Source organism: Eucalyptus grandis, chromosome 2 (genome assembly GCF_016545825.1).
Source record: "Eucalyptus grandis isolate ANBG69807.140 chromosome 2, ASM1654582v1, whole genome shotgun sequence".
Taxonomy (NCBI): domain Eukaryota; kingdom Viridiplantae; phylum Streptophyta; class Magnoliopsida; order Myrtales; family Myrtaceae; genus Eucalyptus; species Eucalyptus grandis.
The window spans coordinates 39796821-39868909 of record NC_052613.1 but is presented as its reverse complement, the minus strand read 5'-3'; the positions used below and the strand labels follow the sequence as shown (position 1 = coordinate 39868909).

Here is a 72089-nt window from a genome sequence, read left to right as displayed (position 1 = left end):
TTAAGTCACCAACAAAATTACAAGATCTAGTTTCATCATCATCATAAGACCCATGGCGAGGACTATGTCACAATATCTTTTTTATCATGGTGAATTGCAGCTTTCACTCAAACTATGTGTTCACAAAGAAAGTCCATCACTTTAACTTGGGTATCTACCCTAACCTAGTATCCCAACAAGTTTTACTGATTCTCCAATAAGCTCTCATCAATCATCAAAGAGACAAAGGTTGCATGAATCAAATGCTGAAGTTTCTCTAGCAATTGAAGGAGTAGAGAAGCTCCTCGAAGCACTTAGGTAGCAGTATCTAGAAAAAGCACTCCTAATTCCCCTGATGTTCAGTGTAACTCATATTAGCCTCTAGATGATTCGGGTGCTAAACATCTTGAAGCCCTAGAAATCGAAAGAATCATCAAGGAATCCCGAAGGCAAAAAGATGGAGAAGACTCGGACTCAAACAACGATACTGAAGAGCCTATCCATAAACATAACAAGTGAAGGAAAAAAAAAAGATTTTGCTAGAGACCTATTCAAGACAAAGCACAAGAGGCAAAAGAATCATGTGAAGGAGATGAAAAATTTGACCCAAAGTACTATATATACTATTCATGTATTGTTTGGCACTATTTATATACTTTTGGCACTATTCATGCACTATTTGGCACTATTCATAGTAATGTAGCAAACGGAGTCTGGCTCGGTGTATCTTTAGTGGAAGAGTGGGTTTACTTTGGAGTTTTTTTTTTCCGAATTGGGCTTAGAAAGGGTAGAAATGGGGTGGGCTTGAGGATAAGATCAATTGTGCCCTCTAGTCTAAACTGTTCTAGTTGTGTAGGAGGTGAGGTACACTCTAATGTCTCACTTGGTTTTTAGACAACCTCAATAGGCTAGTGGGGACTTCTCATTAAAAAAAAAATTTACAACACTCCAAAGTCGTGAGAGGTATGTAGGAGAGCCCGCACTTGATCATGGATCTATTTTGTAGGCAATACCCCTGAACTTATTTTCCTCCATACGAAGGGATAGGCCGTGACAATTAAATATCGATCTTACACTCTTCATCCATTGGATGGGTACATATACATAAATTTATTTAGTGGTCCACTAGACTGAAAATTGGATCATTGGTAATCTACCTTTATACACATAGAAGTGGATATTACTCATGTGAAAGTGACCCACCTAATACGTCCATGTGCTAGCACATGCACTCCTTTATAGATATAGAAGTGGATATTACTCGTGTGAAAGCGTGAAAGTGACCCACTTGACACGCCCATGTGCTAGCACATGCACTCCTTTATAGACATAGAAGTGGATATTACTCGTGTGAAAGCATGAAAGTGACCCACTTGACACGTCCATGTGCTAGCACATGCACTCCTTTATCTACTGATCTAATTTTTAGGGTAATTTTAGCATATTTTATTAGTTTATTTGAATTGACGATTGTGTTATGAGTTTTCAAAAAAGTTTAACAATATAGAGATACACGTTATGCTATGATATTCATATGACCTTAAATTGAAGACTACGAGGCTTTCGTTGAAAGATTTTTCACAATATTAAAAACCAAATTACAACATGATAGCCCATATTTGTGATAGATGATATTAGTGAAATATATATATATATATATATATATATATATATATTCATTTCTACAAGAAAATTTCATCACAAAAAATTAATTTTGTGTATATTGCAAATAAGTGAATATAAGAAAACGATGAAAATAATTATTAGCAAAAGAGTAGATAGAGTTACCCACCATCGAGAAAAATTTAAATTAGGAAAAAAAATAAGCATTAGATGACATGATTGCACATAATGTCGTATACAAATATGATAGCTCTTGGGATTAAATGCATAATCGTTATCACTAAAATCAAGCCATGTCCTAATACTTTCAACTGTTGAAGAATTTAGCTATGACAATTGAATTACTATACCTCCTCTGATCAACAAAGGTATTTTCAAATGTGAGCCGTCCATTGCAATGACGGTGGAAGTTCCTAACCACGAACCATCTATTATCGTAGTTAATAAATAAATTTATTCAGTCGTGCACACAAGTATGAATAAACGGACATGGCAATGAGGAAATTATTACATAGGCCCTTTCGATTATGCTTTGTCTTCCTAGGAACTGTAGTTTAAAAAAAGAAACACTACTCACTTTCCACACATTATGCGAGAGACAAAGGGGAATCCTATGGGGCGCATGTAGAGAGTTGCTTGTCAATCAAAGCCTGTGCTTTTCAGACGGGAGGGGATAGAAAATAACATCTCGGTTTCAGGACCCACACCACCCATAATTGTTGCCATTGTTCTGCCGTCTTCTTCGTCCGATGGTCGCTCGCAATTATTGGTCTGGACAAGTTGGACGGACCCAAGAAAAAAAAAAGGGAAGAAGAAGAAAGAATTGACTCATGTGGGTCATCCTATGGGGGCAAGAGAAAAGGTGAAGTTGTTCCTTTTTGGGTCAAAGAAAATTTTATTGAAATTGTGAACATGGTCTAAAGAGTCCCATGCAAGGGGAATCTAAACAAAGGAGAGACCGAAGGGTTTGTAGAGGAATAGAAAGCAAATTTTGTGGAATGGAGCCAATCCGTCGAGTCTTCACAGCTTAGTTTACAAGTCCACATCAGTAGGAACAAAAAGTGTTAAAATCTATATCTATATGTCTATGCGGAGAGAGATCATATTTTAAAGGAATATATCTATCTAAATTTAGATTATGCATTTTGGCAATGTAAATGGAATAGTACAATAATTTGAATTTGATGATTAAGAGTTGAATTAGATGTAATATTATTGTAGTTGCAAATCTAACAATTGAAAGAATAACTGCACTAGAAGCTCTAAAACTTATTGCGAAAGTGCAAGTGCAATTGAGTCATAAAATAGTAGGCATACTTTGGAATTTTTGATATCACAAAAAGTTCAGAATAAATTATTCATGATGGGCATAATTTTGGATTTTTTGTCACTTTTTTCCTTAAAAAAAAAAAAAAAAAGGCGCGACTTATTGAGATTCCATTTACCTCGCAACCTCACGTGATGGCTGATTATAGAGCAAATGTTGGAAAAGTCCAGTCTTTGTAGTCCACAAACATGTTTTTTCGTTTATTTTACAAAAAGCCTATAGACCAGTTTTTCTTTTTCTAGTTTGGGCCATGAGCCCATGCACTTTGTTTGTCGTCAGCTTGGATTGGAACCCTTTTTCTTTTCGTTCCCCATTGCTTCCGAGATAATCCATGAAAATCAATGTTTATCGCGTAAAGCCAGACCCGATTGCCAGAATTTTGCGTATTTAGGCGGCGGCGGCGGCGCCCCCACCCTTCGGAATTTAAATGAAGGGTTAACATCCATTTAATCACCTTGACTTTTGGATTGATGTCAAGGCTAGTGTGACACCCTAAAACGTCATGTGCAACACTTATGCTTTCCAATATTTATTTCATAATTATTAATAGCATGTAAAAGCATAACAAAATTTTCGCAACATCCAATACAAGAAATCGCACAAGTTTAATATAAAAAACACATCTTCATCTTTATACAAACGTCAATATTTACTATCTTAACACAATAAAACACGAGTCCTAAGAAGAAGGTTGGGTCACCTAAATTATCACTCCATTCCTATCCCAAAAAGTTGCATGTACATGAGTCGAGTTATTCACTATGGATCGATAACCTCACCCATTGACAAACCATCACCATTGAAACCAAGAGGATCATCAAAACCCCCAAGGTGTCCAATAAACCCCCTGTTGGCCCATACATTGAAACTATAGTTAATTATTGCTAATGCCAATTTGAGTATAAGTACACATTGGTATTCATAATCAAAATATACAGGAACTCCAAAAATAAGGAATGTGTTAGAATTTAGTAAATGAAATTTCTAAATTTAAGTTAGGAGATCATCTTACCACTAAACTCAGTACCAACAAATAACCTGAGTTTCAAGACAAGTACAAAATAACCATTTATGAAAAATGCAGGAGTAGATGGTGCATTACATTTCCTATTATGATAACAACACTACATTATATTATTTCATAATGCGCATATACCACATAGTAACTCACTGACATACATAGGTGAATTCATGCTTGTCACCGGACAAGATATATTTCAATTCACAAGGCATCTTGAACACTTCTATGACATCCCAACTTTGTTTGGTGTGCAATTTAGTTCATTCTTACCTCATTCACCATCCTAAAAGCCTACTAGGAGTTACTCATCGTCCAGGCCCTCTAACCCTAGTAACCATTCTCTACGTTCATCAAACTAAGTCATTGTAGCCCATCAGCTTTCACCAGGTTTGTCCACCAACCACACAGCTACTAAAGGAGGTCTCACTTTAGCATCTCTAGATTAGCTCACTTAAGGCATAGTTCATTTTGGCTCGTCTCATGTAGGGCCTCATGGTTTTGTCCTTTCTCATGCAATTATGGATAAACAAATAATTACATGCACTTTAACACATATACCCTTATTCTCTTCTCATTATGCTATCATTTGATATTGCCTAACAATATCACCTAGAGATGGATGAATATGTGATTTCAAGAAACTTGACTTAAAATGTGGAATTAAAAGTGTCAAGGGTCATATTAATATGACCTGGTAAAATAAAGTGTTGAAAATCAGGATCTAGTTATATCAAGGGACAAATGCAGTGCTTCTATCACACAATAAGTAGATATGGTCAAAGAGATAGAGAACAATGCACAATAACTTTTAGTGGTTCAGCTTGGGGCAAGCTTACGTCTATTCTCCCATGCTAACAATTTACTGACTAGATTCCACTAGAGATCTTCTTAGAGTTACTATAGAATGTGCAGCTTATACTCAAGCACTTCTTCTCGAAGTTGGTGTTGCTTATACCCAAACTAATTGATCTCTCTATCTCATACCTAAACACAAACTATAACATTGTTAACACTTGTCGAAAGATTACAAGTATAATGCTCTTAGAAGACCATGTTAAGATGTAAAGCTATCTAAATTTGGATTTTATGAACTCTTGATTTTACTACTTTCTTCAATACTTGGTGCTTTTATATATATACTCCTTAGCATACAAACTTCCCATTGGACAATCTATATAGGATCAATCTCCAAATTAGCTGTTAGATAATAGTTGAGAAGATCAATTAATCGTAGAAGTCAATCAATTATAATTCCCGTAAATTTGGTCGCCCATACAATCAAATCATAATTTTCAAAAATAGAGTGGCTTCACCATGGAAAGTATCTTGCCTACGGGATGCTTGTCAATCAATCAGAGATATCTCATGTGATTGAATAAGTCGAGTGGGTAATCTTTAAGATTGAGATTAATCAAAATCTTCTAATTGAGGAATCCTTACCAATTTGCAAGTTGTCAAAGGTTGAGATAAAATATCTCAAAATAATAAATTTGAAGTTTGTGACAAGATTGTTGTCATACATAATTTGTGTGTTTTGCTTATATCGACATTTACGGTTATATCCGGCTTTCCAGTTATCCAATTATATCGGACCTTTTCCAGGCTTTTGCTTCTATTAAACCTTCATAGTAATCTGCTTGTATCCAGCATCCACAGTATCATGTTGATATCCACTCAGTATGTTGTTAATATTCACTCAATATGCTGCAAACATTTGGCTCTGGTAAACTTTTGCTTATATCAAGGTTCTATCTTCTAGTCCTTCTAAGTATATTGGCAATTGTAGCTCCACTTCATTTTTCACCTATTCACGGTACCTCCAACTTGTAGACACCTCTATGCCCAATGCCTTGTTCACCATTGATGGAACGGTGTATTCGTCGTCTTTAAACAATCCTGTTAGGACACTATCTACATAACAACTTGGGCAATTTTCACTTGGTTTATTTAACCATTAAATACATTAGTAACCTTTGATATTATTGTCATTTTCAAAACATCATAAGGGATTTTCCAACAATCTCTCCATTTTTTATGATGATAAACCAATCGGATGTACAATCATACTTTCAAAGATATTGAAATTTGTGTGCATGAAAAGTAAATGAAATTGCATATCTTGTAAAACATAAATTAATTTGAATTTTAGAATAATATTAATATTAATATTAAATAAATTACTATGCAATAAATGTATTCTTTGTATCATTGTTTATTCAAATTAAGCACACTTATATAGTAAAGTAATTTTTAGGTTTATAAACTTTGCATTAATAACCCCAAATACACTCGTGTCACATATATCCCAAACTATTTTGTCTATTATAAAAACTTTTAAACTAATAAACCCTGCCATATTTAACCCAAACTAACTTTGTATCATAAAAAATAAATAAATAACTCTCAAACTGATATGCTCGTGCCACATGTATCCTTACAAAAACTGTAGATTTATCAAAATGTGAGGTAAGTGAGACATGGTTATATTAATTTTGGGTAACTGTGACACGAATATACCATTTTAAAGTTTTTTATGACTCAAAAGTTAGTTTAGGATATATGCAGTACATGTGTACTGGTTCAGAGTAAATGTGGGTTTGCTTATGATATCTAGGTTGAACTATGTAGAGTAACGTATAAGTGCACATATGTTTTGGAAAGTTTCGTTTCTTTGCCACAATTTTGGAAGTAGCATGATAAGAGAAAGGAAAATGATTATTTGACGGCACTGAAACTATTTCAAGACAAATGGCGCCGTCACCACCACTAATTTTCTCGTGGAACCGGGAAACTTGCATACAATGAAATAATAGACAACTACAAGCAAAAACATATCAGCAATGAGAATATTTTATTAATGTTAATGTGGTGATCTGTTAAATTAAAAAGAAGAAATGCAATTAAAAATAGGTTAGTTTGCGAGAATAATCAAGAGATCATTGAGCATTACAAATTACAATGGCTCCTTATTCTTTGTGACGAAGTTAAGTAGGTCTTCTTTGTGACCAAGTTAAGTAGGTCCGAAGTGCTCCCAAATTTAGGTACCCGCTATATGAATTAAAAAAAATAAATAAGAAAAGACTATAGTGTCGATAGTGGACTACTGGCAGGACAACTAGTGTCAAGAAGATATCCACTACCTCTTCGTTTAGTTATCCATCTTTTCTTATAGTGGTATGAACTCCATTGTCTTAAAGGGATGCATGTCAAATAGTTGATTTTCTTGCGATCTGTTCTGCCGTTATCCATGTTAATGGATTCCAAGACTCTAAAATGATTGGAAGTTTACAATATACCATAAATATTTTTAAGCACTTAAATTTTTTTGTCATTTGATGTTGGAGCAATATATTTATCATTTAGAAGTTGCACTTCTGTTTCCAATAATTTTCATTAATTGAATATTATCGATTGGATTTCATTTCTTTAAATAAACTAGAAGGATCCCATTCCACGGCGCTTTCGCTCTTTCAATTTCCCACCCCTTAGAAATGGAAGCCCGTGGCCCCAACAGTATCGTCACAAATTAATGGGGAGAATTACCAAAAAGTCCTAAACCTATTGCAATTGTGTCAATTTAGTCATAAACTTTTTTTTTTTTAGCCAACTTAGTCCTAAACCTTTTACAATTGTGTCAATTCAGTTCATCCGGCCAAAATTGGCCGGCCGTCTTGACATGAACGCCGACCGGCCGGCGAACGATTTTTTTAATAATTTTTTACTTTTTTTCTTCTTTTTTTCTTCCTATCTTCTTCCTCCTGCGCCGGCGTTGGCCGGCTGGCCAAAGGCGAGGGCTAGCGAGGTCGGCCTCCCGGCGACGGCGAGGCCGCCGTCACCTAGCCCAGGCGAGGCTCAGCCTCACCCAGCCATGGCGAGGTCGAGCCTCGCCAGATCCGCGACGGCGAGGCCGCCGTCGGCTGGGCAAGGCTCGCCCTCGCCGGTGGCCGGCGGGGCGAGCCTCACCCAATGACGGCAAGGCCACCGTCGCCCAGCCGAGGCAAGGCTCGGCCTCGCCCGACCATGGCGAGGTTGAGCCTTGCCGGATTTAGCGACGCAACCTCACCAGCCCTCGCCTCGGCCGGCTGGCCGACGCCGGCCGAGGAAGAAGAAGATAAGGAAAAAAAAAAAAAAAAAAAATTTTAAGAAAAAAATTTGAAAAAATTTAAAAATTATTAAAAAATCGTTTGCCGGCCGGGCCAGGCGTCCACGTCGGCGCCGGCCAGCCAATTTTAGCCGGATGGAATGAATTGGCATAATTGTAAAAGGTTTAGAACTAAATTGGCCAAAAAAAAAAGTTTAGGACTGAATTGGCACAATTGCAATAGGTTTAGGACTTTTTGGTAATTCTCCCAGTTAATGAACCGTCAAGCTAACCAGATCTTACGAGAAACAATTGATGTTAATTTCCAACGCAAGTTATTCTTATTTTTTTGCTATTCTGTTACACGGGGTGCTTCTAAGAATCTTTGAGAACTAATCCCCAATCTCACGACGACAGTCAAAGAAGGCAAAAATAAATCTCGTCAATTGATCATTAAACTATAAAGATTTTGTGTATCGCAACATGATGCATAGGAGTCACGAAGAAATGCAAATAGTTATAATTCATATTAATCCGAAGATCCATGATCATAGAACTGCCGAAATTTAATAAACCCTTCATCACTATTTTTTTTTTATCCAACACAATTATTTACCGCATCAAATATCCAATATTAGACACTAGAGTAGACGATCTGTCATTATACATCATTCAAGTTTCACACAGAAACATGCACAAAAGCTTCCACATTATTGTCCGTCGGAGAAGATCCCTTACGACAACGACTAGCTTCAGACGTCCATATCTAGGGAGACTTTCGATTTCATCGAAAGGGTGCCATTGTAGAAGAGGAAACCACAGATTATGACGACGACGACTACTATGCCAACGATGACCCATCTCGGAGTATCCCACCATGAAATGTTGTCGTCGTTGGACAATGCCAGATTTGGAACAAATGAAGGGGGGGAGTACTGGTAGCCCGGACAGTTCTGTGGACAGTTACTGTTCTCCATCGAGAAAACTCTCTGTAGTTCCACGCAAGTGATGAGTTTACAAACATACTTTGAAGCATCAATTCATACTAGAAAAAGAAGTAGTTCTTCAAAAAGAGGATGGTACTTTGTCAGACAAGAAACACTTTTTGATCACATAGATCGAGAAGATTGTATAACCAGAGCACGAGAGCGAGATGATTGAATAATATAAATCGAAGACTTGAAGGAGGAGCTGGCGCATACCTTATCAAGAAGAACTGAGCAAACCAGTGCGTGATGTTCTTGGTATGATTCTCACAACCTCCAAAGAAGTGCGAATTTTCATTAGGTGGCCTCTCATTATAAGGGGGGCCTGTTTTGGTCAACTCGTCAACAGTTTTTTTTTTTCTTTTAAGTGAGGATGTACGTAAGAAGGAAGGATTGAAAAACAGGAGAAAGAGTTGGGAACATGATTATAACATAACATCACAATTTATCGTGGAACGACTCTTTTGTCCCATACCCCCATTCCCAAGTAAAGGAAACCCTAATGCACTTTCAAACTGGCAACGTGAATAAAATAACAATATAGAAAAAGAACACCCTTGGCAGGCTCTTCTCCGTGGCAAATGGAGGGGCAATACTAAGACCAGTATGCAAATACTTAACTGGAAGCATGGGCATTTTGTTTTTAGGAAAAATACTACGGAAAAATCAAAATTATACTCACTAGGACACTAATTATTCCAAGCTTCTTCATTTTCTATCACCAAAATTTCAAATTTGTACCCATATAATGCATATATCCTCTGTCATAATTCTGTCATAAGATTGCCCTTTAAGGGCGCGCATGATAAAATTTATACTTCTCTATTTCTTTGTTTCTCTGTTCTCCGAAACAGATTTGGAATAGAAATCCGTTTAGTAACGCAATTTGATTTTTTTTATTTCTGAAACAGATTTCTATTCTAGAAATAGATTTGAAAAAAAAAATGAAAAGTTAAAATTTTTAACTTCTCAATTTCTGTTCCAAAAATTTTGTCATGCGCACCCTAAAAATCTGAGGTCCTTATTAATTTTTTTTTCGAGGACAAGTGAAAAAACAGAAGAAGAAAATTCAAACCAGGGGACAGAGAGAAATGCAGATGGTCAGGGGTGGTTGAAGGACGTCGCCGCCGCTGTTTCGGCTTTGTTGGCAACGGCTGTCGACCCCCATGGGCCCTCAACGAGGGTTGGTTGACGCTCACATGATTATTATGACCCAGATGTAGACATCTTGCTCATATTTGGACGTGCCCAAATCAGATAAAGGCCTCCACAGTAAGCCCCGGCAACCTGTTACCGCCTCTTCATCTTTCCTTCTTCCGGGCCTCTCTGCACTCTTTGAGCTCTACACCATAAAGGAGATCCATCGCAATATGAGGTCAAGCTCACTGTAGGGTAAATTACCCCCAGATATAAGTTTGATCTCCTTGCCACGAGCATAACTTGACCCAGATCCAAGGTTGACCTTGAAGCCGCAAGCGACACTCAACCTACATGGCGTTGAAGCTAGATGTCAGCTTGAGCTTGACACCGCAGTAGAAATTGTGGTCCTTAAGCTCGATGGCCATGGATGTGAGATTATGTAGAACCATAGACAATTGTTCTAAAAGTTTTAGTTATCAGATAAAGACGTTATTTAATATTCAATGATTTCAACACTCACCATCACGCTTAATTTGGTCTTTTTGCTTAGAACTAATCGTGGATATATTTAATTGGAGGCAAATGGAGCCTAATAAGATTTGAACTTAGGATTTCCAATTTTAATATCATATAATATTTTATGGAACCACAACTAACTGTTCTAAAAGTTTTAATTATTAGATGAAGAAGTGATTTAATATTTAATTATTTCAACAACGGTCAATAAAGAATAGAGAAACAAGCTGTAGAGATACAAAAAAAAAAGAACAAAGAGGGAGAGACGAGTATCATCGGCTTGCCTTTGACCAAAGAGGGGTGGGCAAGCGACCCTCTTTTTTTTTTTTTTTTTTGGGGGTGTGGGTGGTGGAGGGGAAGGAGGGGGGCGCGGGGGCCTAACGGGCAACGGCAGGGGAGGCAGGAGTTGTGGGCTGTGGCGTCTGAGGGCGTTATAGCGAATGTGATGCTACATGCACTTGCAATGGAGTTGTGTCTACTCTTTCTAAAGAGAAATACTACGTTTGTCACAAATTGTGAGCATGTTCGAGTTGTTGGAAACCGGTTTTTCTGTTCAACGTCAGCACATATTGCTCTTCCCTGTCCTGTGGCAACTTTTTCATCTGCTTTGCTCTAACCATAGACAACAAGTGTCAAGGGCATCCATGCAAGCGTTGGCCAATCCTCACCAATGGCCTGAAGGAGCCGATGACTCTCACCGGCAAAGTCGGAATGGTGGCGGAGCCCCTTAAACACCCCTAACTGTCATCTCTCTCTCTCTCTCTCTCTCTCTCTCTCTCCCCCTCGGATTCGAATTTTCTTTTTTTTTTTTTTTGGTTTTTTTTTTTAGTTCTCCATTTTCTTTTTAATCTTTTTTGGAAGCAGTGTTTGCATGGCACCACATCAGCACCACTTTCTTTTGAAAAAACATTGAAAATATTACATCTATTCCATGCAATTTTTTAACGATCATCTTGGGTGAAAGCATAATGATATACAAATAAAATTTTAAGAATTTTTATCATACTAAAAAAGGATTTTGCTAGCATAACAATCTTTGAACTACTGTGAAAATAATAATTTGTTATGAGTTACAAATTCTTGAAAAGTAAGCTCCACAATAATTTATAATTTTTCATTATTTGATTTTTATAATTCAAAATAAACTATTATTTTAACAGCAGATTAAAAATTGTCACACAATTATTTATAAAAAGAATTGAGGTATTAGCATCATGAGGAGCATAATTTGAGATTTCTATCGGTATTTTCCTTTTCTTAATTTGCAAGATTCGCGTCGTTGACGCACGGCCCAATGCGTGCAAAAAGACTTCTCGGATTCCTTCGGACCTCATGCGAAAATGCTCCCTCACTATGAGTATATTCGCCAAGATTTTGGCGCGAGGTAGATAGACATCAATGACCTCGGCGCATGACCTCGTGGTGCTGAGGCTAAGCGACGTCACCGGGGTCATTTTGGAGAGCATAGCCGATAGCCGAAGGGTGATGCCACTTTTACTTATTGCTCGGAAAAAGAAATTTAAAGCGCCGTCCTGTAAACGGGAGAAAAGGCATAAGTGATTCGGATAATTTAAGATCCCTATTGATTCGGGTAACTTAGATCTAGGGTGAGCAGTGGTTTAGGGTCGACCTGGATCGACCCCTGACGCGCCCAATCCTGCCGGTCCTGGTCCGGTTCCCAAGGGACCGAGTCGGTCCTGGTCCTCGAAATTCCATGACCAACACTCGTGCGGGTTGGTCATCGGTCCTAGAAGTTTTGGGTCGGTCCAACCCCTGACCAACCCTATATATTATATTATATTATATTATTTATAATTCCTTTATATATCCAAACCTAAGTAAAATATCTGTTATATTATATTATATTGAGATGTTCTATTAATAGCACTAATAGTAATTTCAATTTAAAACTTTTGTTAAGTATTAATTATGTATCGTTTGTTTTGTTTTCAGGTGTTTAGAAGTTCAAGTGAATTAACAAGATGTGAAGTTATATATTCATGGTTTATATTAAGTATTTTGAACTTTTTATGGTTTAATTATATTTTGCTAATGAATTTCAGCTGTACTTTGCTTTTCAATTTGTGTCAAATGGTAGAAGTTTTTGAAGAGTCGAGTAGTACTGCAGTTGCTACGGTGATTTGCTAGTCAAGTGGTGTGAAGCTTATTTTTAGTTGAGTGGACTCTACGTGGTCAAATGTAGGAAAACGTTTTTGCATATGGTGTTATGAATATTAAAAATAGATTATTACAAGAACTTTCCATCTTGTCCCATATCTCGATGAACGGTTAGTAGGTACTAAGTTTTTATTATTGTGTCATCTTAAATTTGCTAAATATGTATTGGTATTTATAATTTAGTTGCACAATGCCGCATTGTCGATGGATGTATAATTTGAATTTATAGGTTTACTTTTTTTAAGGAAGTATAAAAAATGATACGAAAAAATTATCGATCGGTTGCAGGTTGACCTAGAACCGGACCGAACCCATTGGGATGGGTTCGGTCCGGTCCTTGGTCCCAGGCTCAATAGGGTCGGTCCCCAGTCCTAAAAATTGAGGACCGACACTGTACGGGTTGGTCCTAGGGTTAGGGGGTGGCCCGGACCAACCCGGACCATGCTCACCCCTACTTAGATCCCTATCCCACTAAGGAGATCAGATTAGAGGCCATAGATCCCCTGTTCAACACAGAAATAATTTTCACCTAGAAAAATTAGAATGTCCTGCAGAAAAGTTATGTGCCACAAAAAGTTCTCATCAATCGAACTAATTACTTAATGAATTTTAGAGAAAAGTGGACGTGCCTTTGGGTCAATGAAGTTGAGGCGGCGGTGATGGATTTTTAAGGCACAAATTTCCCGATTGCATCAGAATATTCCCTGTGTCATGTCTAATGAGATCCAAATTCCTTCATAATTCCAAATTAAAGGTTAATATAACGAAAAAGTCCAAATTAATGTATATAATAAATTTACTTTAAAATAATTTTTTAATCATAAAAAAATCAAATTAAAACGAAAGGTAATCAAACCAGGCACCGTGACAACAAAAGTCACGGCGGTCACTACAGCTAGACGGCACCTTTTATGGAGGGGAGACCGGAGCAGCCAACTTGCGGTTTTAACCCCCCAGTCCCCGTAATCATTGTCCCATAATAAATGTCGAGCCACTCACTGTCCTTAAGTAAAGATTCCTCTCGCACGGTAGCCATTGAGAACAGTGCTAATCATTATTTGTGTCCGCAAGGAGGTTTAAATTAGCAAATACTTTATGTGTCGTTGCCCTTGCCTTTCTTTGAGTGTTTAGCCTCCTATTGGCCTTTTTGCTTTGTTTTCTATTTCCATCGTACTTATTGGTAATCGATGTCGTTGCATGTTTGAATAAACTCATGTCGACTCTTCATCATATTGGCTTGGACCGCGTGCCTAAATTTGCGACTATGTGCTGAACGCTTCCGTTCGATCTATGTATGGATTGTAGGAACTCGGCCATGTTTTGCCACATTATGCAACCCGGGTCTATTCCCACTCTTGCTCGCAGCATGTAGTCATGTTGTCTTGCATGTTTAATTCATAATCATCTCATCTTCGCTTCAATTTCCTCCATTTTTCTATAATTGTTTTCGTCGCTTTTTGATGTGTCAAGACGTACGCGATTTTGAGTTCTCTCCAAGTTCTACTTGAAATCTACCCATCATAACCGGTTTTGTCATTTTTTTTCGAACTCGGAATTAACCTTACATATCCTGAAACCCAACCTATCATAAATTTCAAAATTTACACGGAAACCATGCCAACTCGGAATTAACCTTACATATTCAGAAACCCAACCTATCATAAATTCCAGGATTTACACGGAAACCATGCCGACCTCTCATTAAATCTCTTGTAATAAGAAAAAGTCGAGATCAACCATTTGTTGGCTAGCGCAGAGAGAGAGAGAGAGAGAGAATTTGAAGAAAGAATCTACCATCCCTATGATTACTCAAAGTTGGTTCAAAACCTTAGACCTTCAACATTATATAAAGGGTTTTGTCAGCATAATAGTTTGTGGGCTATAATAAGAATAGTAACTTATTATGAGTCATAAATTTTTGAAATAGTGGACCACATATAATAAATTATTATTATTCATTATTCATTAGTTAGTTTATATAATTTAGAATAGACTGTTATTATCATAGTAATTTAGAGACCGCCATCAAATCATTCATTTTGTCCAATATTACTCATGTATGCAAATACTCTAATTGACATTGCTTTTTTTTTTTCTTGCAAACGATGCCCTATTCTGATTCCACCATCGTTTTCCCCACATACCTTCTACAAAAGATTTTTATCTACTACAGTAACGGATGTTCTGGGCTCTTTCATGTAAGCCACACTATTAGTGCTACATATATTTCTTAATGTTGTGAGTAACAACTTCTCTTCAAACCATGTATTCAACTATCCCTCAAATTGACGCATTGTCGTAAAGCACTGAACCACAAGGATATCTGCAGACGTTACTGTAGATAAAAGGTCTTGGTTTTTAGCTCCTAGTTCTCAAATATCAACTCCCAGTTCGATTCTGCATAATACAAGTTCCTAGAAATGGGGAACTAGGAATTAGAACAAGTTTCTCCAAAACCTGAAACTAAACCGATTCCCACCGATCCGCATAATATTGATGGGAATCGGTCTAGTTATCCGGTTTTATATTCTATTCTGGAACAATGCTCACTCTTAATATACACTAGCCTCATCTTCATAGGAAGTCAAAATTCGAAAAGTCCTAAATTTATATCGATGGTTTATTGGTGTGAAATTTCCATAAATGCATGAGTCACATCGCAAAGTGTGATTTGAGGTCCAAATTACTGTGCATATGGAATATAGGTTGATTTACATATGTTAGATTTAGTTCATATTATTTCCACACTTAGTTAACTTTCTTAATTTTGTATCTTTAAAAAAATTAAAATAAAATAAATTTTAAGGACTGCGTTTTAGGAACAATGCCCTTTCACAAATTGATTTTCTTTTGTAATATTCATTGCACTTTAGATTGCATTAATTAGGTTTCATTTTCACCTGCAATTATTCATTTAAGGAAGGTAATTTATTAAGTAGAGAGTTATGGCATATCATACATTTACTTTCCTTATTGAGCGTGAAGCATATCTTGGAGAGTTTATATTGAATTTACATTTATCGTTCACAGGGTCTTGTGTTCAGCCTTAATAACAAGTTTTGTTTAATCTTGCCCGATACGATACGCGTCCTTTATTTTTCTTGTCATTTATATATTTACTTAGCTTTTTATTTGTATTGCCTTGTCGTTTATTTTTATTGCTTGAGTAACTATGCATAGTTATTTTTTGTTTTATATGTCCAGAGGATTTGAGGAATAAAAATTTAAGAAAATCACATATGAATCGTTTTCTTATAGAGTAAAGGCAACGGGACTTTAGATTAATTTAGTGTAACTAAATTGACTTGTGAATTCTGGTTTACAAAAGTGAAATGCATTATCGCATCCTATTCGAGTTCCTAACTTCAAGATAATTTGAATTGCATAATTAAATTGAAATACCAAATTGCGATTGATAGAATTCAAGAGGGCCCATGCTAAGTATAGACGCTAACTTCCAAGAGAAACGGCTCATGTCTGCTTAGTAATCGATCCGTTTACGTCAGGAATTTATTTCGCCCTTGGAAGGGTTGTGACAACAATTGATGTCGTTTTTCAACGCTAGGTGGAAATGTGAAGTTGTTACGGGCCTTTTTCTTTAATTATCTTTTGTCACTTTTTAATAAGGGGTGTTATGAATAATTTTTTAGAACGGATGATCCATAATCCCTCCTTGATGACCACTGGATAAAGAAAAAATAAATCTCATCCGTTGATTGTAAAATCTTCAAGATATTGTGTATTACAACATTTTGTATAGCAGTTACGAAAAAGAATACAGAGAGACATAATTTGTTATGAGACGAAAATTCATTCCTCCATAAACCATAAAACTACCGAAATAATTTAAGTTCCAACACAAGCACTATTTCCACCTACAAAAAAAAACGATTTATTGTACTCAATTTCGAATTCGATGCAAGAGAGTAGACGATCTATCGTTATGCATCATTCAATGACCACCCACGGATATTCTATCATCTGATGACAACACGGACACAATGGACAACAAGGACAACACGACGGCAGTGACGGCAACAGCATCGGACAACATGGACAACATGGACAACATGGCGGCAGCGACTCCACCTTCAGAGGCTTCCGTGGCGACTCCCGCTTTGGCGACTTCGGTGGCAACTCTCGCTTTCGAAACGACTCCTGCTTCAGCGACTTCGTCGGCGACTCCCGCTTCGGTGACTGCGATGTGATCATTATCTCAGAAATATTAACCTTCCGTTTCGATTCGCGACGATTTTTTATAATAACACCACCAGCTACGACAATGGCAATGACAATGACTATGCTGATGCTTATCCACCTTGGATTGGCCCAGCATGGAGTGTTGCTTTTGAAAGATACCGAAACTGGAACTTTCTATGCCGAGGGAGGAGGGAAGTACTGAAAGCTCGGACAATTTTGTAGACAGTTATCGTTCTCCATCAGGAAAAGTCTCTGTAGCTCAATGCAAGCGGGGTTGCAAACATTTTTGAAGCATCATTCATACAAAAAAGAAAAAAGAAAAAAGAGTGGTATCTTATTAGAAAAGAAACACTTCTTTTTATCACAATAGATTGGGAAGATTATATGAACCGAGTGCGAGATCAAGATAACTGAAAATGAAATTAAGCAAGATATAATATAAGTCGAAGAGTCAAAGGAGGTGCTTGCACGTACCTCAGCGAGAAGAACTGAGCAAACCAGGGACTGATGTTATCGCTACATTCTTACGTAACTTGCAGAGAAATGTGAATTCCACTAGGGGGCCTCTCGTTATGATGGCTTTCTACAGTGTGCTTTGGTCAACTCGTCAACAATTTTTTACTTTTTAAAGTGAGGATGTATGTAAGAAGGGACGATTGAATAACATGACAAAGAGTTGGGAACTTTCATTTCACATACCAAATAAGCATTTTCCGATGTTAATGACATTATTTTCAGGCACAAACAAGAGTAAATACCACAAAAAATCACAAACTATACTCACTACGATACAAATACCCTAAACTTTTTTACGTGTCACTTAAAACCCTAAACTTATCAATTATGACAAAAATATCTAAATAATTTTTTTGGTGCTATAAAAATCCTTTAACTTATACTAAAGTGACAAATATACCAAGATAAAACTGAAATAGAGAGTATACAACGGTTTAGGACGTGAAATTAAGTTGCGTTGTTTCATCTGGATAATGTATCTGCAATTGCGTGTTAAGGGTATCCGTGCGAGCATTGACCAACCCATACCGATGGTCCACCATGGTCGACAGCTCGCGCCAGCAAAGTCGGAGTGGCCAGGGCACCCCTTGAACACCCCGGACCATATGCAATCTCTATTTCTTCCGTCAGGTCTGATTTTTCTTTTATAGGCTTTTTTTAGTTCTCCATTTTCCTTTTAATCATATTCACATGTGGTGTTTGCGTTACACTACTTTTCCTCCAAAAATATTAATAATTCCACTTTGGATCCACGTTGGATTTTTAACAAGGTCTTAAATAGAACCATGACAGAAGGTATATATATCACACATATACAAATTTGGGGATTTTTTATAACATAAAGAAAGTTTAGGGTATAAGTGTTGCAGTGAGTATAAATTAAGGTTTATAGTGGTATATTTCTTTTCTTTTTTTAGTGGGTAAGATTTTTTTATAATCAAGCTCCTACCAGTGACCTACGGCCCATTGTAGGCAAAAGATTCCTATTCCTTTGGAGTGCATGCGAACGTGCTTTCTTACTGTGAGGTAAATCTCGGTCCCCACTACTTTGGCTGCGTTTGGCAGTCGGGATAAAATTCGGGATATGATATGATTTATCATATCCTACGTTTGGTGCTCGCTCAGGACATGATAAAGTCTGATATAATGGGGATATAAGCAGGATAAAATTATCCCATGGGGAAGGTGGGATAAAGATGAATATGATTTTTAGACTGCGTGATAAAATTTCTGTTTCTTGATTTCTTCGTTTCTCTGTTCCCCGAATGCAGTTTAGAACAGAAATCTGTTTGGTAACGCAATTTGATTTTTCTATTTCTGAAACAGATTTCTATTTCAAAATAGATTTGAAGAAGAAATAAGAAGCTAAAATTTTTAGCTTCTCGCTTTCTAAAATAGAAATTGAGAAATCAATTTCTGGTCGAAATCAATTTCTGTTTCAAGAAAGTTATTTTTCTAGAATAACAAACTTATTAAATTAACAAAATTGAAATTATATTTCAATATAAATAATATTTGAATTCTAATTTAAGAAATTAAAAATAATAATAATAGAAATTTATTTTGAATTAATATTATTTTAATTTATATATTCAACTTTAATTTTATCTTATAATAAACTATCAATCTATAAATTATATATTTATATTTATTATATATTTTAGGTATTTTTATATTTTAGGTATGTTAGTACAAGTTTACTATTTGATAAAATTTTATTAAAGAATGATGAAAGGGAAAAAAAGAAAATAAAAATAAATTAAGGAATAGTGTTACGAAAGATTTTTACCATTTTCGTTTATGAATATTTAGATTCATTTATAATGACATGCCATTTATATCAAAAAAATATACATGAAATGATGTGAATATATCTGTCTTTAATACTTTGCGATTCACCAAATAATGGATAGGATATAAAAAAAAATCACAAGATTTCATATCCTGTCCTATCCAATCCTATCTCGATTAAAAATCCATACGACCAAACGTAGTTTATGTTTCATGCTTCGTTAGCTGGTCACAAAGCTACACTTGAACAAGAAGCAAAATTGAGTTTTTTTTTTCCCCTTTTTTATAAGCTTTAAGGAAATTTTTCAAAAAGTAATGGTCATAAACAAAGCAAAAGGAGGGACAACTTTTCTAAAGTTTCAGGTTTAACCGAGGTCGGCCGATGGTCGACATAAGGATAAGCCAAAAAACAAAGGAGTACCTTTTCTCATTAGTGTACTTTTCTTGTAGAGAAAGCTACACATAAAAATGAGGGAATTTAGCATTTGCTTCTTTGGACCCAATTTCGAATTAATTTAGGTTTAATCGAGGTCGCTCGATGTTCAATATAAGTATAGCCAAAAACAAAGGAGTGCCTTTTCTTATTAGTTTACTTTTCTTGTAAGGAAAGTTACACATAAGAATAGAGAGCCGGACACTTGAAATGTCAAAACTTTGCGTTGGGGGACACTTGAGTACCCAAAATTTGGAAAGATATATTTAAATACCAAAATTAGGGCAATAGATCGATTAGGTATCAACAACAAGAAAATCCGATCAAAAAATTGACGTGGCATTTTTCCAGAGAGATAAGTAGTAAAAAAACATTGTTTTGCACGCTGATGTGGCTATATAAGACAAAAACGACATTGTTTCACCTTGGATTTGAATTTTAAAATCAATATTAATTAAAATAAATTTAAAACTAAATTTATAATAATAATAATTAAAAAAAGGATAGGAGTTGCAAAATGATGAGGGCTATGCAAGCCATCATCACGCCACCCCATCGTCGCCGAGAAGGGTCAGCAATGATGGGGGGGTTTAGCTTGTATTGTTGGGCCCCGCCGTAATGGCAACCTTGGCCAACCAGCGAGTGAGGGTCGCAACCCTCCCTAAATTCGGCGACTCTCGCTCCAGATCTAAGCGAGGGCTTGTAGGCCCTCGCCACCAATCGCAAGGGGTCCTAGCCCCGGCTAAGGCTCTCGCGACCCCAATTGACTCTCCCCCCACCGTCGCTAGCTCTTCTTGGCAACCGGTGTTGTAGCAATGGCAAGGACTTGCACAACACTTGCCATTCTACAACTCCTTCTTTAAATATATATATATATATATATATATATATATATATAGTTTTAAATTTAATTTAAGTAACATTTATATAAAAATTCAAATAAGAGGCAAAACGATGTCGTTTTGGCTCTTCTTTGTTGACTCAACTCTCCGACAAGCCACTTAACTGAGCTATATTAATAAAAGATTGCCATGAAAAATTTCTAGTCAAAATCATCGGACTTGATATTTAAGTTTCATATTTTTCAAAGAAAGTGTCACTTATGTATACATTTCGTAACTTTTGACACTAAGAGTGCGCATGACAAAATTTCTAGAACAGAAATTGACTTCTCGGTTAGAAATTGATTTCTCAAGTTCTATTTCAGAAACTAAGAAGTTAAAAATTTTAGCTTCGATTTCTTCTTCAAATCTATTTTTAGAATATAAATATGTTCCAGAAGTAGAAAAATCAAATAGCGTTATTAAACAGATTTCTTTTCAAACTTGTTCCAGGGAACAAAAACAGATAAATAAATAAATATAAATTTTATCATACGCGCTCTAAAATATCCCTCGAGTCAAGTTTTGGCACTCTTAATGTACTTCTACTAATAGGAATGAGAAAATTGTAGCACATCCTTCTTTGGATTCAATTTCAAATTAGGCCATAGATCCCCCGTCTTTGTAAATTAAATTCTACACAAAATTAATTTACACCTAGAAAATAAGAATGTCCCACAAAAAGTTCTCATAATATAAGTATAGCCAAAAAACAAAGGAGTACCTTTTCTTAGAAGTGCATTTTTCTTGTAGTGAAAGCTACACATAAGAATGAAAGAAGTGTAGCATGTGCTTCTTTGACCATAAGTTCTTAGAAGATAAAATAAAAAGAGAAAATTTATCTAAAAAAATCATAAGTCTTTTGCACTTTTGCCAATCTAATTCTAAAAATTTTCATATTTTGACAATTGAGTCCATTTAATCAACATTGGTTGGGAATCATTGATATAAATGTCAGCCATCCTACATGATAGAGTTGGCGTTGACGTAGACAATTATTAACAATATTTTGATACTTTTTTCAATTTTTTTAATTATTCAATTTTTTTTTTCTTTCATTTTTTTTCCTCCTCTATCTATCTGGTCGCCAATCCTTTGTAATAGATGATAATTGGCTAGAGATGAGGGTTGACGAGGTTGACCTCCCCAGCATCGAGCAAGCCTTGCTCGCCCTTGGCAAGGCTATAGGGTCTAAGCCTTGCCTAGGCACAACGAGGCCCTACCTCTCCTAGCGATGGCAAGGCTCACCAATGGTCAATGAGGTCGACCTCGCCAAGCCTCGACTCGACCGATCATTGACCATCAATGAGGCCTCGTGACTGATTGGAGGAAGAAGAAGAAGGTAAGGGGGAAAAAGACAAAATAAATAAATAATTCAAATAATATTAAATTATTATTAAAAATTATTCACATCGACGTTGGACACATCATGTAAGATGACTGACGTCCACCTTAGCAAATTTCAGCTCAAATTAGCCAAATTAAGTCAATTGGCACAATATTAAAATATTTAGGACTTAACTAGTAAAGTTGAAAAGTTTATGACTAAATTGATAAAGTGCAAAAGGTTTATGATTCTTTAGACAATTTTATCCAGAAAAAACATATTCCAGGACGATATAAATGGCCCATGTTATTTTCTTTCTTTTTATTTCCTGGTCATATGGGCCCAAGTTATTGAAATGAGTGTCTTTCAGGCCCACCGATAAATTTTGCAATTGAATGTTAAGCAAAGAAATTATCTCAACCATTAGACCCAACACGTTAGACCCCATGTCTTTGCTGCCTTTTGGGCTTGCTTTGAAATGGGTTTAGTCCACACACATGCTTTTTTTTGTTCTTTACCAAAAGCCCATAGACCTGTTTCTTGTCCTTGTTTAGGCCATGAGCCCATTGCACTTTCTTTGTTGTCAGCTTGGATTGGAACGCTCGTTCTTTGTAGTGCCAAGATGAATCTTTTTAAAAATCAATCTTAAATGCGTAAAATGCACATAGTTAGTGGAATTTGGTAGGATGGCAAGGGCAGCGGAGGCGGCAGTTGTGGGGTGTGGCGTCTGAGGGCACTATATCGAAAGTGATGCCACATGCACTTGCAGTGGAGTTTTCGTCTACTCTTTCTAAAGAGACTCCACTCTTTCTAAAGCGAAATACTACGTTCTTTCCAAATTGAAAGCATGTTCGAGTTGTAAGAAAGGGTTTTTTCTGTTCGACATCAGCACATATTGTTCTCCCCTGTCCTGTGCCGACTTTTTCATCTGCTTTGCTTCAACCATAGACAACGAGTGTCAAGGTATCCATGCAAGTGCTGGCTGACCCTCACTGATGGCCCGATGGGGCCGGTGGCTCTCAACGGAGATGTTGGAATGGTGGTGGACCCCTTAAACACCCCTTATCGTCAACAATCTCTCTCTCTCCTCCGGTTCGAATTTTCTATTTTTGTTTTGGTTGGTCTTTTTAGTTCTTGATTTTCTTTTTAATCTTTTTTCTGATGCGGTTTTCACATGGCGCCACATTCGTGCCACTTTTTCTCAAAAAACATCCATAATATTACGTTGGAACCATGCGGATTTTTAATAGCGATCTTAAGTGAAATTGTGATAAAGGATACATGTGCTACACAAATGAAATTTAGGATTTTTTACCGCAAAAGGAAAAAAAAATTGAGGTATTAGCATCATCCGGAGCATAATTTGAGAATTCTATTTTTGCGAGATTCTTGATAATCGAGCTCGCGTCGCTGACGTATGACCCATTGCATGCAAAAGATTCCTCCTATTCCTTTGGACTGCATGCGAAACTTCTATCTCCTTGCGAAGCAATCGTCGTCTCTGCTGCTTTCTGTTTCATGCGCTGTCTAGTGGGCCTGGAGCTGCTCTCTCGGTCGAGGACAAGGAGCAAAATTGAGAATATTCGCTAACACCTTTGCGCGAGGTAGATGGACATCAATGACCTTGGCGATTGACGAAGCGGTGCTGAGGCTAAGTGACGTCACCAGGGTTAGTTTGGAGAACACGGGAAGAGGGCGGTGCCACTTTTGCTTATTGCTCGGAAAAAGAAATTTAAAGCGCCGTTCCGCGAAGTGAGACGAGGCAAAAGCGGTTCGAATAATTTAAGATCCCTATCGATTCGAAAATTTTAGATCCCTATTCCACTACAGAGAGATTAGAGACCATAGATTCCCCGCCTTTATAAATTAAAGCCTAAACAAAATTAATTTACACCTAGAAAAATAAGAATGTCCCACAAAGAAAGATTCTCATATTACATAGCGATTTTTATAGACAAGTGGACTTACCTTTGGGTCAATGGAGTCGAGGCAGCGGTGATGGATGTTAAAGGCAGAAATTTCCCGGTTCTTTCGAAAGATTCATGGGTCATCGTAATCCCAAATTAAGGATTGATATCACGAAAATATCAAATTAACACACATGTGACAATTACTTTTTCTTTGCATATCTTTCTTAGTTTTCAACTTGGTATCGGAGTCTTCAATTGTGTAAAAAACTAAATGCACCGGGTGCAACAAGTTACATGTAAGAATGCGGAAAAAAGGAATAGTACATATTTCGATATACCATAATGAAAATTACATCAGCCTATTTACAAGCTTTATGAAAGACTACCGAAGATAACATATATCAATTAAGATATGTACAATCAAAAGAGATATTCATGTAATCTTAATTGATATAGATAATCGACAATAATATCATAGTTGTCTCTAACATATGATAATATTCTATAGAAAATAAGAATCTCTTATATAATATCATCGACAATTAGAATGTAATAATTAAAAAAGATTGCTCTTATTCAAAATGCCTCGTGATCTTCAATCATTCTTGCGCTTTAGTATAATTATTAGGAGTAAACGCTATACCTTGTTTCCAGTACTTTTTATTATTGTCACACTGTGATGGAGCTTGAGATGAGAGTAATTTTACTTTGCCCAGCATGAAAAGTTTGGCTTGAAGGGGAAGGAGGTCAAAATGGACTTTGGCCTCACTCTTAACTTGTTTAAACAACCGATGATACGGAGCTGTTCCAGCTTCTCTATGTAATAAATTATAAATTTTTACTACCAAGTTAGCTAGGAACACTTGTTTATATATACTCTAGGAGATTGGTCATGCCGTATCCACAAGCAGTTCAGACTACATCCACAAGTTTTCTCAACTTTTACGCCCATCTGTTTCCTCTGTTCTGCTAAAAGAGAAGTGAGGTTGAGCAGAGAGAAAATGGGTGCTTCTTTCCTCCAGTCATGTCCCCTCGCCGGTTTCTTTCTCGTCCCATTATTTGCCTCATGCTTCTTTCCTGATCCTGCTCTCGTCGCCAGTGAAGGCGTGACCAGACATTACAAGTTCAAGGTATGCACAAATCGTCAATGAAACTATTTTTGAAATGAGATTGTATTCTACACTCGAACTATGTATAAGATATGTACATGGACCTGTGTGATGACAATTCCTATTGTGATCTTTTCTTTCTAAACAAATGAAAGCAGGTCGTGTTGCAAAATGTAACGCGTTTATGCTATACCAAAAGTATGGTCACTATAAATGGGAAATTTCCGGGCCCACGAGTCATTGCCAGAGAAGGCGACCGACTTCTAATTGAAGTGGTTAACCATGTCCCAAACAACATCTCAATTCATTGGTATGACAAATTGTACTGAGTTGATAGCCTACAAACCATCATTGATTAATGTAGTCAATAGAAAGACACTTTCATAGTCTAGTCCTAAGCTGGTGTTCAACTGAGAGAAATTTATTTCCTTTTGTGTTTTCTACACCAAACAGGCATGGAGTTCGACAACATCAGTCGGGATGGGTAGATGGTCCTGCATACGTGACTCAATGCCCGATACAAACTGATCAGAGTTATGTGTACAACTACACCATTGTAGGCCAAAGAGGCACTCTTTGGTGGCATGCGCATATATCATGGTTACGGTCAACTCTCTATGGTTCTCTGATCATCCTTCCGAAACATAATGATTCTTACCCATTCGCCAAGCCTCACAAAGAAATCCCCATCATCTTTGGTAACGCATTAGAGATGAGACTGATCCTAGCTCAACATTGCTTTAATAGTAATTTTTTGTGTACCGAGAATCTAACTAAGGCTACAAAATTTCAGGTGAATGGTTTAATTCAGATACCGAGGCAATGATTAGTCAAGCCCTGCAAACTGGTGGTGGACCTAATGTTTCCGATGCCTATACCATCAATGGACTTCCAGGACCATTATATAATTGTTCTGCCAAAGGTATCATGTTGGAGAAATCTTCTTGAAGTGTTTTGAAGTTGACAAAACGTTTCTATCGCTAGTCTCGAAGGCTTGCGGACTCTGTATTTAAAGTCTCGAAGACCTCCCTGACAGCCGGACTCAAGACTCAAAGTCTATCCTCATTGACAGTCTCTAATTCGTTGAAGAAAGGTTATCCAGAACTAGATGTTTCGTTAAGGATTTAACCTTATCAACTGGAGAAGATCTCGTGGCTGGAAAAGACATAACGGAGTCCTTTGATTGATCGAAGATTGACTCGATAATTGAAGATCCGGTGATTGTCTAAATATTATTGGAAGGTTCTACTTATGGAAACCGAGATCCTGATTGTATGGGCAAACAAGATTGATGGGCTATCAACACGTTCCTTTAATAGCTTGAACAATCTTCCTAATTGATTCCGTCCAACGGGTAGATTTGAGGAATTCATTTGGTAAGTGCCAACGGGTATGATGGCATAAAGGAGTATATAAGGAAGACGGTCTTAGTTGTTCAAGGTGTGCGCGATAGAAGAATTCCAAAGTCTGAAGCTCCTTTTTTGTTTAGACAATTCCTTTGAGCGAATACTTGTATACAAAAGAGAGTCTATATTTGTGAGAAATCTTGAGGAGGTGTGGTAGAACATCTACACTATGGAATCAAGACAAAGCTGTGCTGTAACTTCTCTTTTGTTCATAGTGGAATCCAGCCAATAGGCTGTTAGTGAAGAAGAGTGGACGTAGGCTTGATATAAGCCGAACCACTATAAACCGCGTGTTCAATTTTCTCTTCTCTCGCCCTTACTTTGATTATCGTTTGTTTAAAATCCATCAACTGTCTAGTATTGTGTGATTGTTGAAGAAAAATCTTTTGTATACCTATTCACCCCCCTCTAGGTACTCATACTAGCAATATCAATTGGTATCAGAGCCTGTGTACTCACTTTGTTTGAAGTATTTTACTTCAGAATTAAAGATCCATGGCTAGTATGCTAGCACCAGGGCTGATGGAAGGGCAAAGCAATACCAGACCACCCTACTTTGATGGAAAGGATTACAACATCTAGAAGAACAAGATGAAAGCTTTCCTACGATCAAAGGATCCTCTCGGAATGGGACGTTGTAGAAAAAGGAATTACTCCTACCACCGCATCGCTCTACGAAAGAGGGAAAGAAACCGATAAGACCAAATGGAATGACTCGAAGAGATAATCAAGAGACAAGCACTCGATGCAAAAGCAATTTACTCCTTATATTGTGCTTTGTCACCAACTGAATATAATAGAATATCTTCTTGTGTTACAGCAAAAGAAGTTTGGGACAGATTGCATATCACCTATCAAGGAACAGATCGAGTGAAGGAAACAAGAATCAACATTCTTCTCGGTCAATACGAAGCCTTCAGAATGAAACCAGGAGAATCTATAAATGACATGTTTAGTCGTTTTACAGATATTGTGAATGGTCTTGAAAATCAAGGTCAACCAATTTCTGATCCCATGAAGGTAAACAAGCTCTGCGTGGACTCTTCAAGGATTGGAATCACATAAAGACTTCGATAAGAGAGACGCAAAGAATTATGCCACTATCTGTCGACGAGCTGATTGGAACTCTTCAGTCTTATGAAGTGGAACGGATCAATGAAGATGAAGATCCAAAAGGTAAGAAATACATTGCATTAAAATCAAATGATGATTCTGATGATACAGATTCTGAAGATGATATGGACGATGAGGAGCTTGCTCTCATGATAAGAAGATTCGAAAACTGAATAGAAAAGAAAGAAGGTTCAACTCAAAGAAACAAAGCTTTCAAAGATAGCGCACCAAGTCTCAAGTGATGATGAGGAACCAAACAAAGATGTAGTCTGCTTTGAATGTAAGAAAAAGGGACACATCAGACCCAATTGTCCTCTTCTGAAGAAGAAGAAAGGAAAAGTTGAAAAATTTCGAAAAGCTCTCAAAGCCGAAAGCTGGAGTGATACAGAGTGTGAAGAAAGTGATAATGAATATGACAATCTATGTCCGATGGCACAATCGGACTCGACTGGATCGACTTTGATGGTGAATTTGAGGCAAGTAATTTTAAAATTCCTGTCAAAGTTTCTAAATACATTGATGAACTGTGTTTTAGTTTTAAGACTTCTCTCAAAAGAATTTCCGAACTGAAAAAGGAAAACTCAGCTCTAAAACAAAAGGAAAATGTTTTAGTAGAAAGAGTTAAAAGTCTAGACTTGACTGTTTTCACTCTTAAAGAAAATGAAGATAATCTTTTAAAAGAAAATGCTCTTTTAAAAACAGACTTATCAAATATTTCAAAGAAATTTTCAATAGGGTTTGAAAACTTGAAAACTTCTTTCAGCTCAAAGACCTTACTTCAATAAGTCCGGTCTAGGTATGACAAAAGCGTAGAAACAATTCCCTTGATTGATTTTCCTAAAGTAAAAGAAAGAATTAAGAAAAGACTCTCAAGAGAGACTTACAAAAATCATTTCAAGAAAGTTTTTGTAAAATCTGTAGGTAGAAATGCTCTCGGATGTTCAAATGCAACAGTCCGGATCACTTTGAAAAAGAGTGTCCTAAGGTTTGGAAACCTGTTAAGAAAATATGGGCTAATACCGCTATGTTACTAACACCAAAGGACCCAAGAAAGTTTGGGTACCAAAGAAAGCTTGAGACTTTATTTTAAATGCAGGTCACCGTCAAGAAAAAGGTAAAGTAGATACGACTTTATTTATCAGAAAGGAAAACAAAAGTTTCGTACTTGTTCAAATATATGTGGATGACATTATTTTTTGATCCTCTAATGAAAATCTGTGCAAGAAATTTTCTAAGTCTATGCAGGATGAGTTTGAAATGAGTATGATGGGAGAGTTAACATTCTTTCTTGGTCTTCAAGTAAAACAATTGAAGGGAGGAACTTTTATTTATCAAGAAAATATGTTAATGATCTTGTCAAAAGGTTTGGACTGGAAAAGTGCAAAAAGACCGACATACCAATGTCAAGTTCTTTAAAGATAGACAAAGATGAAGAAGGGAAGAAAGTTGATCAAAAGCTGTACAGGAGCATCATTGGTTCACTTCTTTATCTTACTGCTTCTAGACCTGACATTTAGTTAAGTGTTTGCATTTGTGCTAGGTTTCAATCAGATCCTAGAGAATCCCATCTCATTGCTGCAAACGCATCATTAAATACGTTGCTTCATCATCAAGCATCGGTCTTTGGTATCCTAAGAAGGGAGACTTTAATCTTCCGGATATTCGACGCGCAGATCTAGCCGGTTGCGAGTTGATAGAAAGAGCACTTCGGGAACTTGCCGTTGCTTGGAAGCAGGACAAAGTGTCTTGGTTTTCAAGGAAACAAAGCACCGTGTCTCTTTCAACAACAAGGCAGTATGTAGCCCTTGGAAGCTGCTGTTCGCAAATCCTATGGATAAAACAACAACTAAGAGACTTTGAAATTGAAGACTCATGCACGGAGATTAATTGCGACAACACCAGCGCTATCAACCTCACCAAAAATCCAATTCTCCATTCAAGAGCAAAGCATATAGAGATTCGACATCACTTTATTAGAGACCATGTTCAAAATGGAGATGTTTCAATTCAATTTGTTGACTCAAAGAATCAACTCGGCGGATATATTCACAAAGCCTTTGGAGAAAAATCAATTTGAATCTATACGTTCCCGGACTCAACATTTTGAGGTATGAGGATATCAAAGTCTAAAGACTTTCGGACTCGAGACTTACAAGACTTTATCTTAAAGATAGTCTTGGTATGACCGTCAGACTGTAAGTCTTTCTCTCCTTTATCTCATCTTGAAAAGGTACGATCGTCAGACTGTGTTTAAATTGTTGCTATATTTAATTGACGTAAATATTGCATCGTTTCATTTTCAAAAAGGAAGTTATTTTTTAAATGGCTATTTTTACGGAAAAAGACAGTTATTTTGAAAAGGCATTTTTTTTATTTCCTTTGTGACGGTTTGTTTATCCCTCTTTTTAACCGATCGTGCACTGTCAATTCCTCTTCACTTTACTCTCGAAAACCCTAGAAAGCATCGATCCTCCATTCCCTGTGTGTCTTCTTTGTTTAATCTTCAAAAAGTTGTCATCTTTCTTGGGAAAGTCAAGCAAGGAATCTTCCAAAAATTGAGAAAGATGTCATCTTCAAGAAAGTCTTCGAGAATCGCAAGCAGGGGACCACGGAGAATGAGTGAGGGGCCTACACACTTCGATCTTACTGAAGAAGAAGTGACTCCATAACAGCAAGCGAGCCCACAACATTCTCAGCAGCGTCATTCTCCTCCATCTAGTCCTCAAGGCGTTGATCATCAACAATAGGAAGAAATCATCGAAGATGCAGACCCTGTAAGAGTTCAAAAGCCCGCTTATATTTACCGGTTATATCGCTTTAAAAGGAATTCGTACTCCTTTGAACTATATTGATGATTTTCTTAAAGACAAAGGACATGGGAACGAATATATCTTTCGCGAAAATGGAAAGTTTGGGAATTGCTCGTAAAGGGGTGGCTGAGGAAACCCTTGCAAATATCCCAAGTGATCCTCGGGACTCGGGGCCGAATCTGTAGATGGGAATGATGATGACAAATTGTACAGTCAATTTCAACCGAAAATGGGTGTTGCGGTTGAAAATCAAAGAAAAAGGGGAGATTTTTTCAGATCGAAGGAGCAAAAGGATCTGTACTCGAAATTGCTGAAGAGTGGGGTAATAAACCCTAAGAGTGTGGATTTTGACTTTTTGGATGCTGTGAACGTGAACTTGAGGGAAAAGTTCAGTTATCTTCAACTTGAAAAGTTCTGCTCTGACACTACAGATGCATATGCTGAATTAACTGCATATTTCTATTCAAATCTTAGCTTTTTGGATGCGAATAGTTTCTCTTTTAGCATTAAAGACCAAGACTATGTTGTGGATATGAATATGCTTTGGCAGATGTGTTAGAAGTTGAAAGAGGAAGTTATCAACCAATCAAAGTTTCCATTGCTCGGGCCACACTTGAACCGGTGAAGGACGGAGAACAGATGAAAAGATCACCTACTTAAGGATGGGTGCATTCAACATCTTGCTTCACAAGATTGTGATTAATTGCCTCCGACCGAAATCAACTTCCAAGACCGATGTTTCAAGTTCGAGGCCAAGCTGATGTATGCCATTCTCTTTGGAAAAAGGTTTTCTCTCCTCACACTTTGTTATGTTTCACATGTATAGAGCAATGATGAAGGACAGAGGTCAACTCCCTTACCCAAGCCTTGTTACAAAGTTATTCAGACATCTGAATATTCAGCCTCCACAAATCTTTTATGTTCAACCATGCGATCATATGGTGGTAGGACTGAAAATGGTGACCAAAATGCGTCTGAAGGAACTGAGCAAGGAGTTGGAGAAATTCAAGGAGAAGACTCGTGCCAAATCTCATCAAATCTCTTCTGCAGCTAAAAGAAAAGGGAAGGAGCCCATGGCTGCTCCATCCAAGAGAAGAAGAGCTCTCCTCGTTGAGGATGAAGATGATGAGGAAGACATCACCATCTCTGTAATGGCTTTGAAGAATTTAAGTCGTCCTGCTCCACAGAAAGAATCGGAACGAATGAAAAAAAAAGCAGAGGAGAAGGAAGAAGAAGAAAGAGAAGCCGAAAAAGAAGCAGAGGAGGAAAGACTGAAGAAGAAAGAAGAGAAGAAGGAGAACTTGAGGAACACTCTTCTCCACCCGTAGGCATGGAAACGGGGGAGATCGGGAAAGGAGTGAAGTCTTCATATCCCGATGCAAGTGAAGGAGTCGATCGCTCACTGCCGGACCCGAGAGGATGTTTATGCCTCTCAATTTCCAGAGGAAGGTCATGAAGTTTCATCGCCAAACCTGCGAGATTATGCTGATCTACCATCGTCTGCATTTACTCCATCAGATCGAGCCGAAGCAAGTACTCAAACTGATAATGGAACAGATTTTCGCAGAATCGTGGATATTCTCTTGGAGATGCGAGGTCAAATTTATGCCTTGGGATGCGAAGTTCAAAGCTTGAAGAATGAAGGTCAAGCTTCTTCCCGTTCATTGAATGATAAGATGCAAGCCCTCTGCTCTCGAATCAGGCCAATGCCAAGAGTGAGGAGATTGCACAACGAAGGAAGACTTCAAAAGGCTGGAAGGCATCGTTCAGTCTATGGAAGATTTCCAGCTTGTCCGCGTCCCCAAGCAATCTTGACTACATCTCATCCTTTTTAATGCTGACAAAAAGGGGGAGAGATGCAAGATTTGATCAAATTTTCAATCATTAAAATTTTAACTGTTTGTTGGATTGTTTTGTTGTTTAAACTCTGTTTGACTTTGTTTTGTGTCTGGATGAGAACCGAACTAGACTTGGACTTGACTCAAGCTTCTATTAACCAAAGATTGATATCTTATGGATGGCTTTATCATATACAAGACTAACCTATTTTCTGTGGTTGCAGATTCTAGTGTTATTCATTTAGCCATTTATCTCTATAAGATATGCATATGTGTTTGAGAAATGTTTTACAGGTCAAAGTTATCCAAATCTGCAGGAAAGTTTTGTCACCATCAAAAAGGGGGAGATTGTTGGAGAAATCTTCTTAAAGTGTTTTGAAGTTGACAAAACGTTTCTATCAGTCTAGTCGAAGGCTTGCAGACTCGTTATTTAAAGTCGAAGACCTCCGGACAGCCAAACTCAAGACTCAAAGTCTATCCTCATTGACAGTCTCTAATCCGTTGAAGAAAGGTTATCCGTAACTAGATGTTTCGTTAAGGATTTAACCTTATCAACCGGAGAAGATCTCGTGGCTGGAAAAGACATAACGGAGTCCTTTGATTGATCGAAGATTGACTCGATAATTGAAGATCCGGTGATTGTCTAAATATTATTGGAATGTTCTACTTATGGAAACCGAGATCCTGATTGTATGGGCGAACAGGATTGATGGGCTATCAACACGTTCCTTTAATCGCTTGAACAATCTTCCTAATTGATTCCGTCCAACGGGTAGATTTGAGGAATTCCTTTGGTAAGTGTCAATGGGTATGATGGCATAAAGGAGTATATAAGGAAGACGGTCTTAGTTGTTCAAGGTGTGCGCGATAGAAGAATTCCAAAGTCTGAAGCTCTTTTTTGTTTAGACAATTCCTTTGAGCGAATACTTGTATACAAAAGAGAGTCTATATTTGTGAGAAATTTTGAGGAGGTGTGGTAAAACATCTACACTGTGGAATCAAGACAAAGCTGTGCTGTAACTTCTCTTTTGTTCATAGTGGAATCCAGCCAATAGGCTGTCAGTGAAGAAGAGTGGACGTAGGCTTGATATAAGCCGAACCACTATAAACTGCGTGTTCAATTTTCTCTTCTCTCGTCTTACTTTGATTATCGTTTGTCTAAAATCCATCAACTGTCTAGTATTGTGCGATTGTTGAAGAAAAATCTTTTATATACCTATTCACCCCCCTCAGGTACTCATACTAGCAATATCATATCACATCTTGCATCGTGGATTATGTGAAACTCTCATTTCCATAGAAATTCTAGAAACATCCAAATGAAAACTGGAGCAAAAATTTCACCAAATGAATTCTTGCAGATACATACCGTCTCAAAGTGAAGCCAGGAAAGACTTACCTTCTTCGCTTAATCAATGCTGTACTCAATGATGAGCTCTTCTTTAGCATTGCAAACCACACGCTTACTGTGGTCGAAGCAGATGCTACTTATTTGAAACCCTTTGAGACTGAGACACTCCTAATAGCCCCTGGACAGACCACAAATGTCCTTATTAAGACAAAACCCTACTACCCAAAAGCCACTTTCCTCATGACTGCAAGGCCTTATGTGACTGGTCTAGGTACATTCGACAACTCTACCGTTGCCGGCATTTTAGAATATGAACCACCACTGAACGAACCTCATCAATCTCCTTCAATTAAGCAACTTCCGCTTTTTAAACCGACTCTCCCACCTTTGAACGACACAGCCTTTGCAACAAATTTTACAACTAAGCTCCGGAGTCTAGCAACCCCACAAGTTCCCGCCAATGTTCCTCTAAAGGTTGACCGGAGGTTCTTCTTCACAGTCAGTCTCGGAACTATTCCATGTCAGGGCAACCAAACTTGCCAAGGACCATATGGGACAATGCTTACTGCTGCTGTTAACAATGTATCTTTTACAATGCCGACCACTGCCCTCCTTCAAGCACACTACACTGGTCAATCGAACGGAGTCTACAGCCCGGACTTCCCGAGCCACCCGAAATCCATATTCAACTTTACTGGGACCCCACCCAACAACACAAATGTGGGCAATTGAACAAAACTGGTGGTCTTGCCTTTTAACACCAGTGTTGAGCTTATTATGCAGGACACGAGCATCCTTGGTGCTGAACGCCATCCCCTTCACTTGCATGGGTTCAACTTCTTTGTTGTGGGACAAGGATTTGGCAATTTTGACCCAAATAAGGACCCTGCAAACTTCAATCTTGTTGACCCAGTTGAGAGGAACACTGTGGGTGTGCCTTCTGGGGGTTGGGTTGCCACAAGGTTTTTAGCTGATAACCCAGGCGAGAAAAAAATCTGAAGAAAAACATACATAAAGCAATAGCAAGTACTCGGTCATTTTTATGTTTCTAAAGAACATGGTAAAATCTTATGGGGTCCGTTATTGTGTCTAACTTTGCAATTTCTTTTTTAATGATGGATGCTAATGAAAGTGATCATCATATAGGGGTGTGGTTCATGCACTGCCACTTGGAAGTTCACAGCAGTTGGGGCATGAAGATGGCATGGCTTGTCTTAGATGGGAAGCTTCCCAATCAGAAGTTGCTTCCTCCACCTGCGGATCTTCCCAAGTGTTGATTGACGTCTCATTCTCTCTTTGGGATTGACTTTACTGAATGCTTTTCCTTCTTCTCTTTTTTCGGTTTGGGTGATTGTATTTCGTGATATTTCTATGGCCCTCTTAACTGGCTACGTAATCGGGATAGGCCAATCCTTCAGTAACTTTGGGTTTTCCTGGGATGGTATGGGCAAAGCAAAGAGATGAAATGTTGAGCCACTTACTGTCGTAAAGTAAAAATTCTTCCCAGACAAATTGATTAAGCGTGCTTTCGGTAGCCATTGAGTACAGTGCTAATCGTTATTTGAATCCGCAAGGAGGTTTAAACTATCAGTCCTCCATGCGTTGTTGCCCTGCCTTTCTTCGAGTGTTTAGCCTCCTGTTGGTCTTTTTGCTTGTTTTCTATTTTCATTGTACTTATTAGTAATCGATTTAGTTGCATGTTTGAATAAACCTATGTTGATTCTTCATCGTATTGGCTTGGATTGCGTGCCTGAATTTGTGATTATGTGCTGAATGCGTCTGTTCGATCTATGCATGGATCGTAGGAACTCGGCCATGTTTTGCCCACATAATGCATCCCGGATCTCTTCCAACACCCGTTCGCATGCAGTCATGTTGCCTTACCATGGTTATCTTATCTCCGCTTCAATTTCCTCCATTGTTCTGTATTTGTTTTCCTCACATCTATGCACATCAAGAAGCGAGCAATTTTTGTTCTATTCAAGTTCTGCCTGAAACCTACTTATTGGAACCTATTTAAAACCTACATTGCATACCTTGGAAGCCATCCTGGCATAAGTTCTAAGGTCACTTTCAGGGTCTATCGGAAAATCATATGGACCTCTCATTAAATCTCTTGTAACAAGAAAAAGATGGGGCCATCATTTTCCCTTACCATTTGTTGGCTAAAAAGAAGAGAATTAGAAGAAAGAATCTAACATCCCTGTGAATACCCAAAGCTGGTTCAAAACCTTAAACTTTCAGTATGTACAAAATTACTCATTAATGCAAATACTCTGATTGACATTGATTCTTTTCTTGCAAACGGCCCCCTATTTTATTTCCACCATGGTTTTCCCCACATAACTTCTAGAAAAAAGTTTACCAACTACTATAATAACGGATGTTTTGGGTTCTTTCATGTAAGCCACACTATTAGTGCTACATATATTTCTTAATGCTGGGAGTATTCACTTCTCTTCAAATCATGTATTCAACTACCCCTCAAAGAGACGCATTGTTATAAAACACTAAACCACAAGGATACTTGCAGGGGTCAATGTGGATAAATAGTCTCAATTTTAGGCTCTCGGTCCAATTTCTGGTTCTTAATTCGGTTCTCTAGGAAATCAAGAACCGAACTGCATCATATAGGTTCTTAAGAATAGGAACCAGGAACCAAACCAACTCTCCTAAAACTTGGAACCAGTTTGATTATCCAATTTCCAGTTCTACCCTGAAATCATGTTTACCCCTAGTGTACACTAACCTCAACAGGAAGTCTAAATTTGAAAAGTCCTAAATTTAAATTGATGATTTATTAGTGCAAATTTTCGTTAATGCACAAGTCTCATTGCAAAGTGTGAGTGTGATTTAGGATCCAAATTATTGTGCATATGGAATATAGGTTGATTCAAGCAAATGAGATTTAGTTCATATTTATTTCCTCGTTTAGTTAATCTAGGAGAGAGTCATGACATATCATAGATTCACTTTCCGCATTGAGCATTAAGCATATCTTGGAGAGTTTATATCGAACTTACATTTATAGCTCACAGGGTCTTGTCCTGAGCATTAATAAAAAGTTTTTTTATTTTTTTTATTTTGCTCGATACAAATCTTGTCCTTTATTTTTCTTGTCATTTATTTATTTCATTAGCTTTTTATTATTATTGCCTGGTCGTTTATTTATTTATTTATTTGTTTGAATAAGTATGCATAGTCACTTTTTATATGTTTATAGGATTTAAGGAATAAAAATTGAAGAAAATCGCATATAAATCGTTTTCTTATAGAGAAGAGGTTTCGGGCTTTAGATTAATCCAACGTAATTAAATCAACTTACGAATCTCTAATTCACAATAGTGAAATGCATTCCCATATCCTATTTGAGTTCTTAATCGACTCATAACAGGTTAGTGGCAATTCCAAGATAATTTGAATTGCATATTTGGATTGAAATATCAAGTTGCGATTGATAGAATTTAGGAGGGTTCGTGCTCAGTATAGACCCTACCTCATAAGAGAAACGGCTCTTGTTGACTTAGTAATCCCTCATCAACTTACCTTGGGAATTTATTTGGCCCTTGGAAGGGTTGTGACAACAATCAATGTATTTTTTCAACACTAGGTGGGGATGTGAAGTTGTTTTGAGCCTTTTTCTTTAATTATCTTTTGTCCTTTTTTTTTTATAAGGGGTGTTATGAAAAAAAAATTATAGAACGGATGATCCATCATCCCTCCTTGATGACTATTGGATAAAGAAAAATGAATTTCGTTTGTTGATTGTAAAATCTTCAAGATTTTGTTTATTACAACATTTTGTTAAAAGTTACAAAAAAGAGACATAATTTATTATGATACGAGGATTTGTTTTTCCATGGATCATAAACTACTGAATTCAATAAACCCTCCAACACAGAGATTATTTCCACCAATAAAAAAATTATTTATTGTACCCAATCTCGAATATGATACAATAGAGTAGACGATATGTCATTATGCATCATTTAATGACCACCGACGGTAATTCTATCATTTAATAACAAAACGGACAACACGGCAGCAGCAACGGCAACGTCTTCGGTATCAGACAACATGGACAACACGAACAACACGGCAGCAGCAATGGCAACGTCATTGGCAGCAGTGGCAACTCCCACTTTGGCGGCGGCGGCCGCAACTGCCGTGTGATCGTTATCTTTGAAATATTAACCTTCTGTTTCAATTCACGACGATTTTCGAAAATAACACCGCCGGTTGTAGCGATGACAATGACTATGCTGACACATATCCACCTCAGAGTGGCCCGGCATGAAGTGTTGTTGCTTTTAAAAGATACCAAAACTGGAACATCCCATGCCATTGGAGGAGAGAAGTACTGAAAACCCGGACAACTTTGTGGACAATTATTGCTCTCCATCAGGAGAACTCTCTGAGAATGTACGTTAGAAGGGATGATTGAAAAACATGACGAAGAGTAGGGAAATTTCCTATCACGTACCACATAGTCATGATTTGATGTTAATGACATTCTTTTCAGATACAAATAACGATTCATATTACAAAAAATCACAAATTATGCCTACCTTTTTTTTTGTCACTAAAGACACTTCCCTTACTTTTTGTGACATAAATACCTTATTTTTTTTTGTGTTATAATAATCCATAAACTTATATCAATGTGACAAATATATCCTAAACAAAACTGAAATAAAATGTATACAAAGGGTTTAGGACATAGACTTAATTGGCATTGTTTGATTTGGACTATGTATTTGCAATTGCGTGTTTAGCGTATCCGCATGAGCGTCGGCCTTACTAATGGCCTCGCCAGACTCGACAACTCAAGCCAGTAAAGTCAGAATGTTTGGAGCACGCCTTAAACACGCTGGACCATATGCAATCTCTCTCTTTCTTCCCTTTGGTCCTTTTTTTTTGTGTGGCTTTTTTAGTTCTCCATTTTCCTATTTATCTTTTTCTCAAGTGGTGTTCGCATGGTGCCAATGTGGCGCTACATTTTCTCAAAAAATATTAAAAGTGCCACTTTGGATCCATGTTGGATTTTTAACGAAGGTCTGGGATAGAATCATGACAAAAGGTATATGTATCACACATACAAATTTGAAATTTTGTGTGATATAAAAAAAAAAAAAATTAGGATATTATTGTTGTAGTGAGTATAATCCAAGGTTTACAGTGGCATATTTCTTCTTCTTCTTCTTCTTTTAGTTTGTGACCTTTTTTATGATCAAGTTCCCGTCTATGACCTACGATCCATTGTATGCACAAGATTAGTATTCCTTTAGAATGCGTGCAGACATGTTCTCTTAGGCGGACATGATAACTATCATATTTCTTTGTTTGTTGTATTTTTCTACTTTTGGGAATAGGTTTGGAATAGATTCCGTTTGGTAACACAATTCATTTTTTTTTTTTGGAATAAATTTTTAGTTTAGAAAATAATTTGGAACATAAATGAGAAGTAAAAAATTTCACTTTTTTATTTCTAGAAAAAATGAATTTTTTTTTTTTCTCATCGTTCACTCTCGCTGCTACATAACTACTCACCCGTTGCCACCGCCAGCCACCTGCCAACCACCAAATTGAGAGAAATTTTATATCATTATCAAACATATATTTACGCTCAAAAATTCGTCCACGGAATAAAAATAGAAAAAAATTATTTCTAGGACAAATTGATTATTATTTGCGTCATTATTGCAAGGCAAATCTTAGTCACCATACTTTCTATCCCATGCACTGTTATGTGGGCCCGAAGCTACAACGCTCTAGGTCGAAGATAGGAAGCAAAATTGAATTTGTTCCCCTTCCTGATAAGCTTTAAGGAAATTTTTGAAAAAGTAATGGTCATACACAAAGCAAAAGGAGAGACAACTTTTTGTAAATTTTAGGGTTGATCAAGGTCGGCCGATGTTCAATACAAGTATAGCTAAAACAACAAAGGAGTACCTTTTTTATTCATGTACTTTTCTTATAGTGAAAGCTGCACATAAGAATGAGAGAATTGTAGCAAGTGTGTCCTAAGGACATAAGTTCTAAGAAGAGATGAAAAAAAGGAGAAAAATTATTTAGAAAGTCTTAAATCTTTTGCACTTTTGCCAATTCAATTATAAACTCATCAATTTTATCAACTGAATCATAAATATTTTCACACTTTACCAATTAGGTCTATCTGGCCAATTTTAGCTGAAAATCTATAATATGGACACTAGCTGACGTTAACGTTGACAATTTTTAATAATATTTTAATTTTTTTTCAATTTTTTTTTTTTAATTTTTCCCCTTCCCATCTTCTTCCTCCCCTAGCTTGTCTCTAGGCCTTGGCAATTGCCTAGAGATGCAAGGTCAACCTCACCAACATCAAGTGAGCCATGCATGCCCCTAGCGAGGCTATGAGGTTTGAGTCTCGCCCTAGCACAACAAGGCTCGACCTCTCCCAGCAATAGTAAGATCAAGCCTCCCAGTAATAGTAAGGTCAAGCCTTACTAGTGGCTAGCGGGAACAAGCTCGCTGGAGACTAATGAGGTTGACCTTGCTAGCCCTAACTTCGGCTAGTTGTCACTATCGCCGAAGCCTGACGACTAGCTAGAGGAAGAAGAAGAAGAAGAATAATGGAAAAAGAAAAGAAAAATAAATAAATAAATTTCTAAAATATCAAACATTGTTCACGTTAGCATTAGCCACACCATGTAGGACAACTAGCATTCATGTCGGCGATATGGACTCGATTGACGAAATGTGAAAATATTTAAGACCTAAATGGCAAAATTTAAAGGTTTTCAACTAAATTAGTAAAAGTGCAGTAGGTTTAGAACTTTTTGAACAATTTTCCTAAAAAAACTTATTCAAGAATGGCGTAAGTTGGCCCAATTATTGAGATCCTCAAGCCCACCAATAAACTATGCAATGGAATTTTTGCAAATAAATTATCTCACCCATTCAAGATCTCTAATTGGATGTCAACGTAATCTCCTAAACTCTGTATAAGCATTTTTGTCATAAGTACACTAAGAGTGCCACAAATTTTGTGTGAAGCCCACTTGAGGGCCACAAAGTTGAAAATTCAAAAACTTAAGTACCATTGGCAATTTGTCTCATAAAAAAATCCGACATGGACACCGATCATCCTATATGGTATTGCTAGTGTTGATAGTGCTGATATGGACATTTAATAAAAAAAAAAATTTAAGAAAAAAATTCAACATTAGATTGGGAAGCTAATAAAAAAATCCACGTAGGATGATTAGCTAGAAGCGACATTCAATGATTGATTTAACTCCAATGTGGCACTTAAGTGAGCAAAAAAAAAAAGTTATGGCGCTCCCTTAAGCATCATAAAGAAAGTTATGGCACTCTTACTATTCTTGCATAGAAAATTGGGGGATTAATCTTTAGACTCTATATTACTACAAGCGTCATTTGAATCAAGCAATGAAATATCAACAATTATTGAGAGAAGGACACCCCAACTGTTAAAACTTGGCACATGTGAACACATAAATACCAAAACTTCCAAAAAATACTTAAGTACCACTTTTTAAAAAAATAAAAAATTGGATACTTAAGTGCCAACACCGGCAATGCTTGTCGGAAACCCGATGTGGCATTATATTAATAAAACCAATTTACGTGGATGGTCGGAGTGTTTACTTGACAATCCTTGTCCCAAAACGACGCGTTGCCTCAAAATTTGATTTTTAACATAAATATTAATTTAATTTAATTTAATAACTAAAAAAACGCAACAAATAAGCAAGGGCCTCCACGACCCTCATCACCGACACCCCCACCATTGTCGAAAGGGCCAGCAATGATGGGGCGAGGGGCGAGGACCCTCACCCAAATGGGGGAGGGGTCATGGCCCTCCCTAGATTGGGAGAGGGTCCCTACCCTTCCCTAGAATGGGTCAAGGGCCACTATTTTTTGGGCAAGGTCGCCACCTAGCCCCACCACAACCAACGGCAGCCCCCGGCTTGATCTAAGCAAGGGCTTACTCAATCGGGGAGGGTCACGATCCTCGCCCCAAATCTGGATGAGGACCTATAGGTCCTTGCCTACAATCAACCAAGGTTGCCGGCCACTGACTGAAGCACGATGACTTTGGTTGGCCCTCACTCCATTGTCATCGGCTCTTTTTGGCAATGGTGGGGCCGTGGTGGTAGCTGGGCCATGGAGGCCCTCGATGATTTGCTATCTTTTTCTTTAAAAATTTAGTTTAATTATTATTTATATTAAAAATCAAATCTGGACCAAAACGACGTTGTCTTGACTTATCTAGCCATGTCAGTGCCACATTAATAATTTCTTTTAAAGAATTGTCATATCATTTAAGAATATTATCGGAAAAAGCCACGTTAGCTATTTAGCTAGAAATTTTCGCCATTGGCACTTAAGTGTTCATTTCTTCTTCGATTTTGGCACATGAGTATACTTTTTGAAAGTTTTAACATTTATCTGTCCACCCATACCAAGTTTGGCACTTGTGGTGTCCTTCTTGCAACAATTATTTTACGAAATACATCTATGGTCATGTAAAAGCAGGGGATAAGGAGGCTGCTTGTTAAGCCAGACTAACCATGATATTTCTGAATATGGCCTAAAGGCTTTTAAATCCAGCAGTTTTGAGTTTTGACTTCACTTTTTCTCTGCGGTAGCATCAAAGTTTCTCTGCCATCATTTAACCCTAGTTTACAAGGTGTTGCTATTGTTTTTAATGCTATTTTAGGAGATTAAGTTGATGTTCGGTTAGAGATCTCGAATTAGTCACGATCTAAAAGTCGAAAAAATTGTCCAAAAGGTATTAAATCTATTGTCCTGCTGTTAATCTAGTTATAGACTTTTTAATTTTACCAATTTATTCCTAAACTTTTTAACGATTTTGCAATGTAGTTCTTCTAATCAATTTTGGATAGAGATCGCTGATATCGACATCGGCAGTCGTATATGGCACGGCCGACAATAGCCATAATGTTTGTAATTTCTGACCAAATATATCCGAGAGTATATATTGGCAATTAGTCCAAAGGTTTAGGAATAAAATGGTAAATTGTTACAATGTTTACGACTAAAGTGACAAAATTAAGAGCTTTATAATTGAATTGGTTGCCATACAATAAATTTATTAGTTTTTAGATAATTATTTCCATAAAAGTCCTGTTACTTCTATTAGCTATTTACAAATTGTAAATTGTGCAAGTGAAAAAAGAGAAAGAAAAGAAAACTAAACCACTTATTCAAAATTCGGAGTGCAAAAGAAGTGCGGAAAAAATATCATACTTCTGCTAAAGTCGAATATGCCCAACATTGAAATCCCATCTCGTCTTGTTACAACAGTATCCCATTCCTTTTCCAATTCAAAATCCCATTTAACAGAGTGAATAATTGTCGATACAAGAAAAACAAGAGTAAAGAGCATGTATTTTTTGGTCGATAAAAGAGCATGTTACTGAGCACTTCCTTTGCCCGATCACAATGATGGATAGGCTAGTGAAAGAGTGCAATTGCTATATCCTTATAAGTAATACCACATGCGCGCATTATCTTGCTCTAACTTCGAAGGCATACAAAGTTAAGTTCAGCACACACATTCCCCTTTCACCTCCAAACGCATTAAAGTCACACTAAAAAAAAGCAAAAAAAAACAAAACAAAAGTAAATACAAGAACGAGCCCCTCAACGCAGTTGCCCACGACACCTTTGGATGTTTATTAATTTCTGGGAAAGGGATCCCAACTCAAGAGTTCTCTCCACTGGCTCAGAGAGTCCATGTTGAGAGAATCACATTGGTCAGCTTACGTTTCAGTTTCAGAAAGCACATGCTCGCATGATGATCATAGCAAATCATTCTAAAGAAACCGGGCAATTCATTTTATTGTTGTTTGTTAATTTTTAATCTCACCCATTACCAGATCACATGACAAGAAATTCCACATAAACTTTCCATAACTTGTTCCATGTATTGAGTGGGTTCCTCTATGCAGGTTCTCCTTCGTGGCAAATGCAGGGAAAATAATACTAAAACCAATAGGTAAATCCTAAAATGGAAGCATGTGCCGTTTTATTTTTTATTACTATTTGCGAGATTCATGATAATCAGGCCCGCGTTGTTGACCTACTACTGCATGCGAAGATGCCCTCTAACTATGAAGCAATTGTCGTCTTCAATGCTTTTTGAGTCGTGCGCTTTTAGGTGGGCCCGAAGCTGCACTCTAGGTTTGGTACAGGAAGCCAGATTGAGTTTTTCTTATTCCTTCCTCATAAGCTTAAGGCAAATTTAAAAGTTGTAGTGTACACTAGGGGTGAGCGTGGTTCCCGGGTAGAACTGGGAACCGGGGAACCGAACCGCAGGTTCCAGTTCGGTTCCCGGTTCTTAATTGACCGGTTCCGGTTCCCGGTTCCCCTTTTCTGGGAACCGGAACCGGAACCGGCACTGGGAACCGGAACCGGTTCGATTAGGGCTAAAAAAAACCCCCCAAATCAAAAATTCTCACTTCTTCCACAGAATCCACACACACGACACACTGAGTTCTCTCGTCTTCGCCCGTTGGTTCTCCATCTTTGCTCGACGCCACCGCCGGTTGCCCTCGAGTCTCGACGCCACCGCCGGTCTCCTCGACGCCACCGCCGCTGATCTCTGCTCGAGGGTCGAGGCCACCTTCGCTCGCCCTCGGTAGCACCGCGGCTGACCTCTTCGCCCGTCCGTTCTCCATATCTGCTCGACGCCACCGCCGGTCACCCTCGAGTCTCGACGCCACCGCCGGTCTCCTCGACGCCACTTTGCCGCGATCTCGCTCGAGGGTCAAGGCCACCTTCGCTCGCCCTCGACAGAACCGCGGCTGACCTCTTCGCCCGTCCGTTCTCCATCTCTGCTCGACGCCACCGCCGGTCTCCCTTGACGCCACTGCTCGAGGGTCGAGGCCACCTTCGCTCGCCCTCGACGGCACCGCCGCTAACCTCTGGCTCACCGCTTGCCCTCGACGCCACCGTCGCTCGCCCTCGACGCCACCGCCGCTCACCCTCGACGCCACCACTCGCTGGCCCCTGCTCGAGGCCACCTCCGCTCTCCTTCGACGGCACCGCGCTCTGCTGGGTCGAATTGTGCAGAGGCCGGCGTTGTTCCGAACGGCCATCCCCCGCCAGTACCAACTTCTGATCAAGTAAGTGTTTTCCTCCATGGTCAATGTTCGCGAATCGCGACTTTCTGTTCAACTGGTCTTTCCTCTTTTGCTCTTGCCTTGAATCGAACTTGGGAAAAGTGTGGGTTTGCAAGAATGCTCACTTAATTTGAAATGTTTGTGCTGTGCGTGCGAGTTCTCGCCTTTCCGTGCGCGTCCAATTCTTGAAAATCTGGTACCGATCGTTTGCAGTTGCTCTACGCTGAAAAACCGAAATTTGATGGTTTTGTTTTGTTACTTTGCAGTCACCGTGAACGAAGTGGAAGCGTTGCACGAGCTGTACAAGAAACTGAGCAGTTCGATCATTGATGATGGTCTAATCCACAAGGTAAATCACGGCGCGTCATTCGATACTTACCATACATGTTTTGTCGAGTCGTTAATTTCATCGGCTTTTTTCTCCCGTTCTATTTACTGAGCCCTTTGGAGGGAAGTTTTGGATTTCCTTTAGCTAGATTGACCAATCCATACATATGGCATGAATTGCCTGGGGACTAAAGATTATGATCATTTACTCGTATTTTGAAGTTAAAGGCTTATAATTCTTGTTCTGTTCGTGTAGTTTGCTCACAATCAGATCTCTTTGTTGTAAGTTTGTAACATTCAGCGTAGTTACTGTGGTCTACCTAAAATGAGCGTCAAAGAATATGACACCATATGCTTGCTTTATACTAATTAGATGCAAGGGGCTCAGTATTCGTGCTCATATCTCTGCATGGCTGTGACCTTTGTCCAAATCCGCATGCAATGATATGTACCAACCAATTGCATGCATTTTTATCCAATTACCAACCGTTAATTGTAAAACATCTGTTGGGCACAGGAGGAGCTTCAGTTGGCACTGTTCCAGACTCCATCAGGATTCAGGGGAGAACCTTTTCCTCGACCGGGTGAATAATCTCAACGACTCTTGTCCATCTTTCCATTGTTCTCTCAGCTTCTCCCTTTAAGTCCTGACTACTTTCTTTCTATTAGTCTCTTAGTTGGCATTTGATTGATATCTGACATTCTTTTTGCAGCAAGTCCAAGGATTAAATTTGTTCTGCTCAAGGCTAGCTTTTGGGAAACCATAAGATCAGGGTAAATGACAAATCATTAATGCCTTGATTATGCTGTCAAGCATATGATGCACATGCACCCGAATTGCAAATATTAAATTCTTTTCGTTTTCTGGTCATTCATCTTTATTTGAAGAGTTAAATACTATCCTTACTTGTGGTAGTTACATCAGCACGGTTGCTTTACTGGAAGAAACTTTTTATTTGAGTTACTTTGTTTTCTCAAAGCTTTTAGTAGCACAAAACATTTCAAACAAAAGCTCTTTTTATTTATATTTTATAAATCTATTTTCTTTACTGAATTGCTTGTCAGTTCTCTTGTGCTTATCTTTCCATTGTTCTCTTAGCTTCTCCCTTTAAATCATGACTACTTTCTTTCTATTAGTCTCTTAGTTGGCATTTGATTGATATCCGACATTCTTTTTGCAGCAAGTCGAAGGATTAAATTTGTTCCGCTCAAGGCTAGCTTTTGGGAAACCATAAGATCAAGGTAAATGACAAATCATTAATGCCTTGATTATGCTGTCAAGCATATGATGCACATGCACCTGAATTGCAAATATCAAATTCTTTTCGTTTTCTGGTCATTCATCTTTATTTGAAGAGTTAAATACTTCTACTTTCCCATGATTTGTGTTGTATTATGTTTCTATATGCCATCGGTATGCTGTATTTCAACATAATAGACTTAGCTTATGTATAAAAGTACTGTATTATGTTGAAATACAGCATACCAATGTTGTATTTCAATATATTAGACTTAGTTCATGTATAAAAGTGTTGTATTATGTTTCTATACAGCATTGGCATGCCGTATTATACTGTATTAACGTTGTTATCAACTAAATTAATTATATTCTGTAATTATTGTGTAGTGCAAAGTTAATGTATCAAGATAACACATCAATGGAGGTGGAGGGACATGAGGATATGACTCCGGAATTGGAGCTTTCTGGCCATGAAAATGAAGAAGAGGCGCCCCCTACTACGAGTGCCACGAGTAAGGTACCTGGTTCTCATCTTCCTCAGGATAAGAAATATACATCAGAATGTTGGAGTCATTATACAAGAATCAATGATAAGGATGGAAAACCAAATCAAGTGAAGTGCATACATTGTGGGAGAATGCTTAAGTATCATGTTGCTAACGGTACTTCTGCGATGAGGAAGCACTTGACCACATGCAGGAGATTTCCCCGTAATGTAAATAAGAGACAGAAATTCTTTGCACCACGGAATGTAGACATGGCTGGCAAGTTAGGAGGTAATTCTAATACTGGTAGTATCTTATCAACATGGTCGTTTAATCAAGAACGTTGTAGGCAAATACTTGCTCGGTTCATCATCAGTGATGAGCAACCTTTTTCCTTGGTTGAACGTGTTGGATTTCGTGAGTTTGTTAGTGAGTTATAGCCTCTCTTCAAACATATATCACGTTTTACAGTGGCAAAAGATTGCATGAAGTTGTATATAGATGAAAGAACTTCTTTGAAGAATTATTTTGGACAGATTAATTCTAGGATCGCACTCACGACCGATACATGGAGCTCCATTCAAAATCTGAATTATTTGTGTCTCACTGCACATTTTATTGATGAAAATTGGAAGTTGCATAAAAGAATCATCAACTTTGTGGTGATGCATAGTCACAGGGGTAGGGAGATTGGGAAAATGGTGGAGAAATGCATTCAAGAGTGGGGAATTGAGAAAAAGGTGTCCACAATCACTGTGGATAATGCTAGCTCGAATGATGTTGCAATTAATTATTTGAGGGATAAATTTTCCAAAGAAAAGTCGTTGATATTGGATGGTAGTGTTTTGCACATGAGGTGCACAGCTCATATATTGAATTTGATTGTGAGAGATGGCTTGACTACGGTACGTGACTCGATTGCACGTGTTCGGAATGTGGTTAGGTATGTAAAGAGTTCTCCCGCAAGAGCCAATGCATTTCAGTCTTGCATTAAGAGTGAAAATATCACTTATAAAGGTTCGGTAGTTCTTGACGTTGCTACTAGATGGAATTCCACTTATCTCATGTTAGACACCGCCATCAAGTTCAGAAAATCTTTTCAAAGAATGGAAGACGACAATTTATCATTTGCAAGTGAGCTGAATCATGAAACTCCTAGTGATGATGATTGGGAAAATGCTATTATTATTTCAGATTTTCTAAAAGTATTCTATGATGCCACCAATCGGATGTCGGGAGTTCATATGTTACTTCAAATGATTATTTTGAAGGAATAGCTCTTTTGTATAGATATTTGAAAGATGCGGTCAATGCTTCGGATCCTAGGCTTCATGATATGGGTGTGAAAATGAAAGAAAAATTTGATAAATATTATGGAAGCTTGGATAAAGTGAATATGATGGTCTTGATTGCGGTTGTGTTAGATCCTAGAGCTAAGTTGAATTATGTGACTTTCTTGTATGCACAAATTTATGATGATGAATTGAAAGTTAAAGAGATGCATTACAAGGTGAAGGATGCATTGGAGCGTTTATATGAATTTTATGAGCAATCTTCTCTTATTTCAAGTGATCGAAATTTTGGTGGCCATAGTTCGGGTGCAAGTAGTAGTGCTTCTAATGTCGATTCGGGTGGTAGTGAAGGAATAAAGAAGTATGATGGACAAGCTTGGAAGAAAATGTTTTTATACTCGAATGAACAAGGGTGTGATGACAACAAGTCCGAGCTTGATCAATATCTTCAAGAGAAAAATGAAAAGAATCTTGATATTGACCTTTTGATGTGGTGGAAGACTAATGACTCAAAATATAAGATCCTTTCTTTGATGGCTCGAGATATTTTGTCCATTCCTATAACTACCGTTGCTTCCGAGTCAACTTTTAGTGCATCGGGTCGTGTTCTTGATGGTTTTCGAAGTTCTTTTACTCCCAAAGTAGTGGAAGCTTTGATTTGCACTCAAGATTGGTTGAGAGTCGTTCGTGTACCGATTAATGTTGAGGAGTGCATCGAGAATGCAGAAAAATTTGAGTTGGGTAAGTGACATTGTTTATATCTTTATATATTGTAATTCTTTTTTTTTTTTTGGTTAAGGTAATTCTTTTTATATATCTATAAATGAATATTTTATTTAATATCTTTTTCTTCTTCTTTTTATAGATATGGATGGTCTTAATGGGGAGATTAGCGCTGGTAAATAGAGTTTATCACTGGGAGGATGCCTTGCATTGAAAAGTAAAGTATAGCTTTTATTTCAGCTTTCAAGAGATAGTATGAAGTTATGAACCAAATATAACTGTATTGTATATCTTTTTAATGTTTCAGGAGCAATAGGTCTTATGCGGGCCAAGTGAAGGTGCTGATGGAGAAGTTAGAAATCATGATAAAGCTTGGTGAGTTCCTGAAATATTGACCAAGCATGGAAACTGAAGAGCATTGTTACGTAGGTTGGCTTTCTAGAGGAGCACTCTTCTGCTTACACTTCAATTAAGTGGATAAAAATTTCCCCTATTTTGCAATTTGTTGAGGAAAACTAACCATGCGTGTTCTGTTTCAGGATGAGAAGTTTATGATTTGGTACTCAGGCCAAGAGGAAAATCAATTGAGACTAAGCTCAGTTACTGAAGTTATTCGTCGACAGAGGACTGTATGTGCTATTAACATGCATCCGAATGCAAATTGGTTTTTTGATTCAAGTAAATATCTTTCAGTGCTCCTTCTGTTCTACTAACAGGAATTTTCACTTTGCAAGGTAAATTTTCAGAAGCAACTTCAACCAGACAGGGAGGCACAGTCATTTTCTCTCATCTATGCTGATGGTAAACGCTCAATTGATCTGGTAAAGTTTAATGTGTACTCAATATGTCCTTGAATGTGGAATCATATCAACTTTCTGGAGTGTACTTATCTTTCCACATTTTTACTAGAAGTGGTTGCGTTAATATTTTCTTTTTATAGTGTCGTATATCTTTATTATGAAGGCAAGTATGGACCATACTGTATGGTTACTTAAGATTGTTTGATCACGTCCCCTTTTAAGTGACAAAAGTGTATAAATGTTGAAGTGCTGCAGTATACTTACATGAGTGTTAAAGTGTAGCCTATCATCTCATATAGCATTGCAATTTTGTAATATTCTTTTACTGAGCTCTGCTTATTGATTGGGTTGTTAACCAAGATACTCTTTTGGCAGATTGAGAAAGGTGACACTGGAGCAGATATCATGGCACTTTTTTCTTATTGTGCTGATAGATGTCGAGATGTGACTGCCGGTTTCTGTTGTAAATTTTCTGTATATATAAATGACATAGCTACTGAAAAGGTATCTACTCGACATAGCTTTTCTCGTCCAGCAGTTGCCCTTGCTTCATTGTATTCACCGTTGCTTTCGGAAGTTTCCTGCCTTGCTAATGGATATTCATTTTAAATGGCAGGTTTAAATGCCTATTAGTTTGATTTTGAAGCTTTATGCCTCTTGACTCTGGCACTTCTATATCCTCTGAGGAGAGAGGCGATGAGACTTATTTTGTGTCTTACTTAAGTGCATTGAAATTTTTGTGTCAGCTGCTTGCTGAATTGATAAACTCAGAAAGGAAACACATAATTGCTGGAAGTGATGTCGATTCTGCTTCTCCCCAGTTCTGTGCCATGTAGGATGCTTGCTATCATTTCTTGGATGTTTTTGTTCTCTTTAAAAGGTATGTAAAACTAGCAGATTCTACAAGCCTGCAAAAAAACAATAAATTTCTCTTTTTGATTCTGCTTTAGTCAGGATGAGCAAAGGCATATTGATCCTTGCTAATATTGTTCTGAATGGCATCTGTCTAACGGATGCAACCTAATAAAGCTTCTCTTGGTTGATTAGGCTTCCATTAATGTGCATTGATTTTCGACAGGGATTTCTTCAAGTAATGTCACAACTGTTGGACTCGGTGCTGTCCAGGTAAATTGGCGATTCTCTCGGTGGCAGCAGTTAAACAATGCAATAAACTTTTGACCTAATCTGAGGTGTAAGGACCCTTCATGTTGTAGGTTCTTCGCACTGGGGTAGTGACTTGTCTCCCAGATAAAGCAGGCCGAAGGCTGCTTCTCATAGTGTGTATGACAAAATTCTTGCTAAGTTAAGATTCTCTAGAACACACTCAAATCAGGAACCGAAATCTGTCTTTGCAGGTATCCTCATCCGCAATGACTTTGACCCTTCTTTTTGTGGCCGTGGCGTTCTATATAGAGGTCAGTATCCTGTTAGTACAACCCCTTTTTTTTCCGATTATCTGCTTTTCTGAGGCATTGTTCTTCCATATTCTAGAGTTCTGCTTCAGAAGACTCAATTATACAGCATAATGGGAATATTGTTGGCTGTCAGGCTTGTGGTATGATCATTTATACTCACTGTCTGTACTTATTCATTTGAAACATGGGTGTTGAATTCCTTGGTGATTATTCTAGCCTTAGCTTCTTGGTTTCTTCTAAACTAATGGTGTCACAAAATGGTAGATTGTTAAGCTTCTAAAGAATCAGTAGTACCATATACGAGTTCTGGCTATGAAGATGATTTATGATCTTCATCTTTGTTCTGTTAGTATTGTCTTTCAAGTCTAGTACATCATACTTTCATAAAAGGGGGCCTTTGACAGTTGAGGCTTTTTTGTGCAGTAGCAAATATGGGAAGGACATGGATAGATATGAAGAATACAGTAAAGCAGTACCAGCAATATTGGTGGCTGCTTTCACTCTCTTTTTGTGACGAAGCTCAACTTGCAGGTTATGCCTTTCCCATGTAATGCTGCCATTCCATTTTCTTTTTGACTCATGATGCTTCTTGGTCCAACATATTGGCATTATACATGTGGCAATGGGATTGACACGTTTTCTTTTTCTTATCAGGAGAATATGCACTTGATAGATTATGTCATTGCAAGTGAATGGGTTCAACCTCAGTGGCTGAAATTTTTGTTTCCCTCGCTTTATAACCTCAGCATCCTCTTTTACAGGAATAAGCAAGTAGAAGAGGTCAGTGGAAAGATGTCTTTGAAAATTGATAGCTGAAAATGACAATTTACTTGCTTTGCCCATAACATGTTGAAATGTGATTGAGTGACAAACATGTAATTTCTCTATGACACTGAGATTGGCTTTGCTTATCATGATGATTTTACCCCATGACTTCATAATTACTCATTCTCTTTTCATAAGAGTCTGTATGCGATTCTGACTTGTCTGGAAGTTTTTGTTTTCTTTTTAATCTCGAGTTGAGGAACGTTTACATTAGGAACCATCTTAAAGGCAATAAGTGCCCTTAAAGTTGCTTATAAGTAGAAATATATTATGTGAGAGGAGCCAAGATGTCTGTGTTTAACAACAAGGACATCAATTTTGAGGCAGACATATTAACAAAGCATCCTATCGTTTAATCAACGCTTGAACTTTGTTGAGCATAATGCACTGATTAGCTGCAAAGAAGCTAATTGTTTGTGAATGAAACTAAGGGCAATGTTGTTATGATGAGTAACAAGCTAACAAGTTGATCAGTTATGCCTATGTTCTTTTGTTTAATGATCACTTCTGTAAACTTTGTATGGTTACTTTCTTGCAACTTACAGTGTTGTGTCTCTGAATGATTTGTCAATAATCTATCCACATCCATTATATTACAAGGTATCTAAAAGACGTGATTTTTCTGAATGCAGGAGCAACGATTTGTAAGGAATGGACATGCTGATAAATGGGAAAAGGTTCATCAAATTCGAGATAAGTTTGAATATGATAGAGAGAGAATCTGTGCAAAAAGATGGCTCCTCTTGTTACGTTACTCTCTGCAGAACCAGAGATACAATATGTTGCCTTAAGAAATATCAACCTTATTGTCCAAAGGCGGCCTACTATTCTAGCCCATGAAATTAAGGTTGGTCCATTTAGTCTTGCCAACTCTAAGTGATCCATATTGGGTGCATTATGAGTAAGAAAGGCATGCTTATTGATCCTCTCGTCATTGCCAGGTGTTTTTCTGCAAGTACAATGACCCAATTTATGTGAAGATGGAGAAGTTAGAAATCATGATAAAGCTTGCTTCGGACAGAAATATTACGTCTGTGGGACATCCTCTTTCTATTCCTACTCACAAATATAATGTGCTTATCAGGACTTGTGGTATGTACTACTAACAATAATATCTCACATGATGTTGACAACTCCAGGGACATCTCATAAAAAATCCGAGTACACAGAGAGCAAAAAGTTTACTTGAGATACCAGCTGCTCATCGCATTGTCATTAGTGGCACTCCAATTCAGAACAATCTAAGGGTAATCCTTAGGGCTGCTATTTTATGCAGTGCTTTCATATCTGTTATGTCTTAATAATACAGTATACTTTTCTAATATTGTGTGCCATTTTTTTATGCTTAAATAGGAACTATGGGCGCTATTTAACTTCTGCTGTCCTGAACTACTGGGTGATAACAAAGTCTACTTCTCCTGGTTTCTAAACATCCTCATTATCATGTCTTAATTTTTTTTTTCCTTGGTTGAGTTTGAAATATTCTTACAGCTTTAAAGAGAAATATGAGAATCCCATACTTCGTGGAAATGAAAAAAAAAAGCTTCAGATAGAGAGAAGCGCATTGGTTCTGCAGTTGCAAAGGTATTGAATTCTTTTTTAGCAGTATGTCTTTTGTACTTTAATGTAGTGGTTTCTCCATTAAATGATTTGCCATCTACTTGCCAAAGAGTTAGAAATTGGGCATCATTAAGTCAGATGAGTCAGAGCAAGAGTTGGGAATACGGACTTGACTAAGTCAAATGAATTAGAAATGCTGTATAAACGGCATCACGGAGTCAGAGTCAGAACAAGAGTTGGGAATATGGGATGAATTACAAGAACATCGTATAGAGTGGACTCCATTATATCTTTGTTTTGACTGAGGCTGCTCTCTGTCCACATGAATCATTGCAGATTGCTGATATATGCTTTCCAAGGAACAAGTTTAATGGCAGGAAAATTAGGACAATGGCTCTGAAACAGGAGCGCCTTACTGAATACTGAGCATATTTCACACTTCACGGTCTTGCAACTTATAGATTTTCTTTTGGCCAGTGCTAAAAGATTAGTAAAGCACGCAATTTCTCAAAAGAGGCCCTATAACCTTGGAAAAGGCAATGTTGAACCATATTGCATAGTTTTCTGGTAAATCCTACCAAATTAAATTCTCCATTGGAAATATGAATTGCAATCTTGAAAGTGAGATTTTGTCTGTTCATTGTCTCGTGCTACCGTAGTTTCCGTTGACTATAAAGCTTAGTAATTTTTCGTGGTCTATCTTATTATGCGGGGACTTTACAATTCGTTAGGTTGTCTAATTCTATAAAAGGCATAAGTATCCCTGCATGAGAAAAAAATGAAGCCACTTAAGAAAGTATTGGTACTGTTGAAGTTTGAGCTGAATAGATTTCTCTAAGTTGACCATGTCTGTTGATTATTGTGCTTCACTCAATAGTTTCTTGTAAGTGTTAACTTTCATTTCTCTGCTAAACATGTGGGGTTTTTTCTTTTTTCCTTCTCTGGTTTCATATTGTATATCAGGTACTTGCTTGCTTTACTTCTGTAGAATTTGTGCCAAAAAAAAAAAAAAAGATAAAAAAGAAATGGTGGAGTAATTCCTTTTGCAACAGGAGCTGAGGGAACGCATTCAACCGTACTTTTTGCGACGCCTTAAGAGTGAAGTATTTCGTGAAGACGATGGAGAAGTTGCCAAATTGTCGAAGAAGAGTGAACTGATCGTGTGGTTAAGATTGACAAATTGTCAGGTACAAGTTGCATTCTTCAGCCTAGGCTCTTATTGCACGGTTTTGGTCCCAGGGTTCAACATGCTGATCCTAAAATTTTGACATTTGCAGCGACGACTTTATGAAGCCACGTAATCAGAAACTGCGGAAGATTACTTGTTTTATTGTCATCCTGAAAATCAGAAAACACCACATAATCAGAAACTGCGGAAATGGTTTGTCCCATTTACCTTTCTTCTTCTACAGTTGTCTGTTCATCAATTTGTTCATGTACATGCCTTCTCAAAACACTATGCCCATCTTTTTCCCACGGATTATTCTGTTATTCTTTTTTTTTTTGGATGCTTTTGCTCCCAAGGAACTATTTTTGACAATTTATGTACATAGAAGCTCTGGTTCGTCTCTTTCCTTCTCCGTTATAGTTCAAATCTAAAAATGAACAAAAAAAAAAGAAAAAGAACCTGTTGGAACCGGAACCGACCCTGGAACCTGTGACAGGGTAGGTTCCAGGTTCTTGGTTCTGACGGGTAGGTTCCAGGTTCCAAAAAATGAGGAACCTGTACCCGAGGGTAGGTTCCAGGTTCCAGCCGGAACCTGTAAGGAACCGGGAACCGCTCACCCCTAGTGTACACGTTTCTTATTTGTTTTCTTTATTGGTTTGGCGAATATAAAGTGGTTGATTACATAAAATGTCGCCTAACAACTAGACAAAGCGTGGAATCAAGAAAGTAATGCACATAAACAATAAAAAGGAACTTACTACTCTTTCTAAAAATTCCTTGTTTACTCGTTGTCAGCTAATGTTTGATATAGGTATAGCCAAAATAGAAGCTATTCGATTTGTTTTAATCTCGATGTATTGTAACAAATCAATCTTTTCAGCTCCACCAAAAAATAAAACAAGAGTACAGTGCCCATCATTGTTGTGTCCAAAGTGCCCATCATTCTCGTGTCCAAAGTGACAAATTGATGTACCTTTTCTTCTTCGTGTGTTCTTTCTGTAGTGAAAGCTTTCTATAGGTAAAAGATGTGCATAATTATATTTAAAGGAAATGAGAGGATTATAGCAAGCGATTCTTGTCCCTTGCAGACTTTGGAGTAAATTCTAAGAAGAGAAGAAAACACAGATTCTAGGACGATATAAGTGGGCCCAAGTTATTCAGACTAGTGTTCTTTCAGGCCCATGCACCTACTTTGTTGTCAGCTTGGATTGAACCTACTTGTCTTTTTATTCCCCGTTGCTTCTAAGATGATCTTTTTAAATCAATATTTATTGTGGAAGCAGCACATAGTTGCAGACAATTGGTGGCCGATTTAGATGGTGCCCCTGCCCTCCAGATTTTTTTACGAAGATTGAAGAGTAACATCTATTTAGGCTTCACTGGTCTTGCAAAAAACATTTTCTGGAAAAACTTAATTCTCGTTTTCAGCATTTGAATCACTTAGGAAAGTGAATTAACGAAAAATATTTTCTTAATCAATGAAAATTCATACTTAAATTCAGGAAAATAATTTCCTCTTTAACAAACCAGAAATTATTTATAAAATATGACTATAATTTTTTTTTTTGGTCAGTCCTACTCTATTCCTACTCTACACTCACTCGCAGACTTGTGCCCTGCCTCTTGCAGGGCGTGGGAGTCACAACCCACTCTCGAAACTTACTCGTCCCTACCCCCATCCCCCCTGAGAATGTGGGGATTTGAACCCCTCGCCTCCCCCTTCCATGTTGGAAGGGTGGCCACTAGGACGAACCCCCAGTGGTTTTAAAAAGAAAAAGTTGAACTAGAAACTGTATGCTATGGCATGGAAACCCAAACTCTAGTTCTCGGGTCATTGGCATTTAGGAGCGGGTCTCCCGCTTGGGCCTAGGCTCAAGTCCATAGAGGCTGGGCTCATGACTTTAATGCACAAATCCATCAAGGCTAGGCCTGAGGTCCTAGTGCCCATGCCCAAGCCTCGGCACAGGGGCTTGGGGCCCTGGTCATCAAAGGACGAGTGTGAGATCTTGGCACCTATGCCCAAATCTGTAGCACCTAGGTGTAGGTCCACAAAGGCTATGCCTAGGTCCTTGTAGCTTGAGCTAGGGTCCCTAGTGCCCAAGCCAATGTCTATTGAGGCCAAGGCTCGTGTGACACCTTAAAACATCATGCGCAACACTTATGCTTTCCAAAATTTATTTCATAATTATTGATAGCATGCAAAAGCATCACAAAATTTTCACAACATCCAATACAAGAAATCACATGAGTTTAATAAATACACATCTTCATCTTTATACAAACGTCAATATTTACTATCTTAACACAATAAAACACATGAGTCCTAAGAAGAAGGTCGGGTCACCTAAATTATCACTCCATTCCTACCCCAAAAAGTTGCTTGTACATGAGTCGAGTTATTCAATATGGATCGATAACCTCACCCATTGACAAATCATCGCCATTGAAACCAAGAGGATCATCAAAGCCCCCTAAGGAGTCCAACAAACTCCCCGTTGGCCCATACGGAAACTATAGTTAATTATTGCTAACACCGATTTGAGTATAAGTACAAGTTGGTATTCATAATCAAAATATACATGAACTCCAAAATGCAGTGGCAAAGGGTGATCCATTCTACAAAACTCAAAAAATAAGGAGTGAGTTAGAATTTAGTAAATGAATTTCTAAATTTAAGTTAGGAGATCATCTTACCACTAAACTCAATACCAACAAATAACCTGAGTTTCAAGACAAGTACAAAATAACCATTTATGAAAAATGCAAGAGTAGATGGTGAGTTACCTTTCATATTATGATAACAACACTACATTATATTATTTCATAATGCGCATATACCACATAGTAACTCACTGACGTACATAGGTGAACCATGCTTGTCATTGGACAAGATACATTTCGATTCACAAGGCATCTTGAACACTCCCATGGCATCCCAACTTTGTTTGGTGTGCAATTTAGTTCATTCTTACCTCATTCACCATCCCATAAGCCTACTCGGAGTTACTCATTGTCCAAGCCCTCTAGCCCTGGTAACTACTCTCTACCTTTATTAGACTAAGTCATTACAACCCATCAGCTTTCACCAGGTTTGTCCACCAACCACACAGCAACAAAAGGAGGTCCCACTTTGGCATCTCTAGATTAGCTCACTTAAGGCATGGTTCGTTTTGGCTCGTCTCATGCCGGGCCTCATGGTTTTGTCCTTTCTCATGCAGTTATTGATAAACAAATAATTACATGCACTCTAACACATATACCCTTATTCTCTTCTCGGTATGCTATCATTTGATATTGGCTAACAATATCACCTAGAGGTGAGTGAATATGTGATTTCAAGAAACTTGACTTAAAATGCATAATTAAAAGTATCAAGTGTGAGATTAATGTGACCTGGGAAAATAGAATGTTGAAAATCAGGATCTAGTTATATGAAGGGACAAAATGCAGTGCTTCTATCACATAATAAGTAGATATGGTCAGAGAGATAGAGAACAATGCACAAGAACTTTCAGTAGTTCAGCTTGATGTAAGTTTATGTCCAATCTCCCACACTAACAATTCACTAACTAGATTCCACTAGAGATCTTCTTAAAGTTACTATACAATGCGCCACTTATACTCAAGCACATCTTCTTGAAGTTGGTGCTGCTTATACCCAAATTGATTGATCTCTCTATCTCATACCCAAACACAAACTATAATGCTATAAACACTTGTCGAAAGATTACAAATATAATGCTCTTAGAAGACAATGTAAAGATGTAGAGCTATCTAAATTTGGATTTTATGAACTCTTGATTTTACTACTTTCTTCAGTACTTGATCCTTTTTTTTTTAATACTCCTTAGCATCCAAACTTCTCATTGGACATTCTATACAGGATCAATCTCCAAATTATATGTTAGATAATTGTTGAGAAGATCAATTAATCGTAGAAGTCAATCAATTATAATTCACGTAAATTTGGTCGCCCATACAATCAACTCTTAATATTCAAAAGTAGAGTGGCTTCACTATGGAAAGTCTCTTGCCTGCAGGATGATTGTCAATCAATCAGAGATATCTCATGTGATTGAATAAGTCAAGTGGGTAATCTTTAAGATTGAGATCAATCAAAATCTTCTAATTTAGGAATCCTACCAATTTGCAAGTTGTCAAAGGTTGAGATAAAATATCTCAAAATAATAAACTTGAAGTTTGTGACAAGATTGTTGTCATACGTAATTTGAGTGTTTTTGCTTATATCGATATATATGGTTATATCCGGCTTTCCAATTATCCGATTATATCGGACTTTTTCCAAGGCTTTGCTTCTATTAAACCTTCGTAGTAGTCTACTTGTATCCAGCTTCCATAGTATTATGTTGATATCCACTCAGTACATTGTTAATATTCACTCAGTATGCTGCAAATATCCAGCTCCCGTAAACTTTTGCTTATATCAAGGTTCTATCTTCTAGTCCTTCCAAGTATATTGACAATCGTAGCTCTACTTCACCGTTCACTTATCCATGGTACCTCTAGCTTGTAGACACCTCTATGCCCAATGCCTCATTCACCGTTGATGGAACAGTGTACTCATCGTCTTTAAACAATCCTGTTAGGACACTATCTACATAACAACTTGGGCATTTTTCACCTGATTTATTTAACCATTAAATACATTAGTAGTCTTTGATATTATTATCATTTCAAAACATCATAAGGGATTTTTCAACAATCTCCCCATTTTTTTATGATGATAAAACAATCAGATGTACAATCATACTTTCAAAGATATTGAAATTTGTGTACATGAATAGTAAATGAAATTGCATATCTTATAAAAAATAAATTAATATGAATTTAGGAACAGGAGTCACGAAGAAATTGCATACCGTCAATTGATCGTTAAACTATAAAGATTTTGTGTATCGCAACATGATGCATAGGAGTCACAAAGAAATGCAAATAGTTATAATTCATGTTAATCCGAAGATCCATGATCATAGAACTGCCGAAATTTAATAAACCCTTCATCAGTATTTTGTTTTTTAATCCAACACAATTATTTAACGCATCATATATCCCAATATTGGACACTAGAGTTTTCCGATCTGTCATTATACATCATTCAAGTTTCACACAGAAACATGCACAAAAGCTTCCACATTATTGTCCTTCGGAGAAGATTCCTTACGACAACGTCTAGCTTCCGCCGTCCATACCTAGGGAGATTTTCAGTTTTATCGAAAGGGTAACCCCCTTTGCCATTAGGACCACAATTATTGTAGAAGAGGAAACCACAGATTATGACGACGACGACTACTATGCCAACGATGACCCATCCCGGAGTATCCCACCATGAAATGTTGTTGTCGTCAGACGATGCCGGATTTGGAACAAATGAAGGAGGGAAGTACTGGTAGCCCGTACAGTTTTGTGGACAGTTATTGTTCTCCATCGAGAAAACTCTCTGTAGTTCCATGCAAGCGATGAGTTTACAAACATACTTTGAAGCACCAATTCATACTAGAAAAAGAAGTAGTTCTTCAAAAAGAGGGCGGCACTTTGTTAGAAAAGAAACACTTTTTGATCAGATAGATCGAGAAGATTGTAGTATAACCAGAGCACAAGAGCGAGATGATTGAACAATATAAATCGAAGAGTCAAAGGAGGAGCTGGCGCATACCTTATCAAGAAGAAATGAGCAAACCAGTGCGTGATGTTCTTGGTATGATTCTCACACTACCTCTAAAGAAGTGCGACTTTTCATTAGGTGGCCTCTCATTATAAGGGGGGCCTGTTTTGGTCAACTCGTCAATAGTTTTTTCTTTTCTTTTTTTTTAAGTGAGGATGTACGTAAGAAGGAAGGATTGAAAATCAGGAGAGAGAGTTGGGAACATGATTATAACATAACATCACATTTTATCGTGGAACGAGTCTTTTGTCCCATACCCCATTCCCAAGTAAAAGAAACCCTGATGCACTTTCAAACTGGCAACGCGAATAAAATAACAATATAGAAAAAGAACACTCTTGGCAGGCTCTTCTCCGCAAATGGAGGGGCAATACTAAGACCAGTATGCAAATACTTAACTGGAAGCATGGGCATTTTATTTTAGGAAAAATACTACGGAAAATCAAAATTTTAGTCACTAGGACCCTAATTATTCCAAGCTTCTTCTTTTTCTATCACCGAAACTCCAAATTTATACCCATATAATACTTATATCCTCTATCACAATTCTGTCCTAAGATTGCCCTTTAAAAATCTGAGGTCCTATTATTAATTTTTTGTCGAGGACAAGTGACTCTGATGTAGCGCAACTAAAAAAAAACAGAAGAAGAAAATTCAAACCAGAGGACAAAGAGAGATTGCAGATGGTCAGGGGTGGTTAAAGGACGTCGCTGCCGCCGTTTCGGCTTTGTTGGCAAGGGCTGTCGACCCCCGTGGCCCCTCAATGAGGGTTGGCTGAGGCTCACATGATTATTGTTACCCAAATGTGAGATAGCTAGTATAAGCACCTAGAGGGGGGTGAATAGGTGCACAAACAATTTATCGAAATACGGAAGCAATTCTTGGCAAACGATAGAAAGGAAGTTCACTATTGATGAAGTACGATCAAGTTAAAGAGAGTAAGGAAGAGAAAATTGAACATAGGGTTTATAGTGGTTCGGCTTATTCCAAGCCTACGTCTACTCTTCGACACTGACAGCCCACCGGCTGGATTTCACTATGAACAAAAGAGTAGTTACAGCACAGTTTTTCCTTGATTCCACAGTGTAAATGTTCTACCACACTTCCTCAAGGTTTTTCACAAATATAAACTCTCTTTTGAATACAATGTTTTTCGCTCAAAGGAATTGTCTAAACAATAAGGAGCTTCAGACTTTGGAATTCTTCTATCGCGCACACCTCGAACAACTTAGAACGTCTTCCTTATATACTCATTTATGCCATCATACACGTTAGCACTTACTAAAGGAATTCCTCCAATCTACCCGTTGGACAGAATCAAGTAGGAAGATTATTCGAGCTATTAAAGGAACGTGTCGATAGCCCATCAATCATGTTCGCCCATACAATCAGGATCTCGGTTTCCATAAGTAGAACCTTCCAAGAATATTCAGGCAATCATCAGATCTTCAATCATCGAGTCAATCTCGATCAATCAAAGGATTCCGTTATGTCTTTTCCAGCCACGAGATCTTCTCCAGTTGATAAGATTGAATCCTTAACGAAACATCCAGTTCTGGATAACCTTTCTTCAACGGATTAGAGACTGTCAATGAGGATAGACTTTGAGTCTTGAGTCTGGCTATCCGGAGGTCTTCAGACTTTAAATAGCAGAGTCTGCAACCCTTCAAACTAGACTGATGGAAACGTTTTGTCAGCTTCAAAACACTTCAAGAAGATTTCTCCAACAAAATGTAGACATCTTGCCCAATTTTGGATGTGCCCAGATGAGATAAAGGCCTCCACAAGGTAAGCCCCGGCAACTTGTTACCGCCTCTTCATCTTCCCTTGTTCCAGGCCTCTTTGCACTCTTTGAGCTCGACACCATAAAGGAGCTCAATCGCAAATATGAGGTCGAGCTCAATGTAGGGTAAAGCTTTACCACCCCCCCACACCCCCCAAATATACGTTTGAACTCGCCACGAGCATAGCTTGACCCAGATCCAAGGTTGACCTTGAAGTTGCAAGCGAAGCTCATCAACCTAGATGGTGTTGAAGCTAGATGCCAGCTTGAGCTTGACACTGCAGCAGAATTGGCGTTCCTTGAGCTTGATGGCCATGGATGTGAGATTTGGTGGAACCATAGTCAACCTGTTCTAAAAGTTTAAGTTATCTAATAAAGACCTTGTTTAATATTTAATTATTTCAACACTCTCTCTCATGCTTAGTCTGGTTTTTTTGCGTAAAACTAAGCATTGATATATTTAATTAGGAGGGCAAACAGGACCTGATAAGATTTGAACTCAAGACCTCCAACATTAATACCATATGAGAATTTATGGAATCACAGCCAACTATTCTAAAAGCTTTAGTTGTTAGATGAAGAGGTGATTTAATAATTAATTATTCCAATAATTGTCAATAGAGAATAGAGAAACAAGCTGTAAAGATACAGAAAACAAAGAACAAAGAGGGAGAGACGAGTATCATCAGGTTGCCTTTGATCGAAGAGTGGGTGGGCAAGTGACCTTTTTTTTTTTTTTGGAGGGGGAGGGTGGGTGGGGACGGCAGGGGAGGCGGGAGTTGTGGGTTATGGCGTCTGAGGGCGTTATAGTGAATGTGATGCTACATGCACTTGCAATGGAGTTGTGTCTACTCTTTCTAAAGAGAAAGACTACGTTTGTCACAAATGGTGAGCATGTTCGAGTTGTTGGAAACTGGTTTTTCTGTTCAATGTCAGCACATGTTGCTCTTCCTTGCCCTGTGCCAACTTTTTCATCTGCTTTGCTCTAACCATAGACAACAAGTGTCAAGGGCATCCATGCAAGCGTTGGCCGATCCTCACCAATGGCCTGAAGGAGCCCCCGACTCTCACCGGCAAAGTTGGAATGGTGGCGGAGCCCCTTTGGGGGTGCATGATAAAAATTATTTTTGTTCCAGAAATGATTTTTCTGTTCCAGACCAATTTCTGGAACAGAAACTTGTTTGATAACGCTACTCAAAATTTTTATTTCTAGAATATATTTCTATTCCAGAAATAGAAATGGGTGAGAAATCAGTTTCTGTTTCTCCCACTAAAAACCCTAACGACAGTAATTTCACTCGATCCTCCCTCGTACGTCTCTGCCTCCTCCTCCTCCTCCGCCTCTGCTCCTCTCCTCGAGACATCGTCTCCTCCGCCTCTCCTCATCTCCTCGAGACATCGTCTTCTCCATTGGACGCTCAAATCATCTCCTCCACTAGACACTCTCTGCCTCTCCTCGCCGCGACCCACTGTCCTCGCTTGTTGTCCGAGCACCCCTCGGCAACAGATCTCACGCCTGCACCCCCGCCGCTCGTTCCCCTGCGACACCAAAAGCCCTCTGCAACAGATCCGAGCACCGACGCCCCAAGCCACTCCTGCTCTGCTCCGTCTCACCAAAAGCCGCCATCACCCCACGACCTCAGCAACGCCGCGCGCCCTCTCCTCATCCAGCGACCAGCTGCTCGCGAATCCGCCCCTTCGCCTCATCCAAAAGCCCTCTGCAGCAGACACCGGAGCCGCTCGAGTTCGTCCGACGAGGCCCACAACCGTGAAGTGCGCAAAGAAGCAGAACTACCCTTCTCCTCCCTTCTCTGGTTCGAGCCGATTCCTCTTCTTTTTCTCTCTCTATTGAGTGCTCTGCTGCATTGCGCTTTGGTCGCGTCGAGTTTGAGGCGGGAGCGATGGGCCGAGACGCCGGATTCAGTGCCGCGATTCTGGATGATCAGGGTTGTTATCGGGAGATTTTAGGCGAAGGAGTGCTTTGTTGCTCCTTTTGGAAGCTTTCGAGCTCGTGTACTGCGAATCGCGCGCGTGCGGTTCCTTCATTCTCTCGCTAGCCTTTTGGTTCGGGATCGTCCACCGCGTCGCCTCCGCTTTCGTCGGTAGCTCGTGGACTCTGCGCTCGTGTTTCATGGTGTTTTGCTGCTTCGGAAGCTGAACCGAATAAACTTGAAACTTCGTGAATGATGCGCTCCGTGTTATTTGGTCTCGTGCAGCGTATACCGATGCTCACAAAACTGTGGAAATGTGATTGCGTCAGCGTTGTTGTTTTGTTAAAATGAATGAAAATTTTGTGCTTAGTATCTTAGTTGATCTCTACAATGGTGCTGACAAATGGAAAGTGTGTCTAAAGAATTCTTAATCTCGTTAATTTGATTATCTAATGGAAATTGGGAAAAAGATATCAGCTCATTTTAGCCGGTAACCTTGTAGACCATGTCTATTGTTCAGTTTTGTACGCACTGATTCCGTTTGCTAAAAACTTATAGGAGAAGGAAGCCCTGGCAAATGTAAATTTTTACAATCTCTTAAGCCACATCTGGAATATGGGGATTTGGCTTGATGCCAGGAAGTGAATAGTTTATTCTTATTGTTAATAATATAATTGCTACTGCTATTATTCTCATTATTTTCATCATTGCTATTCTTTGTATTATACTAAAGCTGAATAGAGTCTTTAGTGATCTAGCTTTTAAGAGGACTGAAAGAGATTATTTAGGATTCATATAGTTTGGTTTTTCTAGCCGTATAAGTGATTTTCCTTCAATTTAAAGGAAGCTTTCGATCGAAACTGAAGATGGGGATTTTGAGATCTGTATTATTAATTGTTTTCATTAGCTGAATGCTGTTTGTAAACCAATTACCTACGTAGTCCAATACTGGGATGATTATATTTGTACTTGCCCTGAAGTTACAAATGTGGATTGGCAATCAAATTTTATTGGAGCCTGTGTTATCTACTTCCCTCCATCTGATTGATGCTATGACCTGCTTTTGTTAGTCCACCACAGTTTGCTGCTTGGGTTCGATCTGATTGTATAAGCTTTCTTTTTGCCATAAGCTTTCTTTGTTGTAATATTTAATTCACATCAAATTGTGACTGGTCTATGGATATAATTCTAACCATCATATAAATGTCATTGCGGCAGACACTTGAGTCGCTCGAGTTCGTCCGACGAGGCCCAGGACCACGAAGTGCGCAAAGAAGCAAAACTACCCGTTTGCTTAGAAAAAATATTGCCAATAAGATGGCAAGGGATCATAATATGCCGGAGATTCCATGAAATCGTGTTTTTAATTTTTGTAATGTATTTCTATTATTTTGTATTTGGGGATTTACAATCTTTGCTTTTGTATTGTGATAATGTATTTGATGATTCCTATCTCAATTCTTGTAATGTGATGTTCTACTTGATGATTTCCCTTATTTGTAATGGTCCTTGTTACACTTCGTAAAATTCACCGATTTTGTAAAATTTGCCGCAAATTACCCAATACACTTCTTTGCTTTTCTTTCTAAAACGATTGCTCAATATTATAAACCGTGGCAGCAATCAACGTGACACACTAGCATGAAGGGGATTAGAATATGGTTGCCCGCCTTCATTCTACTAGAATTTTGGGAACCTTCTATCATGCTCAAGAGTAATGCATATTGATCTCTTTTTTCTATTGTATGGAGACTATTGATAAGTATATTGTTTGACCGTAATTACCTATCTACGTGGATGCTAAAGAATTTTGTGTGAAAATTTAGAAAATTTGATATAACATCTCTTACTTTGTATTTTTTTTTTTTTTTTGCAAAAAAGGGAGACTTTACTAAAAAAAAAAAAAAAGTCATACTTTGTATTTGGGTCAATGGTTTCATAAGCATATGAAATTTGTAAGAATGTACATCTCATTTGCTCCAAAAAAGAAATTTTTGTTTTAAGAAATAGAAATTTTATTCAGTTATCAAACGAATTTCTATTTCGAAATAGAAATTTTGTATCGTTATCAAATAGATTTTTTTCCTCGAAACTCGTTCAGAAATAGAAATAAAAAAATTCATTTCTGTTCCAAAACTATTTCTGGAACAGTAAATGTTGTCATACGCCCTTAAACACCCCTAACCTGTCATCTCTCTCTCTCTCTCTCTCTCTCCCCCCTTCGAATTTTCTATTTTTTTGGTTGGTTTTTTTAGTTCTCCATCTTCTTTTTAATGTTTTTTGGAAGCAGTGTTTGCATGGAACCACATCAGCACCACTTTCTTTTGAAAAAAACATTGAAAATATTACATCTGATCCATGCAAATTTTTAACGATAATCTTGGGCAAAAGCATAATGATATACAAATAAAATTTTGGGAATTTTTACCATACAAAAAAGATGATTTTGCTAACATAATAATTTTTGAGCTACTATGAAAATAATAATTTATTGTGAGTTGCAAATTCTTGAATGAGTAAACTCCACAACAATTTATAATTATTCATTATTTAATTTTTTATGATTCGAAATAAACTGTTATTCTAACAGCTGATTAAAGATTGTCACACAATTATTTATAAAAAAAAAATTGATTTATTAGCATCATGAGGAGCATAATTTGGGATTTCTATTGGTATTTTCCCTTTCTTAATATGCGAGATTCGCGTCGCTGACGCACGGCCCAATGCGTGCAAAAGATTTTTTGTATTCCTTTGGACCACATGCGAAAATGCTCCTCACTATGAGTATATTCGCTAAGATTTTGGCGCGACATAGATAGACATCAATGACCTCGTGGTGCTGAGGCTAGGCGGCGTCGTCGGGGTCATTTTGGAGAGCACGGCCGAAGGGTGACGCCACTTTTGCTTATTGCTCGGAAAAAGAAATTTAAAGCGCCGTCCTGTAAACGGGAGAAAAGGCAAAAGTGATTCGGATAATTTAAGATCCCTATTGATTCGGGTAACTTAGATCCCTATCCCACTAAAGAGATTAGATTAGAGGCCATAGGTCCCCCGTTCAACACAGAATTAATTTACACCTAGAAAAACAAGAATGCCCCACAGAAAAGTCATGCGCCACAAAAAGTTCTCATCAATCGAACCAATTACTTAATGAATTTTAGAGAAAAGTGGACGTGCCTTGGGGTCAATGAAGTTGAGGCGGCGGTGATGGATTTTGAAGGCACAAATTTCCCGATTGCATCAGAATATTTCCTGGGTCATGTCTAATGAGATCCAAATTCCATCATAATTTCAAATTAAAAGTTAATATTACAAAAAAGTCCAAATGAATATATATAATAAATTTACTTTAAATTAATTTTTTAATCGTAAAAATCTCAAATTAAAACCAAAGGTAATCAAACCAGGCACCGTGACAACAAGAGTCACGGCAACCACTACAGCTAGACGGCACCTTTTAAGATTCCTCTCGCACGAATCGATTAAGCGTGCTTTCGGTAGCCATTGAGTACGGTGATAATCATTATTTGTATCCGTGAGGAGGTTTAAATTATCAAATACTTTATGTGTCGTTGCCAGTATAGGCTCGCTTTGCTTCTTCAAGCTCCGCCCCTTATTGAAGACTAAAGTGGCATTAATATGCTTGCGTTACCAATGATGCAATCTTGCTTATCTTTTCTTTCCCTTATACATAAAAAGGCAGACAAGCCTTAAGCAATCGTGTGTTTGTGTGCTTAAACCACACAAAGCTAGTTTTCCCTTTATCTCTTCAAATTTCCATTACATATTATAAATCTTAGAATAATAAGATAGCACATTATCTTGATGGCATGCTCTACACTCACCTTCATGAGGATTTTGTGCATAAGAAATTGAGGCCACAAAGCCTTATGTTCGAAGTGAGGGTGTAGATGGATGTTAAAAATCGATCCCAACATTGAACGAATTAAATTGCATGTTTAATTAATTAAATCAAAATCTTAAAGTTGCCATTGGTATGACCTTGTAATAGTCTACGCTAAATGTTCCTTAGTGATTCATTAGTTTTCTTTTAATGGTCCACATCTGAAAATGTCGCGATAAATCCGAAGATCCAGTTCTTGATAGACCATAGAACTACCGAAATTTAACAAACCCTTCATCACAATTTTTTTTTCCTCCAACACAATTATTTGTTGCATCAAATCTCCAATGTTGGATACTAGAATAGACGACCTGTCACTATAAATTATTCTGAGTTTCACACTGACACATGCCCAGAAGCTTGATCTTATTGTCTTAGGAGAAGAACGCTAACGCTAACGACAACGGAAACGAAATGCTCGCGGTGTCCTATTGAAGGGAGATTTCCGCGTTTACCGAGAGAGTGCTTTCTGCGTCCTCAGGACCACGACGAAAGTAGAAAAGGAAACCACAGATTACAACGGCGACGACAACTATGCCGACGATGACCCATCCCGGAGTAACCCGCCTCGAAATGTTCTCGTCGTCGGACGAGACCGAATTCGGGACAAATGAAGAGAAGAAGCACGGGCAACCTGAACAGTTTTGTGGACAGTTATAGTTCTCCATCAAGAAAGTCCTGCGTAGTTAAATGCAAGCGATGAGTTCACAACCATATTTTAAAGCATCAATTCACACAAGAAAAGAAGTAGTTGTTCAAAAGGAGGGTGCTTTATTAGAAAAGAAATGCTATTTTGATCACATAAACCCAGAAGATTATATGACGCGAGCGCAAGAACGAGATGATTGAAAATGGAATGAAGTAGGATATAATATAAACCGAAGAGTTGAAGGAGGTAATTCGTGTACCTTATCAAGAAGAACCGAGGTGTGTGGTGTTATTGGTATAATTCTTACACTGCCAACAAAGAAGTGCAAATTTTTCATTAGGTGGCCTCTCATTATAATGGTTCTCTTCTGTCCTCCATCATTGGTGGCGGCTTTTGGTATGGAAATCTGGTCGACATTGACATGGATGCTGGTCATTTTTCGTGACACTACCGGAGTTGATGTGGATAATTTTTATTTGTGATTTCGGTGTCCAAGTTACTATGCAAATATGGAATATAGGTTGATTCAAGCACATAAGCATTAGTTCATGTCCATTTCGACACTTAGTTAATTTTCTTAGTTTTTCTTTTTGTGTCTTAAAATATTAAAAATATTAAAAAGTATTTTTAGGGGTGCAGTTTAGGTACCATGCACGCTCACAAATGGATTTGTTTTCTTAATATCGCACTGCACTTTATATTGCATTTTTTAGATTTATTTTTCACATGCGACAATTCATTTTAGGAATGTAATTTATTTAGTAGATGGTCATGACATGTCATACATTCACTTCCCTATTTGAGCATCAGGCAACTCTTGGAGAGCTTATATCGAGTTTACATTTATAGCTCACGGGGCTTTGTCCGGGGCCTTAATAACCAGGTTTTGCTTAATTTTGCCCGATACCACTCGTGTCCTTTATTTTTCTTGTCATTCATTTCTTTTATTAGCTTTCTATTGTAATTGCTTGCTTGTTTATTTTTGTTACTTGAGTGACTATGCATAATCACTTTTTATATGTTTAGAGGATTTAAGGAATAAAAATTGGTGAACTTCGCATGTAAATTGTTTTCATACTAAAAGATCTAATGCAACTAAATCGATTGGTGAATCTTTAGTTTATAAGAGTGAAATGTACTCCCGCATCTTACTTGGATTGCTAATTTATTTATCATAAGTTAGTGGCATCTCCAAGATAATTGCATAATTAGATTGAAAAATCAAATTACAATTCACAGGACTTAGAAGTGCCCATGCTAAGTGTAGACGATCTATCATTATGCATCATTCAATTACCCCGCATGGTAATATGTTTATCTGATGACAACACGGATCACACGGATCACACGGATAGCACGACAGCTGCCAATGTATCTGATGACAACACAAATCACATGGATCACACGGATCACAACAGCTCGATGGCGGCAGCGGCGGCGGTGGTGGCGGCTGCCAATGTATCTGATGACAACACGAATCACATGGATCACACGGATCACAACAGCTCGATGGCGGCAGCGGCGGCGGCGGTGGTGGCGGCGGCGGCAGTGGCGGCGGCGGCGGCGGAGGAGGCATCGGTAGCAGCAATGACGAACTCAATGGCGATGACAGCACTAACCTTATATTTGGAATCCATATCATTTTCGATGGAGTGGTGGTTCTATCCCGAGGACCACGGCGATTTTTTATAACAACACCGGCGGCTACGACGGCAACAACGATGACCGCGCTGACGGTGATCCACCTTGAAGTCTCCCGGCACACAGAAATCTGGCTTTCCAAAGATACAGAAACCGGAACGTCCCCTGCCGATGGAGGAGGGAAGTACTGGAAACCCGGGCAATCTTGTGGACAGTTACTGCTCTCCATCAGGAAAACCCTCTTGCAGTTCAATGCAAGCGGTGAGTCTACAAACATTTTTGGAAGCATCATTCATACCGAAAAAATTAGATGTTACCTTATTAGAAAAGGAACACTTTTTTTTTCATGATAGATCGGGAAGATTATATGACCCGAGCGCGAGATCACGATAATTGAAGATGGAATTAGCGAGACCTAATATAATAAATTTAAGAGTCGAATAAGGTGCTTGCACGTACCTTTGCCAGAATAAACTGAGCGAACTTGGGACGGATGTTATAGCTACAATCCTACACAGCTTGCGAAGAAATGTGAATTCCACTGGGCGGTGGCCTCTCGTTATAATGGCTCCCTACAATGTGCTTGGGCCCGCTCGTCAACAACTTTTTTTGCTTTTTTAAAGTGAGGAAGGGATGATTGAAAAACATGACAAAAGAGTTGGCGAAATTGTTGGAAGTTTGTTTGTAAAACAAAATAAAGATTACATACGTTGTCCTGCTTTTTTTGCTTCTACTACAGTGCTACAATACTATGCTACAGTACCAAATAGTGCCAAACAGTATATAAACAGTTGCTACTATGCTTTGGGTGAAATTTTTTGTCTTTTCACGTGGGTCTTCTGCCTTTCTTGTTTTGTCTTGAATAATCTTCTGGCAGAGTCTTGCCTTACTTATTATGCCTATAAATAGGCTCTTCAGTTTTGTTGTTCGAGTCATCTGAGTCTTCTCCATATTTTTGCCTTCGATATTCCTTGAGCATTCTTTCAATTTCCAGACCTTCGAGATTTTTGGTGTTTGAATCATCTAGAGACTGGTATGAGCTAGATGCGATGTCAGAAGGATTAAGAGTACATTTTTTTGGATATTGTTGCCTGAACATCTCGAGGTGCTATTCTACTTCAATTGTTTCGATCAGTCTTTCTCTTGGATGATTGGGGAGAACTTGTAGAAGAACTTGTAGGAGCAATGGCAGAACACACTGGAATATCAGGTTGGGGTAGATACCCAAGCTAGAGTAATGAATCTTTTTATCAAGACCTAGACTGAGTGCAAATTGTAGCTCACCATAATCAAAAGGATCTTGTGACAATGGACCTCCCCATGGATCTTATGATGATGAGCTTAATCCTATGAATTTGCTAATGACTCAGAAGTGTTCGGTACATCAATCCATAGTATCTCTTTAAGCAAGTGTCACGGCCAAGAGCTTTCCGAAGATGAAGGACCGTGCCGTGATGCGGTGGACCTCCTACACTTGCGGGATTCTTGACAAGTCTCCTTCCGGAGTTTTCCAAGGGCGGGCGAAATCGTCATTGAGCCGTATTCTAGAAGACTCTAGCTTTATTTATGTCGGTAATGGTAGTTGCCATTAATGTCGGTAGTTGAGGTGGTGCGATCTCATCCGCCGGATAAATTCTAGATCAATGAATGTAATCTGAGGGCCTCAAGTATAAGAAGGGGTACCCTTCCCCTCATTTAAAACCATCCAATCATTTCAGCAATACAAAGCTCATTTCTTTTCAAAGCGCCACTCTCTAGAAACTCTCTCTCTATGATTCAAGTGTGCAAGCAAGTGAGCATCGATCGAGCAAAGCTTGGCTTAGGTGATCCAAAAGAGCTTGAGTCACCGCATGGTCACGATCCCAATCGATTGGCCCGTGACACAAGCATCAATCATTGGATGGGTTATGCGATAGTCATCAGAATGATCCCAAGAAACATGGACATCTTCTGTTTGCCATGTCTCTG

General features: G+C 38.1%; 2 protein-coding genes, 2 long non-coding RNA genes and 1 pseudogene across 10 annotated transcripts; all 5 read left to right on the top strand.

Moving 5' to 3' along the window:
• Nucleotides 1-24910: 24910 nt before the first annotated feature.
• Nucleotides 24911-34813, top strand: LOC104428371 (annotated as a pseudogene).
• Nucleotides 34814-44618: 9805 nt separating this feature from the next.
• LOC120290143 lies at nucleotides 44619-47975 on the top strand. Its single transcript, XR_005547990.1, has 6 exons — nucleotides 44619-44695; nucleotides 44959-45041; nucleotides 45537-45603; nucleotides 45733-45793; nucleotides 46201-46261; nucleotides 46647-47975. It is a non-coding gene; the product is annotated as an uncharacterized LOC120290143 (long non-coding RNA).
• Nucleotides 47976-47984: 9 nt separating this feature from the next.
• LOC120290142 (PH, RCC1 and FYVE domains-containing protein 1) lies at nucleotides 47985-50350 on the top strand. 4 transcript variants are annotated; one of them, XR_005547988.1, is made up of 7 exons: nucleotides 47985-48777; nucleotides 48902-48976; nucleotides 49067-49134; nucleotides 49299-49388; nucleotides 49494-49580; nucleotides 49935-50063; nucleotides 50176-50350. XR_005547988.1 is itself a non-coding variant. In XM_039305845.1 (7 exons), exons 3-7 carry the CDS (start codon nucleotides 49161-49163, stop codon nucleotides 50179-50181), a joined length of 336 nt encoding a protein of 111 aa, XP_039161779.1. In that variant the 5' UTR covers nucleotides 47985-48777; nucleotides 48902-48976; nucleotides 49067-49160; the 3' UTR covers nucleotides 50182-50350. The 4 variants fall into 4 exon arrangements, 1 of the variants encoding a protein (XP_039161779.1); XR_005547989.1 differs by having other exon boundaries at nucleotides 49067-49188; nucleotides 49494-49560; XR_005547987.1 differs by having other exon boundaries at nucleotides 49067-49188.
• A 318-nt stretch (nucleotides 50351-50668) lies between these two features.
• On the top strand, nucleotides 50669-51456 carry LOC120290144. Its single transcript, XR_005547991.1, has 4 exons — nucleotides 50669-50684; nucleotides 50774-50836; nucleotides 50915-50974; nucleotides 51398-51456. It is a non-coding gene; the product is annotated as an uncharacterized LOC120290144 (long non-coding RNA).
• A 765-nt stretch (nucleotides 51457-52221) lies between these two features.
• On the top strand, nucleotides 52222-54929 carry LOC104428523 (protein CHROMATIN REMODELING 24-like). 4 transcript variants are annotated; one of them, XR_005547986.1, is made up of 8 exons: nucleotides 52222-52272; nucleotides 52432-52646; nucleotides 52741-52829; nucleotides 52939-53046; nucleotides 53153-53195; nucleotides 53291-53383; nucleotides 54412-54546; nucleotides 54637-54929. XR_005547986.1 is itself a non-coding variant. In XM_039305844.1 (8 exons), the coding sequence occupies exons 2-7, from the start codon at nucleotides 52533-52535 to the stop codon at nucleotides 54416-54418; spliced, it is 483 nt and encodes a 160-aa protein (XP_039161778.1). In that variant the 5' UTR covers nucleotides 52222-52272; nucleotides 52432-52532; the 3' UTR covers nucleotides 54419-54546; nucleotides 54637-54929. The 4 variants fall into 4 exon arrangements, 1 of the variants encoding a protein (XP_039161778.1); XR_005547985.1 differs by having other exon boundaries at nucleotides 53153-53206; XM_039305844.1 differs by having other exon boundaries at nucleotides 52741-52833; nucleotides 53153-53220.
• Nucleotides 54930-72089: the final 17160 nt, after the last annotated feature.

Coding starts and splice junctions, on each gene's coding strand:
- LOC120290142 (XM_039305845.1), top strand. CDS start 49,161: ATGGAAACTGAAGAGCATTGTTAC. Junction 49,185..49,298: donor AAACTGAAGAGCATTGTTAC/GTAGGTTGGCTT, acceptor GTTCTGTTTCAG/GATGAGAAGTTTATGATTTG. Junction 49,581..49,934: donor GTAAACGCTCAATTGATCTG/GTAAAGTTTAAT, acceptor CTCTTTTGGCAG/ATTGAGAAAGGTGACACTGG.
- LOC104428523 (XM_039305844.1), top strand. CDS start 52,533: ATGGCTCCTCTTGTTACGTTACTCTCTGCAGAACCAGAGATACAATAT. Junction 52,647..52,740: donor TTCTAGCCCATGAAATTAAG/GTTGGTCCATTT, acceptor CGTCATTGCCAG/GTGTTTTTCTGCAAGTACAA. Junction 53,047..53,152: donor CAATTCAGAACAATCTAAGG/GTAATCCTTAGG, acceptor ATGCTTAAATAG/GAACTATGGGCGCTATTTAA.